General features: G+C 41.0%; 1 pseudogene; it reads left to right on the plus strand.

Annotated features, from left to right (window-relative positions):
* The first annotated feature begins 23,100 nt into the window (after positions 1 to 23,100).
* On the plus strand, positions 23,101 to 26,376 carry LOC107785027 (ABC transporter G family member 1-like; annotated as a pseudogene).
* The last annotated feature ends 45,713 nt before the right edge of the window (positions 26,377 to 72,089 follow it).

Here is a 72,089-nt window from a genome sequence, read left to right on the forward strand (position 1 = left end):
GTGCCCCGCCTGGTCCTCAGGCTATTATTACAGCACCAGTCACTACTCCACCTGCTCAGCCAGCTCGAGGTGGAAGCCAGGGAGGTAGAGATCGCCTAGAGGGGAGGCCAGACCAGATACTATGCTCTTCCAGCTCATACAGAGGAAGTTGCTTTTGACTCTGTCATTACAAGTATTATTCTGGTCTATCATAGAGATGCATCAATTTTATTTGATCTAGGCTCCACTTATTCCTATGTGTCATCTTATTTTTCTTTGTATTTGGGCGTATCCCGTGATTTTATGAGTTCTCCTATTTATGTATCTAGACCTGTGGGAGATTCTATTGTTGTTGACTATTTGTATCAGTCGTGTTTGGTTGTTCTTAGTTGTTTGGAGACCAAAACTGAGTTACTACTGCTCAGTATGATAAATTTTGATATTATCTTGGGCATGGACTGGTTGTTGCCCCATTATGTTATTCTTGATTGTCACACCAAGATTGTAATGGTGGCTATGCCAGGCTTACTGTAGTTAGAGTGAAGGGGTACCTTAGATTACACACCTAGCAGAGTTATTTCATTTCTCAAAGCTCACTGAATGGTTAAGAAGGCGTGTGACGCGTACCTATCTTATGTGAGAGATGTCAGTATTGATATCCCTATAGTTGAGTCAGTCCTAGTAGTAAGGGATTTCCCTGATGTATTTGTAGCTGATCTTCCAAGCATGTCGCCCAACAAAGATATCGACTTTGGTATTGATTTGTTGCCGGGAACTCATCCCATCTCTATTCCTCTATATTGTATGGCACCTCCAGAGTTGAATGAGTTGACGGAACAGTTACAGGAATTACTTGATAAGGGCTTCATTCGGCCAATGTGTCACCTTAGGGTGCTCTTGTCTTGTTTGTGAAGAAAAAGGATGGTTCTATACGTATGTGCATTGATTAATGCTAGTTGAACAAAGTTATAGCGAAGAACGGGGATCCTTTGCCTCGTATTGATGACCTATTTGATTAGTTACAAGGTGCCAAAGTGTTTTCCAAGATTGACTTGCATTCAGGCTGTCATCAGTTTAAGATTCGGGAGCCAGATATCCCGAAGACTGCTTTTAGGACTCGGAATAGTCATTACGAGTTCCTTATGATGTCATTTGGGTTGACCAATTCCCTAGTAACATTTATGTATTTGATTCATAGTGTATTTCATCCTTATCTTGACTCTTTTGTCATTATGTTTATTTATGACCCTCTAGTGTACTCCCGGAGTCGGGAGGATCATGAGTAGCACGTGAGGACTTTGCTTCAAACTTTGAGAGAGAAGAAATTATATACAAAGTTCTCAAAATGTGAGTTCTGGTTAGATTCCGTGGCATTTTTAGGTCATGTAGTGTCGAGTGAGGGGATCAAGGTTGATCCGAAGAAGGTGGAAGCAGTGCAGAGTTGGCCCAGACCTTCCTCAGTTATGGAGATTCGGAGTTTCCTTGGTTTGGCGAGGTATTACCGTCGATTTGTTGAGGGATTCTCATCTATTGCAGCACCTATGACCATACTGACCCGGAAGGGTGCTCCGTTCAGGTGGACAGAGGAGTGTGAGGAGAGCTTTCAAAAGAAGACAGCTTTGACTACACCCCCAATATTGGTATTACCTACAGGTTTGAGGTCTTATACTGTTTATTGTGATGCATCGCGGATTGGTCTTGGCATAGTGTTGATGCATGACAGTAGGTTGATTGCCTACGCATCCAGACAATTGAAGGTGCATGAAAAGAACTATCTTGTCCATGACCTTGAGTTAGCAGCAATTGTTCCTGCTTTGAAGATTTGGCGGCACTATTTTTACGGTGTCCCTTGTGAGATCTACACTGATCACCAGAGTTTGCTGCATCTGTTCAATTAGAAGGATCTTAACTTTCATTATCGGAGGTAGTTAGAGCTACATAAGATTATGATATCACTATTTTATACCATCCCGGGAAGGCCAATGTGGTAGTCGATACCTTGAGTCACATGGCAGAAAGTTTGGGGAGCTTAGCATATTTACTAGCAGCAGAGTGGCCATTGGCATTAGATGTTCAGGCCTTGGCCAACCAGTTTGTTAGATTGGATATTTCTGAGCTAAGTCGAGTTTTGGCTTGTGTGGTCTCCCAGTCTTCTCTTTATGATCGTATCAAGGAGTGTCAGTGTGATAACCCCCCCCCCCAATCTTTTTTCCACGGTTCAGCACTGTGATACTAAGGAGGTCACTATTGGAGATGATGGTGCATTGAGGATGCAGAGCAGACTATGTGTGACCAATGTAGACGGATTACATGAGTTGATTCTCTAGGAGGCTCACAGCTCGGGATATTCCATTCATATGAGTGCCGCGAAGATGTATCAATACTTGAGGCTGCATTATTTGTATAGGAGAATGAAAAAGGACATAGTGGAATATGTAGCCTGGTGTCTAAATTGCTAGTAGGTGAAGTATGAGCATCAGCGGCTGGGTGAATTGATTCAGAAGTTAGAGATTTCGAAGTTGAAATGGGAGCGAATCACTATGGATTTCGTTGTTGGACTCCCACAGACTCAATGAAAGTTTGATGCAGTTTAGGTGATTGTGGACAGGCTGACCAAGTCATCTCATTTCATTCATGTGATGACTACCTATTTTTCTGAGCAGTTGGCTCGAGTTTATATCTGTAAGATTATTATGCTTCATGGTGTACCAGTATCTATCATCTTCGACAGGGGTACGCAGTCAGGAGTTAGGTACTCGGGTTTAGTTGAGCATAGAATTTCACCCTCAAATGGACGGACAGTCCAAGAGCACTATTCAGATACTAGAGGATATGCTCCGTGCATATGTGATGGAGTTTGGAGGTTCTTGGGATCAGTTCTTGCCACTTGTGAAGTTTGCCTACAATAGCAATTATCATTTGAGTATTCAGATAGCACTGTATGAGGCTCTGTATGGTAGGAGGTATCAGTCTCCAGTTTTTTGTTCGACTCGGGCGAGGCTAGATTTCATGGGTACAGACTTGGTTTAGGATGCTTTGGATAAGGTTAAGGTGATTCAGGATAGACTTCGCACAGCCCAATCCAGATAGAAGAGTTAGTGGATCGGAAGGTTCGCGATGTTGCATTCATGGTTAGAGAGCGGGTCTTGCTCCGGGTTTCGCCTATGAAAGGAGTTATGAGGTTCAGAAAGAAGGGAAAGCTGAGCCCAAGTTTTATTGGTCCATTTGAGATGTTGCAGTGAGTTGGGGAGGTTGCTTATGAGCTTGCCTTGCCTCCTAGTCTAGCAAGAGTTCATCCGGTATTCCATGTTTCTATGCTCCGGAAGTATCACGGTGATCCGTCTCACGTGTTGGATTTAATCTCAGTCTAGTTAGACAAGGATATATCTTATGTTGAAGAGCCGGTGGCTATTTTGGACAGGCAGGTTCGGAAGATGAAGTCAAAGAATATTGCTTCAGTGAAGGCTCAGTTGAGGGATCAGCCGGTCGAGGAGGCAACTTGGGAGACCGAGCAGGATATGCACAATGGTTATCCTCATCTTTTCACCACTTCAGGTATGTCTCTATGCTCGTTCGAGGATGCATGATTATTTTAAGAGGGGAGGATGTAATGACTCGGCCAGTCGTTTTGAGAAGTAATAGCACTGATCCCCTATTAACTACTTCCCCCATATCTTTTTCCACCTATGTGACTTGCCTGGAGGTTTTACTTTTGGTTTCGGAGTGTTCTGGGATACTTAGTCCCTAAACGGAAGCTTAAGTCTTAGGATTTTGACTATAGTCAGAACTATGTGAAGAGGACTCTAGAATGAAGTTCTATTAGTTCTGTTAGCTCCGTTGGGTGATTTTGGACTTAGGGGCGTGTCCGGATTATGTTTTGGAGGTATGTAGCTAATTTAGGCTTGAAATGGCGAAAGTCGAATATTTGGAGATATTGACCGGTAGTGAACTTTTTGCTATCAGGGCTGGATTGGATATAGGAATTTGGAGTAGGTCCGTGGTGTCATTTATGACTTTTGTGCAAAATTTGAGGTCAATCAAACGTGATTTAATAGGTTTTGACATCGTTTGTAGGATTTGGAAATTTCAAAGTTCATTAGGCTTGAATCTGTGTGTAATTCGTGTTATTGATATTGTTTGAGGTGATTTGAGGATTCTACTAAGTTCGTATGATATTTTGGAACTTGTTGGTATGTTTGGTTGAGGTCTCAGGGGCCTCGGGTGAGTTTCGGGTGGTTAACGAATCATTTTTGGACTTAAGTTGTTGGTTGATATCTGCTGGTTTGATTTATCTGGTTTCCTCTTATGCGTTCGCGAGTGAGGTCTCATGTTCGCGAAGTGTTCTTGGAGGCTGATGGAAGTTTGTTCCTCGCGTTAGGAGCCCACATTAGCGAAGGTGTAGTCAGAGGAGGCATCGCAAACACAAGATGTGGAACGCGTTCGCAAAGAGGAGTGAAGCAGCTGGGGACCCTAGCCAATTGGTCTACGCGTTACGCGTGGCAAGGGTCGCATTCGCAAAGAATGGAGTTTGCGAAGCTTGGCATTCGCGAAGATGAGGTCGCGTTCGCGTAGTGTTAAATCGAGAGGTAGGCAGAGCGGTCTACGTGAATGCGAGGATTTGGCCGCGTTCGCGGAGAAGGACTTACCTGGGCAGAATGTAAAATTTAAAAATCGAGGGTTTGGCCATTTTTATCAAAACTTGAGTTTGAGAGCTCAAATTTGGACGAGATTTTGAGGGATTATCAGAGACATTGATTGGGTAATGATTCTACACTTGATTTTGGTTATATCCCACTAATCTATCATTAATTCCATCTTTTGATTTCGGATTTGGGTTGAGAATTTGGGTAAAATGAGAAGAAGTTCTTCAATTAAGATTTTTGGTTTTGATTGAGATTTTGATATCGGATTTGGATAATTTTGGTACGAGTGAACTCGTGAGTGAATGAGTGTTCATATTTTGTGACCTTTACCGGATTTTGAGACGTGGGCCCGGGTCGATTTTTTGGGGCGATTTTCTAATTTCTTGCTTAAGCTTGATTTTATTAATTAGATTAGTTTCTTATAGTTATATTTACGGTATGTAATTGCTTTTGGCTAGATTTGGGCCATTCGAAATCGGATATTCGTGGAAAAGGCATTGTTACCAATGGATTGAGCTTGGCTCGAGGTAAGTGGCTTGCCTAACTTTATGTGGAGGAAACCCCCCTTAGGATTCGGTATTGTTGTGATATGTGAGTGTTGTGTACGTGAAGTGACGGGTGCGTACACGAGCTATTTGTTGTAAAACTCCATTTTTCACTGAGTAATAATCTGATTCACTTTAATTGAGTTATAGTAGCATGTGTAATAATCTTGTTTAGCCTAGAATACTATGTTTACGTGTCTTTAATGCTTATCTGAACTCTGTGCAGCATGCTTAGTGGATTTTCTATTTCTTCCTTGATTTGTACTTAGTCTAAACTGTAGTGTTTACCATGAAAGTGGTAATGACAATTAAATTTGATTATGAGACTCTAAAAATACATAATTTATTTTTATGCTAGTTGTTAAGCAGATGATGCTATGTATGTGAGACTTAGAAATGAAATAGTAGTTAAGGATAGGGCAATAACCAAACCGATAGGTTAACAGTCGGGGCCTCGAGCTTGTTGATTCGGGGGCCTCGAGGTTGATTCAGAAGCTCGGCTGCGAGCTATCGAAGATTGTCGAGGTATGACTAACAGTTATAATAAAATCAACGAAGGCTCTTTATGGCCAATGATAAGCAATAAATGATAAACAATAATGAAGATAATAAATGGAAGCATTAATATCAATAGAATGTGTTAGAGAGCAAAGCAAATGTTCTTATATATTTCCTGTGGAGCAACTGAAGCAACAATGGTTTTCAAAATGACAAGTATCCCCTTTATATAGAAGGAGAATTCCAACATAGTACAAAATACATAATGACAAAGAAGCGGAGATGGGACAGCTAGATGACGCCCTGATTCAGGTTTAGGGCAGTTTACTAGGCTCTGTTATCCCTAGCCGTGTGCTTTGGAAACCCCCCCCCCCCCCCCCCCCATTTCTATCACAGTTGTGGCCAACATTGTCCCCAGATTGAGCATCGATGAACCTCGAGAGAGGAAACTCGACCGTGGCCTTATAGCATCGAGCCTTTGAGACGATCATCTGAGGTGCCTTGATGATGAGGAATTGGACCCTTCAATTTCACCGTATACAAATAGTCCCTACGTTTCTTAGAGAGGAGTGATAAGAAACGATTTTGACATCTGACTCCTCGGACTTCCCATGATGACATCATATCGATGATGCAAGCCTCCGTGATAACCGAAACATCTCATCGTTTCACTTCTCCAGGATAATTCAAAGCATTACAGTTTCTCATTCTTCAAAGCTATAATGTCGCCGCCGGTTCAGCTCCTAAGGGCGCATTAAATGTGCTTGACGTTACGTCTTTCTGAGGGCAATAATAGCGTTGTTGGTTATGTTTGGGATAACCCTTTCACCCAAGAGTCTTCCCATATCTATCCATCTTTCTCTTCTCGCCATCCTTACCCATTGTCGTTCACCATGTTTAAGGCATATGGCCTCAAGATCATACAGCAACGTTTCTATAAGCCATGCCACGGCCTGTCTCCTGGACTTTCTTTTGTTGAGAGAGACTACACTGTTTTGTTGTTGTTGTTGTCATTGGCTCGGGACAATGAATAACGAGGCCAATTTCTCCTGGCTCAGGGAAATATTTGGACTTTACACCGCTGCTCATGAGGGAGTTCAGACTATACACCGCTACTCATATCCCCCGATTACCCGGTGTGGCACCTCACTCCCTTTTCTTTCCGTGGAGTGAGGCGATACTATCTACTAACTATTGCATCCCGTACCGGGGCAACGTCCCAAGAAGTGGCTTTACGATAGTAATACTAGCGAAATCCACACTAGCCAGATTTTTCACCCAACCACTTCTTTGTTCCTTTCTACCTCTTCTGTGTCAGTTTGCTCTTCTCCATCACTTTCCTATTCATATTCCTTTTTGAAGATGCCATTCTAGAAAATCAAGATAAGACTCTCGAGGAGTTGGTGTTCGAAGATGTTGCGGCCGAGGATAAACCTTTGAGAATAGATTAGGATTTTGTCTTTTGCTAAGTGTGTATTTTTTCTCTTCTTTGTTTCTGTGCAAGGACCCCTTGTGGGCTTTTGTAATCATATGTTAGGACCCCTCGCGGGCTTTTGTAATCAAATTTTTATGAATGTGTAGATATTTCTTCAATTTTGTCTTTGATGTTTGCTATATTTCCTTTTATTTGCATTTATAGACACTGAATGCATGATTCTATCGGCTGCTTCCAATATCGAGCCTAGGAGTGAGTATTTTTCCTGACCTTTGATTGATTAATACGACCTCTCGTTGATCGAGCCTAGATTGAACCGATAAACTCAGGTCGTCGGGACCCTAACTTCTAGTTGAACGAAAGGAACGCTTCGAGCCTTAAGACCGTGATTTATCACCTAGGCCCCGTGGTAGTCTTTGAGGGAAAACTTGCTTAGAGGCCCGAGGATAGGGACTGCCTTTGAGCTTTCGAGAGAAGTCCCTGAGTGGAGATTCGTTCAAACTCGAGCCACTTTGAAATTTGCTTTGAACTTAGCGTAGATAGCCTGAAGGCGCTGTAGATAGATCCCAGAAGAGGGTTTGTCCGAATTCAGATGGCACCCTGGGACCATGCCCATGTGGGTGGAGCTTGAATGCTTATTTCATTGGAGCATAATTCCTTTTTGACAAAAGTCCCCGAGATCGGGTACCACCTCGAGACTTGTAATGATGTCATTGGCTTCCTGGAGCCTAACCTTTTTCCTTATGGAGGTCCTCGAAGTTGGGTACCACCTCGGGATTGGCGATGATGCCATTGGCTTTTTAGGCCCTAACTTCTTTTTTGATGGATCTCCTCGAGGTCGGGTACCACCTCAGAACTTGTGATGATGTTGTTGGCTTCTTGGAGCCCAACCTATCTCTGATGGAGGTCCTCGAGGTTAGGTACCACCTCGGGACTTGCGGTAATACGGGGATTTTCGTTCTCAAAATAGTACATGGTGTCGCCTAATATACGATATGGTTGCCAAGTTGTTGAGGCGATTTGGTGATATCGGTTAGTGTTTTTAACTGGCTTTGAGGCAGGCAGATCGTTGCCATTTTTTCCATATATATAAAGGGTTGTTTTTGCTCTTTTGAAGATCCCATCATTTTAAGTAGTTGCCCTTATTTTTCTACGTTAAGCCTTCCATTATTTCAGTACTAACGCACTTGCACAGATTCCTGCTTTAGTTCTCTAATTTTACCATAGCCATGGCTGCTACGTCGGGGCCTATCCGGTAGAGAGGGGAGAGTTCTGCATCTGGCATTCAGGACTAATGAGAGTATACCTTGAAGACTACTTCTTTGATAGGAGATGAGCATCTCGAGTTTGTGAGAAAATACTACGGATAGGGGAGAAAGTAGTGTTACATAAATTTTCCTCTAATGAGGGCATCACGGATCGTGCTGATAGATTTTTGAATGTGTACACGTATCCTTTCACGCTGGACCCCCTTGATAGGGTTGTGCTTGACTTCTGTTTAAAGTATCGGGTTACCTTGGCACATATCCACCCGTCGTTTTGGCGAACAGTGTTGATGATGAGATTTTTTGCAGAGAAGACAGAGCTTGAACTTACGCTTAGTCATCTTATTAGGCTATACCGGCCCTTTCACCAACGAGGTTTGCTAACCTTGCGGTGCCAATCGACCATGCCCTTCGTTATTGACGATGAGGAAGATGGAGACTGGGAGTGCATGAGTCGTTTTGTCTGAGTGCAGACCGCTGAAATTATCCCAGTGGAGCTTATGCCATTCCCTGAGGAATGGAACTATAGACGTAAGTGGTGTATTCTGTGTATTCTCAGTTTTGTCTATGGCGAAAGCTGGTTTCGTAATTGTGCCTTCTTTTTGTTTTGCAGAGGTTTCATGGGCGTGGGGCGACGTTCCTAATTTGCCGGATTAGGTTCGAAAGTTGGCGAATCACTCGACCTGTGATGAGCGCAAGTGGCGAGCTTTGTACCGGGGCAGATGGGAAGCGAAACATCATGGTGCGTGTTGTGCTATTTTTTCCTTTCCCTTCCTTCATTTGGAGAGGCATTTTCCCTTTATGTGTATTAATCTTGATGTTGTAGGCATCGGAGAGCCTTCTGAGGTGAGGTCGCGCTCCTTGGAGAGAGGGAAGGGTTCCCAGCTTCCGGACTAAAGAACGACAACAATAAGCGAGAGATGCTTTTACAGGGCGATGGCATTCAAATCAAGGCAAAATGGGACTGAGGCTTTGGAGCGGAAGCATCGTCTGAGCCTGCCGCGTCTGTAGTTCCTCGTTCTAAAAAGATGGTTTCTCCATTGTTGACGCCTTCTTTTTTCGTTGACAGTACTTTGAGGGATACTAGAAACCCGGGGTTGTATAAACCGAGCGACTGTGCCTCGACTGGAGTCATTCCTTTTAGAGCTAAGGGAACTAGGTTGGCAGATGTGCGCTCGGCCTTCGAGAAAGCCCGTGCCTTTCGAGCTTTGTGCCTTCCCTTCCTTATTGGGTTTTCTTTTGCAGGCCTTCGACAAGCTTAAGTCCGGGCTGCTTTGTTGTGAAGCCAGGCTGCGGAAAGCTCTGTATGAGAAGAGATCACTTAGGCTCCTTTTTGATGAAAAGGAAGTCGAGTTGGTAATCTTGCGGTATGAGGTGAGCTGGAGCTTGAATTCGAGAACTACTTGAAGGAGCAGGTAATTTTCTTTCCCCGGATGATCGTGCATTCCGCCTTCTAGCTTCTGAGGCTAACGCTTCCTTTATTTCAGTTGCAGATAAAGATGGAGGCCCTAAAGCACCTTCGGGATGAAGCTGGCCGAGCCAGGCGTGAGCATGATAAGATAAAAGCTCGGGCGGAGGCTCAGGCTTTAGAGGGGAAGGGTGCTCTAGATAAAGTTCCCTCTTTTGAGGCTCAACTTTGCTTAGCTCGTGATAACGCTTCGGTTCAAAAATATATGATTACGAAGCTTAAGTTCGAACTTTCGAAGGTTTAGGGCTGAGATCAGTGATGCCCGGGCTAAAGCCGTAATGAGCCGAGCTAAGGCTGACCAGAAGATGGTGATCTATTTAAAGGACGCTAACGATGCTCAAACTGAGTTGAGAAGGATCCTCGATCACGAAGAGAGGATTGAAGAATATGCTCATTGCAAGTATCGAAGAAAGACCCTTGAGGAGATCCGTGCTAGGGGTTTCGCCCTCTCGGAAGAGTTGGCGGGAGCGAGGGCGGAGGAGAGTAATGCTCGGTTACTTTTGTCTGATGCCAAAAAAAGCAAAGACGAGGCCAGAAGGCCATAGCTCACAGGGGGCGTAGATTTCGCCATCTGTATATAGCATTTTCAAAGCACATTTGTAGATGGATATTGCATTTTTCATATATGTGTATAAAAGAAAACCTTGCGGCTTTATTTCTTCTGTATCTCTTTCTGTCTCGAATTTGGGTAGGTGAACTGGTCTTTGAGTTGGTATGAATCTTTAGATTCGTGATATGGCCCTGGGCTCATTAGGCTAGCCCGTAGGCTCTTACGCACTTGGTATATGCGACATTTTATGTAGGTTGGCGACAATGGCTCTTACCCTTTGCTCTTAAGCATATTTAGTTAACTATTTTGGGTTCAGTCAACCCTCAAGTTTTGTATTTGTGCGGGCTGGCAACAATGGCTCTTACGCTTTGGGCTGATGTGACCTTTTATATGGGCTGGTGAAAATGACTCTTATGCCTTAGGCCGATGCGGCCTTTTAGTGTGGGCTAGCGACAATGTCTCTTACACCTTGGGTCAAAGCGACCTTTTATTTGATTTATTTTTCCCTCTTTAAGGACTTTTTGAAATAATTTTTACCTGACTCTTTGACGGTTCGATAAAAACCTCGATTATGAGTCGTTATGTGTCGATAATCGATTACCTCGGGAGGTTTGGCTTGGAGGCTGAGTATCTCGAAGCCTATGATTTGGAGCTAACATGGTCGAAGCTCTTTTGCCTATGTCGAGGGTATCTTGTTTAACTGGTTCTTTTCGAAGTAGATTCGAAGTAATTGAAGGCCTGAAATTTTGAAGCGACGATCGGGCGTCCACGAGTTGCGTTAGTTCGGCTTTTACAGCCTTGTGACCAGAGTCATTTGTGTTCGGCCGGAGCCTTTAAGTCCCGAGTGAAGTAGCTTTGGCATCTATATCGAGGGTATGCCTTTTTATGGGTCTTACAAGTTCGTTATATAGCCGAAGCTTTGAGATCGGGTTTATGCCTTTAGTGAGGTCTTACAAATTTTACATGCCTTTGAGGTCTTACAGTTTTGGATACTTGGTACAAGTATTGTTCATTCCTTGCTTGAGGTCTTATAGATATTGTTGTTGCCTTTTGTAGGTCTTACAAGACCGAGGTTGCCCGCATGCGGCCTTACGACCTTAGGTTTTGATAATTCGATGGAAGTGGCTCTTGACGGCAGTCCCCGAGTTGTCGATTCCCTCATTGACTTGTAAACTTGGTATTTCCTCATTGAGGGCTTACGATTTTGGAGATTCCGCCCTGAGGTCGTGCGATTTTTGAGATTTTGACGCCAGTCCCCGAGTGTTCGGGACACTTTCGGCCTTAGAGACATTTTGTGATTTTCATGTTGCCTCAATGAGGTCTTATGAGTTTGAAGTCCCGATTCGGAGGTCGTTCGGGTGTCGAAATTTTGATGCCAGTCCCCGAGTGCTCGAGACGTTTTTGTCAAAGGATCATTTTTGCAAAAATGTTGAGTTTCGTTTGGAGTGTGATATGCTTTGATAAAAGATATTCTTCGATTACTTGGTATAAGTGTACATGTTTTCGCCGTCGGGGGCCCGACTATATGGACACGGTTTGTTTGACCGTTTGGCCCAGTGCATCATTTTCCTATTGGGACCCCATTTAGCGTTTCTTAGCTTTTCTGAGTGGATGGCCTTCCAGCGGGATGCCCCCAGTGTTCGAGGTTGATTGCATAAGAATCCTTGAATACTTGTCGAGTCGTCCTTAGGTAGCATGTGAATGTTTCCTCATTAAAAACCTTGTCGGTAAAACCCTTTTCTGGATAAAAACTCGATCGAAGGAAAAGGGTGCATCGAATGCTTCAAAACCTTAAGGTCTTCGAGCTGGGTTACGCTTTGACTGCTTCGGTCGAGCGCCTTCTTAAGGGTTAGTGTGAAATATAAAATGAAAAGGGAGAGTGTTATACCTTAGTGTGGGATGTGTCGGCGACATTTCAAGGTCTGATATGTTCTACTCGCTTGTGGACGCAGTACGGTCCTTTGATTTGTTTAATTTGGCTTAACCGAAGATGTAGTTTGATTACCCTTTGGCCCTTTTGTGGGTGGATGTATTGGTGCCGACGCCACATCGTGCACCGCGAACATTTCATCATTTGATGGAGGGTGGATGGTACTGCTCTCATGAAGTGTATCGATGGCCTCCCGAACAAGGCATTACACCTCATGCCTCCTTCGATGACATGGAATTTGACATTTTGGGTTGTGTCGGCCACGCTGATTGGGAGGGTGATTTCTCCTTTCGTTGTTTCACTTGCCATGTTGAATCCGTTGAGGACTCAAGTGGCGGGCACGATTTGGTCAAGTAGTCCGAGTAGCTCTACTACCCTCGACCTGATAATGTTGGCTAAGCTACCTGCATCCACAAGTACATGTTTTATTTGAAATGTATTTACAAGGAAAGAGATTATCAGTGCGTCATTGTGGGGTTGAGACAAGGTCTCGGTGTCCTCTTCGCTGAATGTGAGGGCATCCTCGGGTATATACCCCCAGGTTCTCTTTTCTCTGGTGATGGATATTTTCGTCCTTCTGATCACGAGTTTCTGTGGGCCATCAATGCCTCCCAAGATCATATGGATGACATGTTGTAGCTCATTCGTTTCATTCTTATTGGCTGCCTCTCTTTCTCAGAACTGCTTTTTGGCTTGGTCACTGAGGAATTCTATCACACCCCGAGCCCGGGGGCGAGACCGGCACCTAGTGCCTCATTTATCCTTGTGTACCACTTGCGACTAAGAGACTTTGAACATGTAATGTCATACTTTGGCTATGGGCCACATTACAAGATAATGTGCGATACAAAATATAAAACTAAATAGAGACTAACGCTGACTAACATCAACATAAAGATGGGCCGGCAAGGCTGTCATAATTGCTACAACTGACAAGCCAACAAAAGATACGTACAGGGCCTACAATCCCCACATAGTGCACTAACCGACAGGATATGTCTACAAGCCTCTACTGATAGATGTACTGTGATCGGAACATGGCCCCGACCTACCCATAACCTATCTACATATATACATAAGATATACACCACACTTCTAGACTCGACAACTCCGAAAGAAGGGGAGCTTACCGATAAATCTGAACTTGGATAACACCTACTGAAGAGGTCTACTCGTCTGTCTGTCTGAACCTGCACGCATGCAATGAAGCGCTCCTAGAAAGGGACGTCAATACGAAATAATGTACCGAGTATGTAAGGCAATATACTGAAGCTAAAACTAAACTGATAATATAATAACTGAAAACAACTAGGGATCAAAGAAAATCTGAAGATATGCTCATCTGCTGATACTGACTCAACTGTCTCAATATAGTGAGTAAAATAGTTGTCCGGCCCTATAAGGCTCAATATATATATATATATATATATATATATATATATATATATAACTGCGCTGCCATTCTAGGCTCGCTCATAGGCGCTCGTCCATACTAGGCTCTATATTTCGACCAACTGGGCTCGCTCATAGGCGCTCGGCCACAACAGGCTCGGTATATAACTTACTATCTGATCAGAGGTTGCCCAATAGAGGTCTTCCCATCGATTATAGCTCAATGGTAATGAAAATACTTTTAATACTGTATATATGTAAACTCTCTGCTCTTTTTACCGGAAGAAGGAAAACTCAACTGAATATGCAGTCCCGATAAGAGGAATATGGTAACATACAAAACTAGGAATATACATGTAATTTGCGAGACTAGCAAAATATACGTAAATTTAAGGATACGAATTTTTCTCTATGCCTCATTATCAAACTTGTGTAATTATGATATCATGCTAAAATGAAGGAAAAGCTTAGCCTTAACATACCTAGAGTAGGGAAAATCCGTATAATATTCTTGGAACAGGTTGTATTGTACTCCGCTAGAATCGCAAAACTTAATTACGTTGCTAAGACCTTAATAATTCTTGTTTGTGTTTTTTGTAGGAATCAATTGAAAAGAAAATGCTAATATCTGGTAAGAACATGAGCTCTTATGTTTGTTCTTGGTTTTGGAACAATTCCAAAATGAACTTAGTATAGTTTTGCTTAGTCTTTGAGTGAAAGACTTGATTAGCAAGTCTTGGAAATGGTATCTTCATGACACCTAGCAAGGCATGACTTAGTCATTCCTTATATCATGCCAGGCTGCCACGTGGGGTTGGGGTGGGATAATTAACCTTTATCCACTTATTATTTAACTTGATAATGTTCTGTTACCTGGTAATTAATTAATTACCCACATAATTTAAATATTGCCCCAAATTACTTAAAATTTTACTTATTTTTAATATACTTTATATATACTTTATACATTATACTACCGTGGTCATATAGTACCTCACACGATACTAGTTTATAATTATCGGGTATTATTACTTGATTCGTATTTTATCCCAAATTGGTCATTTTCAACGAAACTCGTTTTCTCTAATTCGTGCATCCTTTATCCTTCATGATACTTATTTATTACTTGTTATAAATAGCATAAATATACTAACCTCTAGATAATATCATCCCCGAGTTTACGTCAATTTACTGAAGATGAAACTTTAAAGTACGAAACAAACACGAGATGTAACATCCTTCCCCCCTTAGAAATATTCGTCCTCGAATGTCTATTCTTAGATACTTTGGGAACATTTTTGTCGGAGTCTCTTTCGTACATCTGACTGAAACAAACCTGTACGCAGCCAGAAAACTCACTATACATGCCACACATGGCCACTATCTATAAATAGCAACACTTGACTCCACACAACTGTCCAATAACCACGTTAAACTCGTCTCGTTGCACTTTAATCTACAACAATGATAACAATACTATCATCAAGTTATGGAAGGTATAACTATCGCACAACGAATGACAAGCTTATTTTATAGTAATATGGCAGCATCTCCCGTATAATTTCTACTTCCTCCCAATTCGACATAACACCACCAACAACAAGAATACAATAATAACAACATATATACATTATTTTTCAACCTTATGTCCATCACAAAATACCATAAAACAGCCCAACATGCCCTGCATTAAACATCTACTAATACACAAACTATACAGGACTCATATATATATATATATATATATATATATATATATATATATATATATATATATATATATATATATATATATATATATATATATATATATATATACATGAGCTTTTGGGTATACTTACCCCTCAGACAAGAGAGCCGATATTTTCATATGATTTAGAATATGTCCTCATCGGCCTAAGTTGAGGGTTACCCTTCCAGAGTTTACAGTTACAGAGTGGTACACTCGGGCCAAGTATGGCACCGAGTGCCAGCCATGCCTCGTTAGATTTGGGGCGTGACAAATTCCCGGAGATGACCTTTGTTAAGTAACTTGACTACCTCTTCTCGAAGCTGGTGGTGATCCCCGGTCCTGTGGCCGTGCGTGTTGTGGAATTCACACACTAAGTTATGATTCCTTTGTGAATGATCTGATTGTACAGACCTAGGCCACCTGGCGTATCTGATTTTACTGATGGCAAACACGATGTCCGATACATCAACATTGAAATTGTATTTTGATAAGCGAGGTGCCTCTGTTGGCCCTGCATTTCTATCCAATCCGGCTTTCTTGATGAATCCCCGAGTATTCTGTCCTCGGTCTATCCTTCGATCGTTGCGAGGTGGGTTGCGCCTCGGGGCGTTCCTTCTATCTTCGATGTACGAGTGATATCTTTCTTTGTTTGGCTTTGGATCCTTCGCCAGAAGCCTGCTTAGGTATACTAAGCCCGAGGGGGCCCTAGCTAGTCGCCTTCGACCTTGATCTTCGACTGGTATTAGTTATGGACGTCCGACTAGGTCACAGCAGGAATACTCGACCAAATTTTGTTTCAACTGTTTTAAAGCCACCGAGCTTCGTTCATTCAAACCTTGAGTGAAGGCCTGCACTGCACTGTCATCAAAGATCGGTGGTAGTTCCATTCGTTCCATTTGAAAGCGAGATACAAATTCTCGCGGCATCTCGTTCTCCCTTTGCTTAATTTTGAAGACGTCGGATTTCCTCATGGCCACCTTGACGGCTCCATCATGTGACCTTATGAAATAATCCGCCAACATGGCAAATGAGTCTATAGAATTTCGGGCCAGATTGTGATACCACATCATTTCCCCTTTAGAAAGTGTTTCCCCGAATTTCTTCAGCAGTACGGACTCGATCTTGTCATCCCTTAGGTCGTTGCCCTTTACCGCACAAGTGTAGGTGGTGACATGCTCATTAGGATCTAAGGTTTCGTTGTATTTCGGAAGGTCTGGCATTCTGAACTTCTTTGGGATGGGTTTTGGAGCTGCCTCTTCTGGGAATGGCCTTTGTATGAACTTCTTCGAATCTACCCCTTTTAGGATCGGAGATGCACCCAAAATTAGATCGACCCTAGAGAGTTAGGTATAGACCTTTTTGTCGTTGGCTTCTATCATTTTCTCGTCGGATTCGATCCTTCTGGTGAGGTCCTCGAGCATTTTTATGATGACGGGATCGTTCATCGACTCGTTATTGCTCGATCTCTCTGGTACCTATTCGGTTGGGGGAGCTGTCCCCGGTGCTACCATGCTAGGAGTTTTCTGGTGACTTTGCAGCTGAGCAATAGCCAGCTGTTGTGCCGGCAACATTTCAAAAATAACATGAAGGCTAACCTCCCATTCTTCCCTAGTTGGGGTTTTCTGAGCTTCTTGTTGATCTCCTTGGTGCACACTCCAGTTGGTGTGCGAGCTTATATCGACCTATTGGGCGTCACGTGAGACTGCATCCACCAGAATTGGTCCGGGCGCATTCTCAAGGTTTCATGGTGGCACGACAACACCTGGAGCAGCCATACCGTTTTCTTCGTGGTCCTCAAGATTGTTTTTTTACCTCCATTCACTGAGTTAGACATTCAGGCCTGAAATCGAAGATCTTGGACAGGAGAAAGCGTGAAAGATAAATTGCATTATGTAGTAAAACCAGCAAGAAAATAATCACTATTATTTTTAGCCCCACGGTGAGCGCTAAACTATTTACTGCGAAAATGGTAATAACAATTAAATTTGATTATGAGACTCTTAAAATACGTGATCTAATTTTATGCTAGTTGTTAAGCATATGATGCTATGTATGCGAGACGAAGAAACGAAATAGGAGTTAAGGATAGGGCGATAACCAAACCGATAGGTTAACAATCGGGGCCTCGACCTTGTCGATTCGGGGGACTCGAGGTCGATTTCGGAGCTCGGCTACAAGCTATCGAAGGTGGTTGAGGTATGACTAACAGTTATAATAAAATCAACGAAGGCTCTTTATGGCCAATGATAAGCAATAAATGATGAAAAATAATGAAGATAATAAATGGAAGCAATAATATCAAGAGAATGTGTTAGAGAGCAAAGTAAATGTTCTTGTATATTTCCTGTAGAGCAGCTAAAGCAACAGGGGTTTACAAAATGACAAGGATCCCCTTTATATAGGAGGGAAATCCTAACATAGTACAAAATACATTAATGACAAAGGACCGGAGATGGGACAGCTAGATGACACCCAGATTCAGGGTTAGGGCAGTCCACTAGGCTCTGTCAGCCCTAGCCGTGTGCTTTGGTAACCCCCCCCCCCATTTCTATCATAGTCGTGGTCAACATTGTCCCCAGGTCGAGCGTCGACGAACATCGAGAGAGGAAACTCGACCATGGCCTTGTAGCCTCGGGCCTTCGAGACGATCATCTGAGGTGCCTTGATGACGAGGAATTGGACCCTCCGATTTCACTGTATACATGTAGGATTTTGTGTTGTAGCTATTATTTCCATTTTTTAAGCTGTGTATTTACTTTGGGACTACGGGACGGTATCCCGGGAGATCCCCTTGCATATTTACTTTGTGACTACAGAACGGTATTCTTGGAGATCCCACTGCACATTTATGTTTGGGACTACAAGACAGTACCTTGGGAGATCCCCTGTTGTTATTTCGGTGTACTATAATATTATCCTTCTGTGATTTCCTTATAGTTAAATTTCAGTCTTTTATTTTACTGCGATACTTTTGTTTCATCTTATTTTTTATATATATACTAGTAGGGCCCTGACCTGATCTTTACATTACTCGACCGAGGTTAGGCTTGGCACTTACTGGGTACCGTTGTGGTGTACTCATTCTACTCTTCTGCACATGTTTTTGTGTGCAGATCCAGGTACCTCCTACCAGCCTCGCTTTTAGTATCATATTTGTTGTTCTTCCGAAGACTTCAAGGTACATCTTCCCGCATCCGCAGACCTCAGAGTCCCCTTCTATCCCTTCTTATGTTGTTTCTCTTTTACTTCTTCTAGTACTGATGTATAGAACTGTTGGACAAAATCTTATAAGCTTGTGACTTAACAGTGTTCCGAGTCTTGGGAAATTTTGTGCATATTCGAGAGTGGTTATTGTATATGCCAAGCAGCACTTATATCAGTTGTTAAGTTATATGTCATAGTTAGTTGCTAAATTTATGTTTTCATTTCATTATTCCGCAATATTAGGCTTACCTAGTCGTAGAGACTAGGTGCCATCACGACATCTCACGGAGGGAGGATTTGGTTCGTGAAAGTTCTTTAGCCCGAAGGGCATCACATTATAGCAATATGTGCCAAAATGTGTTATGAACAAAGGTTTTTCCTGATCCTTCGTGTTCATCTTTATTTGGTTATACCCGGAGTAAGCATCGAGGAAATTCATTAGCTCATGCTTGGTTGTTGTATCAATCATTTGATTAATGTTCGGCAATGGGAACGAGTCTTCTGGGCACCCCTTATTTAAGTCCTTATAGTCTACGCATATGCCAAATTTATTATTCTTCTTTGGAACTACTAATACGTTAGCTAGCCAATCTAGATATTTTTCCTCTCGGATTGAACCAATATCAAGTAAGCGATTTACCTCTTCTTTGACGAATTTGTTTATGGCCTCGGTAATAGGATGTTTTTTCTATCTTACAGGAGGAATGCTGGGATCCAAGCTTAGCTTGTGTATGGTCATTTACAGTGAATTGCCTGTCATATCCGTATGCGACCACGTAAAACAATCAATGTTAAATTTAAGAAATTCAATAAATCCAGACCTTAGTTTGGGGTGCAGTCCTGTCCCCAAGTGGAATTTCCTCTCCAAGAACTTCTCGAATAGTGCCACTTGCTGAAGCTCTTCCATTGTGGATTTTGTTGCGTCTGTCTCCTCTGGTACCTGGATATACCTTGGCACCTGATAAGATTCCAACGCCTATTCCCTATGTTTGACTTCACTTGAATTGAGAGTAGGTGGCCGTAATTGCTATGCCGCTTGATCCTTCCCTTTGATACTGGAGACCAAAATTGCATTCATATCCCTTGTCGTTGGCTGGTCACCTCTTATTTGTTTAATTCCATCAAGAGTTGGGAATTTCAGTATATGGTGATATGTCGACCGCACAGCCTTCATCTCGTGCAACCATGGTCTTCCTAGGATAATATTGTAGCCCATATCACCATCGACCACCTCGAAAAGGTCGTTTTCATCACACCTTCGGCATTCGTGGGTAGTAGAATCTCTCCTCTGGTTGTCACACTTGCTAGGTTAAACTCGACGAGCAGTTTTGTGGCCAAAATGATGCTTCCGGTGAGCTTGGCTTTCTCCAATACCCTCTGTTGAATAATATTAGCCGACCTCCCTAGATATACCAGAACTTAAAATCTAATACATTTAAAGAGATTACCAATGCATCATTGTGCGGTAGCAATCCATCTACGCTCTCCTTCGTGAAGGTTATGTCATCTTCAGCAACTTCCCAAAGCCTTTTACCGCCGAGAATGTGGCCCTGTTAATCTCGTTTTCTCGAAAATCCTGTTGATCGCCAGGTGCGGGGGATCTTTTCCTGCTTTTGAGGGATTCGTGTTATCACAATTGCGACTATAATTGTTTTTAGCCCAATCACTTAAAAATTCCCTAAGATAGCATTTTTTTAACAGTGTTGCCACCTCTTCGTACACATGCCTGCAGTCCCTAGTCTGGTGACCATTTGTCATGTGGTATTCGCACCACAAATTAGGATCTCTTTGGGTGGGATCAGATCAGCTTTGGGAACCGTGCTTCTTTAATGTTCCTCATAGCCGATACCAACTCTACTATACTAATGTTGAAGTTATATTCTGAAAGTTTGGGGTAGGAAGAATCTCGAGAACCTGAAGTTTCCTTATCTTGTAATGATCTGTTGTTCTGGCCGCAATCAGTTCTTTTATCAGTAACGAACCTATCCGCCGACCGTAAACCTCTGTCGCATCCTTCAGCCCGTTCATAGGGCAAAAACCAGCTCGTCGAAGACCGTCGATCTGTGTCAAAATCATCTTTAATTTCTCATTGTTCTTCTCCCGGTCCAGACCCCTAACCGACACGGGGAAACCGAGTTATTCATCCTCAATTCTTATATTTGACTCGCACCAGTTGTGAACATCCGCCCAAGTTGTCGCTTGGAACTCGAGCAAGCTTTCGTTCAACTTCTAGGAAGCATTGGAACTTTTCGGATTCAAACTCTTGGTGAATTCTTCTGTCGCCCATTCATCTAGAACCAGGTTACAAACTCCCGCAGCAACTCGGACTCTCCTTGTGCAATTCTGAATATATCAGCCTTTTGGGTATATACCTTTCTATCCCCGGCATGCGCCTTAATGTAAGAATCCGCGAGCATCTCGAAGTAGTCTATGGAATGCTCGGTCAAGAGCAAATACCACGTCAAGGCTCCCTTCGTGAGAGCCTTCGAATTTCATCAGCAAAACTGACTCGATCTCGTGGGGAGCTAAATTGTTCCCCTTTACCGCTATTGTATATATGGTGATTATGCTCCTGATGATCTGAACTCCTATCATATTTCAGCATGTTTGGCATTTTAAATAGCTTCGGGATCATTTATGGTGCTGCGCTTGGTTTATACGGAAATTGAGTGTACTTCTTTAAGTCTGACCCTTTCGACATTGATGGTGTGCTCAAAATTTGGTCCATATGGGCATTTACTTCCCTCATAAATCGTATGAGTTTGTTTTGAAGGGATCGCTCTCATTGTTGTGATCGGACCCGCTACCCCCAGCCTATCGAAGTCGACCTCGCCCATCGGGGTGTTGTTGTCGACCCTCTGCGTTGTTTGATTTATGGGAGCACCTGGAAAAATTGGACCTCGTCCATTCGTGTTAATGGAAGCACCCAATAACGACTACCTCAGTTCTGTCAAAACATTATCCTGCCGTGTGAGATGGCCTAAAATGGCCTTTTGTTGCTCCTGCAGGACCCTTAACGCTTCTATGATGTTCTCTTCTTCAACATCATCAGGAGTCGCCTCTCAAACCTGTCGTGGGTATCGCCTGCCGTGGATCGATATGGCCTCGTTCCCCTCACTGCGGGTATCACTGATTGAATCCTCGTGTTGAGACTGATTTCCCTAGGCCTCAAGGTTGTGTGTGTTGTTAACACCATTATCTGCCATTTTCTCTAATTTTTTACTAAGAACAAATAATCAAACAAGTTAGTAAAAAAGGCAAGGACCAAATTAATTACATAACTGTCTAAGTCCTATGGTGGGTGCCAAACCATTTACCTGTAAAACTGTACAGTTGAATTTATACATGGTTTATAGACAAGTGAATTAATTTGGTCCTAAAATACTAGATGAATAGACAAAACTACAATACTTAGCCTTGAGATGGAGATGAAATAGCAAAAATTGTAATCTCGAGAGCAGAGATTTTGGGGAAAATAGCAACGGTATCAGTAAACAAGAAAATAAAATTATATTGAACTTTGAATAGAGTGTAACGTATGGTTGTCAGAAAATTTCTCTTTTCACAACGATAGTAGAGCTCATTATTTTTAGCTTCACCTAGGAAACAAGGTCCTAGATCAAGCCCCTATTTAATGTCAACTATGAGGGCCTTGAAGAATTCGTAACGACACGCAGTGACTGTCATATTCCTTTTAACAGGCCATTACTTAATGCTGTAGAATATTCCTCATTAAATGCTACCGGGTGGTAGGTATATATTTCATCTTTATGAGTATCCTTCTCTCCGGTAACAGGCAGGATCGTTGCCTTCGGATTCATCTATCTTCTGTCTTCGACTCCACGTGTCACTTCCTCATGCGATCATTTAATATAAACATATTTTACCCTATACACTTGCGAATGCCAACTAGAGGCAGTGGTAGTTTTGGTTGATAGTGGTGGTTCAGGGTAATTGTTAGTGGTGGGCGATTATAATTGATGATGGTGGTGGTTGATGGTGATCGTTAATAATGGTAGATGGCGGTGGTAGTTTTGATTGAAAAAGATAGTGGTAGTTTATAATGATGGCAGTGCCGGCTATGGTTATTGACTAAATTTGCTAACGCATATGACACTTTTATAAGAGTACAATTTTGCTAACTTTACCAGTTTACCACACATACCTATTAGCTCTTACAAGAATCATATAAAGAAAGCGGCTTCGTTCCAACTTTGCTTAAACACATGTACCTAGTTATTGCTCAAACTATGTAAAAGAAAGTGGCTTCTACACTGATTGTAACCACATACTTGATAATTGCTAGTGATAAATAATTGAGCTAGTTATACGTGCATAGACAAATTGCTAGGGTGACAAAGAGAAGAAGAAAAATGGGAGTTGACTTAGTCAGAGGAATGTTTGGGAGTTGGGGGGTGAGGATAAGAAGAACGAAACTAGGCATTAAAAGCTGAAACGTACAAAGAGAAACATAAACGTGTTGCCTGAACTATCCATTATAACTGGATTTTTTTGACAGATCTCATTAATGTCATAGCTGCCCAGCAGTTGACAAAGTAGTGTCTCACTCTACAACATCCTTAAATACCCCGTGCTTTTTGCAAGAATAAGAAAGCAAAACCACTATTGGCTTTCCGTTTCTTTTTCTGGGCATGCAACTATGGCTTATGTAAATTTGGAAATGCCACCAATGGAGTATGAAACTAGAATTGGAAAGCAGGAAGTAGAATTGAATGCTGTGAAGGGCCAAATGGGATCAAAAACTAGAGGCGTTTCCTTGACTTGGAATGACTTATGGGTTACTGTCTCCACTAGAAAAAGTGGCAGAAAAGCCATACTTCAAGGTCTCACTGGTTATGCTCGTCCTAGTGAGCTCTTGGCCGTCATGGGTCCTTCTGGCTGTGGCAAATCTACATTACTCGACGCATTAGCTGGTAGGAGCAAATATTATTAGTATATCTCTTAGCATATGATGCATATATTATCTTTAATGGGGCCAAAAATAACAGCAAAGCCAATAGGGGGATAGTTTGTTAAATAATGCTCATGAGATAGGTTTATTTCTAAGTATGACTCACCTGTCTTCTCAGGGCGACTGGACTTCAGCACGAGGCAGAGCGGGGATATTCTAATCAATGGTCACAAACAGAAACTTTCTTATGGAACATGTGTAAGAGAATCTTCACTGAATGCCGCCTGGCCCGCATCACTGCTTATTTTGTTTTCCTTTTTCGCAATAACATCTCTTTTACTTCTCCCTTAGTAAAGTATTATATTTTTATTAGCATGCATGGTAATGTGTTCTATCCCTATAAAATCAGGCATACCTGACTCAAGATGAAATCTGCTGGCAACACTAACTGTTAAAGAAGCTGTTTACTACTCTGCACAACTCCAACTGCCAGATTCTATGAAAAAATCAGAGAAAATTCAAATAGCGGAGCAGACTATAAAGGAGATGGGGCTACAAGATGCAATGAACACAAGAATTGGAGGATGGGGCACTAAAGGAATTAGCGGAGGAGAAAAGAGGAGACTTAGTATTTGCATGGAGATTCTAACGCGACCAAAACTTCTCTTCCTCGATGAACCAACCAGCGGCCTCGACAGTGCTGCATCTTATTATGTGATGAGCGAAATTTCACGCCAAAAAGAGGGAAGAACTATTATTGCATCTATTCATCAGCCCAGTGCAGAAGTTTTCAACCTCTTCCACAGTCTATGCCTTTTGTCTTCAGGAAAAATAGTATATTTTGGACCTGCTAGTGCAGCAATTCAGGTAAGCACATGAATTATTGGATTATTAACTAGTCAAGTAAGGGACACATAATACAAGTGTGTGTATATATATATATATATATAATGATTTGATCAGTTTATGTGTTTATTAAAACTTTTATATTATGATAGTTTTTTGCGAGAAATGGTTTCTCTTGCCCACATCTTCAGAATCCATCAGATCATTTTCTTAAAACAGTAAACAAGGACTTTGATGAGGTAAATACTCTTTCCTTTTTCGAAGAGAGACCAAAGTTTGCCTTTTATTGAATATCTTGCTTTCTATTAAAAGGATATTGAACAAGGCTCAGCTGGAAGAAAACCTATAGAAGAAGTGATAGACCTTCTCGTAAATTCATTTAAATCATCCAAGGAATATCATGAAGTTCAGAATCAGATTGTAGAAATTTGTCAACAGGTAAGAGAGAACCCCCAAAATGGAAAAGGATGGAGGAGGATTGCTTGCAGGCTGATGAGAAAGAATCTCTAACATCCATTATGTATTTTCAGGGTGGTGAAATATTGGAAAAAAGAAGTCGTGCCAACTTCACTACGCAAAGCCTTGTTTTGACAAGAAGGTCAAGTGTGAACATGTTTCGTGATCTTGGCTACTATTGGATGAGATTCGCTACTTATGTCGCCATTGCTTTAGGTCTTGGTTCCATATACTATGATCTGGGCTCAAACTATCATTCAATCGAGGTATATAGACTTTACGGATAAGGAATCAACAAAAAGTTTCAAACTTCCTTAATTTTTCAAGTGTTTGAGTACTTTTTGAATGCACACAATTTATGGATCATAACACAGTCTAAAAAATTGATTTTGTAGGAAAGAGGCCTAATGGTTACTTTCGTTGTTTCATTTATGACATTTATGACAGTTGGTGGATTCCCTTCATTTGTAGAGGACATGAAGGTATCTTTTTCTCATCCAAAATAACTAACAAATGCTAAGATTTATATTGTATCATGACTAATTAATTTAACTGCTTCGAAAAACTATTGCAGGTATTTCAACGGGAAAACTTGAATGGGCACTATGGATGTTGTACTTTTGTCATAGGCAACATACTTTCTTCTACACCATACGTGATACTAATATCATTCGTTCCAGGTGCCATTGCCTATTTACTTTCTGGATTACAGAATGGATTTGGGCATTTCATCTACTTTGCCTTGGTCCTCTTTACCAGTATAATGATAGTCGAGAGCCTAATGATGAACGTTGCAGCTATCGTGTCTAATTTCCTCATGGGCATTGTAATAGGTGCAGGAATACAAGGACTACAGATATTAAGTGGGGGTTATTTTCAATTACCTAGTGAGTTGCCTAATCCAATTTGGAAGTATCCACTGTACTACGTGTCCTTCCACAAGTATGCTTACCAAGGTATGTTTAAGAATGAGTTTAAAGGGCTAAAGTTTACAGATGACCAATTCGGAAACAATCAGACAATGAGTGGAGAAGACATCTTGAGAGAAAGATGGCAAGTAGAAATGGCATACTCAAAGTGGGTAGACCTTGCCATTCTGGTAGGTACATTAATTTTGTACCGTCTGGTGTTCCTCCTTATTATAAAAACAAATGAAAAGATTGTGCATGCAAGAAAGGCCTCCACATCAGTTCTATCGAACCAAAATAGTCAAATCATGGCCAAGTCCCTACCTGCCTCGCCTCTCCATGGACTCACTTCATTTGATGATAGTCCCGCCAACAATGGATGAGTTACTAGTCTGTTACTCACGATTCACTATGTTTGAGTTATTTCAAATTGTTTCATAATGTATTTGTAGGAAAATAGCACGGAAAAAAGACAACAATATTGTAATAATATTATTTGTGAGCGGAAATACACGGATTGACTTGAACCGTGTTGGGCATTATCCTAAGAAACTATTTCAGCAATATAAAATGTTTCCCCGGGATTAAACAAGTCTACCTTTATTTATTTAAAGGATACAGGAATCAACCAAATATTAAATTATAAATCGAGCAAATAAAAAAAGAATAAAAGCAACTGAAATGGAAAGAAAGATAAAGGAAAGAAAGAAGAGAGGCGTAAGGGAGATACGAAGTAGAAATAAGAAGTATTTCTGATACTTCATCAACAGAGAATGAGTGCATATTTATAAGCTTATAAATAGTTTTAAATATAGACAAGTGTGCATACACTTATCTTTAATTCCCTTTGCAAATTGTCACTTCAAAGTTTCTTTCCATGCTTATTGACACTTGGTTTAAGTCATGACACTTGGATTGATTTATTTTGAAAATATCACAACAGTGATTTTTTAGTGTATTATGTTTTGTAGCATTGTTCTGTGAATATAATGTTCGGATAAACTGTACTATTTGATGTGGTTCAATATTGTGTTGTATTGTAAAATAAAATAACATGTAAGTTTATTTAAATGTCCTTAACTACTGTAAATATTCTATTTACCAACAATTACTTATAACGATATTTTAAGAAAACTTTTTTCCTAAATTTTTCAACAATTTTACTTCGTAAATACAGTAAGCTATTAAATCATACAACTCATGGTGAACTTAATTTAAGCACAAGTTAATAATTTAACAAGAATAATATAACTTTCATAATTTAGATCATAAAATAATGTGTGCAAACAACATGACATAAGAAAAAAAAACAGCCTTACTAGGAGAGGAGCATACACATCTAAAGAGCTCAGTATTAAATCTTTCTTGGCATTAATTTACCTTATATGCTTTCTACTATAAAAAAAAAAAAAAAAAAAAAAGGTCAACGACTTAAATTTTTACTGTTTTCTCGTTTTATGATATAATACGCACCATATATAAGTATATAGACTTTTGCCAGAATTTCTATATGACATGCAATCCAGAGCATATCCATACAAATCTATTAAATTCTAAGAAAAGAACATAGAATGCTGGAATCTAAATTAGTGTGGCCGAGTACCTACAATATCTTCGAATCGCGTATATGCACAGATATATAGAGATAGAGAAAATGGAAATTTAGTACACAGATATATTTTCGAATCGTACAATCTCGAACATACCTGATTATAGGACTAGCCGATATCAGATCAGTGAAACCAGCATAGAAAAGCTTTCATGTTGAAGAATGAGGCGAAATCCCAGCGCCAATTCCATTATCCAATTCAAAGACAACTGCTTAAGAGGGTAATGCGCAGGGGGTAGGGAGAACGAAAAAGGAAAGAAATTTGGGGACAGAGAAACGAAAGGAAGAAGAAATAACAGGAAGGGTAAAACTGTCAAGGAGCAAAAATATTTACAAAGGATAGACATAAAGTTTGATATGCCAAAGTACAAAAATACTCCCTCCTGTCACGTCCTTAGTCTTAAACTAAGCGCACGTACGACACTTGGCAACTCGCTCACGATCTTGCATATCTTGCTCACGTTCTTGCTATGCCAAGTCAACCTTACTATACTCAAGATCGCTAAGGGAATGGAAGAAAGAACACAAGAGAATTTGTTAAAGGAAGCTTTTTATTAGGGAGAACTTGAATTGTTTGCTTGGTGAATTACAAATAAATGGCCCCTTTTATATACTAGTTTCCTAGGGGCTAGTGTGTAAATATTAATTATTACACAAGTCCTTGATATTTACAAGATAAGGACTTTTTTTAGAATTCTCTACAAGCCTAAAAGAATCCAAGGACTTTCCTAGCAAATCCATAAGAATCTAGCTTCTTCCTAAGGAAATGTTCATACCTCTCTAGAATCTTCTCACAAATACTAGTCTTCTTCTTATGTAAGCTTCCACATGGCATTAATATATGCCAAATGGTACCTATGTGGAATGATGACATGGCGGGTCATCACACTCTCCCCCACCTAATATTGCGACGACCGCGGCGCAATGTTGCTGCATAAACTCTCGGATCTTATCTTTGAATTGCCATAAGTCTTCATATTGTTCTCACATGGCCTCCTCCGGTGATTGCCCTTTCCAATGGACGAGGAACATAGCGGTGGCTTTTTGCCCTTGTTTTCGCCTGGCCTGGTAATCTATGATAGCCTCAATCTCCCGATCATGCGAGGCGGTGATAGTCATTGGCGCTCGACTTGATTGGCCCCTACTCTGATCATCCTTATCTTCATGATATGGCTTAAGCGTGCTGGCATGGAAGACAGGGTATATCTTAAGATACGATGGCATGTCAAGCTTGTATGAGATCTTGCCTACCTTGCCGACGATCTTAAATGGCCCCTCAATAGTCCGTGGGACGCCGCTTACGGTCCGCAAACTTCTTCATCTTCTTAGCTACCTTATCCAAGTAAGACTTAGCAGTGTCGAGTTGTTCCTCCCATCCTTTGGCCATATGATAAGCCCCCAAACTCTTTCCCTCGAACGCGGCTAGTAATGAATGTGAAGTTTGTGGTTGTTGGCATGTGGCTAGATCAAATGGTGTCCGCCCCATGGACTCACTCTATTGCAAGTTATAAGAGAATTGGGCAATGTCTAGGAGCCTTGCCCAATCTTTCTGATGCGCGCTTACATAATGCCTCAAGTAGCATTCTAGTACGGCATTGACCCGTTCCGTTTGTCCATCTGTCTATGGGTGGAAACTAGTAGAAAAGTGCAGTTCCATGCCGAGTATGTCGAACAACTCTCTCCAAAAGTTCCTAGTGAAGCGGGGGTCTCGATCACTGATGATATGCCTTGGTAAGCCCCAATACTTTACCAAGTTCTTAAAGAATAGCTTGGCAGCTTCCTTAGTTGTGCAACCCGGTGAGGCGGGCATGAAGGTGGCATATTTGGAAAATCTATCCACGACCACCATAATAGTACCATAAACGTCGGACTTCGGTAGGCAAGTAATAAAGTCCATAGTCACGCTCTCCCATGGACGCTCTGCAACTGGTAGTGGCTCCAAAAGTCCTCCGGGTTGTTGTTGCTCCACCTTGTCCTGCTGACATACAAGACAAGTCTGCACATAACATTCTATATCATCTCGCATGCGACTGACTCAACCAAGGCCCTGGTGCGATGTTGGCCTAGATGACCAGCCCACATTGTATCATGACTCTCCCTTATGATCCGCCGTCTAATGTCCCCAAACTTAGGCACGTAGACCCGTCGACCTGTGGTAAGTAGTAGGCTGTCTTCTATCCAAAACCTTCTCGTCTTGCCTTTGTTGGCTAACTCGATAAGCTGTTTGGCTGCTAGATCATGTTGCATGCCTTCTTTTATAGCCTCCTGAATGTCCCATCTCACTGAAGTGATTGCAGCAAGCTCGGCTTTTCGGCTCAAGGCATCGGCTACAACATTACCTTTTCCCGGCTTATACTCCAGCACATAATCAAACTCGGCCAAGAAATCCTGCCACCTAGCCTATTTTGGTGTGAGCTTCTTCTGTGTCTGAAAGTAGCTAGTAGCCACATTATCAGTCTTGGCCACGAACCTCGACCCGAGTAGATAATGTCTCTATGTACGAAGGCAATGCATAATGGCAGTCATTTCCTTCTCTTACACCATGTAACGCCGCTCCGTCTCATTTAACTTGCGGCTCTCAAATGCTATGGGATGCTTATCCTGCATCAGGTCACCCCCAATGGCGAAGTCTGAGGCATCTGTGTGCACCTCAAATGTCTTGGCAAAGTCAGGTAACACTAAGACTGGCTCCTCTGTTACAGCTGTCTTAAGGCCTTCAAACGCCTTTTGACAATGCTCCGTCCAAACCCATGGCTTGTTCTTCTTTAGCAACTCAGTCAATGGTGCAGCCTTTGCTGAGTATCCACTGATGAACCGGCGATAGTAGTTAACAAGGCCAAGGAAGTATCACAACTCAGTTACCTTTATGGGTGCCTCCCACTCCTGGATAGCACGTACCTTAGCATCGTCCATGCGTAGCTTGCCATTGCTAATGACATGGCCCAAGAAGTGCACCTTTGATTGTGCAAACTCACATTTCTCCCTCTTGATGTATAGCTCGTTCTCTCGCAAGACTTGGAAAACCTTCCTTAAGTGCTCCATGTGCTCCTCCAAGGTGTTTTTATAGATGACTATGTCGTCTAGGTAGACTACCACGAACTGATCAAGGTAGGGATGGAAGATCTTGTTCATAAGGGTGCAAAATGTGGTTGGTGCATTGGTTAAGCCGAAGGGCATCACTAACCACTCAAAGGCTCCATATCTCATCACACATGCTGTCTTTGGCTCATCTCCTTCCGCAATGCGAACCTGGTAGTATCCCTTTCGAAGATCCACCTTGGTAAAGTACTTGGCTTGCCCAAGTCTATCGAACAAATCAGCAATGACTGGGATCGGGTGCTTATTCTTCACTGTAACCTTATTAAGTGCTCGGTAGTCTATGCACAAGCGCAGCGATCCATCCTTCTTCTTCTGGAACAATACTGGTGTGCCGAAAGGTTCCTTTGATGGGAGAATGTGACCAGCATCCAACAACTCTTTCAATTATTTTTTGACCTCCTCCAGCTCGGGCGGTGCCATACGATATGGGGCAAATGTAGGTGGTTTAGCCCCTGGCTCAAGAAGTGCACCTTTGATTGTGCAAACTCACATTTCTCCCTCTTGATGTATAGCTCGTTCTCTCGCAAGACTTGGAAAACCTTCCTTAAGTGCTCCATGTGCTCCTCCAAGGTGTTTTTGTAGATGACTATGTCGTCTAGGTAGACTACCACGAACTGATCAAGGTAGGGATGGAAGATCTTGTTCATAAGGGTGCAAAATGTGGTTGGTGCATTGGTTAAGCCGAATGGCATCGCTAACCACTCAAAGGCTCCATATCTCAGCACACATGCTGTCTTTGGCTCATCCCCTTCCGCAATGCGAACCTGGTAGTATCCCTTTCGAAGATCCACCTTGGTAAAGTACTTGGCTTGCCCAAGTCTATCGAACAAATCAGCAATGACTGGGATCGGGTACTTATTCTTCACTGTAACCTTATTAAGTGCTCGGTAGTCTATGCACAAGCGCAGCGATCCATCCTTCTTCTTCTGGAACAATACTGGTGTGCCGAAAGGTGCCTTTGATGGGCGAATGTGACCAGCATCCAACAACTCTTTCAATTATTTTTTGACCTCCTCCAGCTTGGGCGGTGCCATACGATATGGGGCAAATGCGGGTGGTTTAGCCCCTGACTCCAACTCAATCTTGTGATCCACCTCTCGCCTAGGCGGCAAGTGCTTAGGCAACTCCTCGGGCATGACATCTTTGTTCTCCTTAAGCAACTTCTCTATGAAAGGCGGCACTGTCTCGTGAAAATTCTTGTCTTCCTCTAGACTTGCAATGGTTGCCACAAACGTTGGATCCCCCTTCTTGATCCCCTTGACAACCTGCATAGCTGAGAGCTGTGCTCGGATCTGTCCGTGTGGCATAGTCACTATAGGTACCATGCAAGCTCCTTCTCGCTCTATAACCAAGAGATGTTGGAGGTAGGGGTCGATTAAAGTATGACAATATCTAAAGAACTCTTGCCCCAGTATGATGTCAAAGATATCCATAGCGGTTACGATAAAGTTTGTCATACCTTTCCAAGTTCCCAATTTGACACCAACTCCATTAGCTACCCCACGAGCATTCTGTATCTCGGCATTCACGGTCTTGACGCGAGAGTTGGTTGGAGCAAGCTTCAATTCCAGTCTCTTTGCGGCAGCCTCAGTCACAAAATTATGAGTTGCTCCAGTGTCCACCATTGCACGAGCGGGCTTGTTGTTGATGGTGAGATTCACGTACTGATTGCTATTCTCGGTAGGTTGGATAGCTTGCTTCGTGACAGCACCACATAATCCAATCATACCCAACTGTGCGGTTCCCGGACTCTCTCCTTGTGGTTGCTCCTTCCGCTCACGTACTATGGCACTGAGGCTCTTGAAGTCAGGACAATTCCTGAAGCCATGTGGCCATACGCATATATAGCATCCCTTCTTCTCGACCTGTGCCTTCTTCTTGGTGTAGCCCTGACGGCTACTCGACTTTTTGAAATCTTGAGTCTTGGAGTATTGTTGTTGTATCTCATTGCCTTTGTCACGGTCTCCCCCACTTTTAACATTGTTAACCTTTGACTCCTTGCCATTGCCTTTGTCGTGCTTGTCATGCCTGAAATCCATCAATGATTCGGCCTCCACTATGGATTGGCCTATATTAGTGACTTGTCGGCGTTGCAACTCCTGCTTATCCCAATTTTGCAACCCGTCCATGAAGTGGAACAACAAGTCATCATTGGTCAGGTTGGGGATTTGAAGCATAAGGGTAGTGAACTCCTTGACATAGTTACGTATGTTTCTTGTTTGCTTCAATTCCGTAAGCTTGCGCCTTGCCTCGTACAAGACATTATTTGGAAAGAACTGTCGCTTGAACTCTGCTTTGAACTGATCCCATATGCTAATAGTACATAGACCTTTATCCATGTCGGCCATCTTCCTTCTCCACCATAGCATGGCAATCTCTGAGAGGTACAATACCGCAGTGTTGATCTTGGCCTCGTCGTCCCTTACTTTGCCATGCCTGAAGTAGTTCTCCAAATTCCAAAGGAAGTTTTCCACTTCTTGTGCATCACAAACACCTTTGAACACCAGGGGTTTAGGAGCCTCGATCTTGGCCTCCATCGTCACCACAACATTGTTGGCTACCTCGGTCACGCCAGCATTGACATGCTCATCGAGTGACTCTATCTTTGCCTTCATAGCATCGATAGTACTCAAAGCCTCCATGAGTCTGCACTCTAAGGAAGTAATGGTTTGCCTTAGTTCCATCTCAATCTATGTACGTCCCTCCAAGTCATTTCTGATACTCTCAATCTCTTCAAGAGTGTGCCCCTCAAAAACGTTAAGGGTGTTTTCCACCTTCCCCAAGCGTTGGCCAAATATCTCCACGGCGTCCATCCTCGCGTTCATCTTTATCACCCACTCTTTACCGAGCGAGACGTCCTCTGGAAGGACCTCCACTTCATCCTCGCTCGCCTCAGTGGCAGATGGTTCTTGGGATGTAAGCCCTTCATTTGACACCACCTCAGGTGGCACCTCCTGGCTCTGGTTGGTGGTATTCCTCTTTTTGCTATGGCCGATCTTGCCAGCAGCATTCTGGATGACGTTGTCTTGGGTGTTGGCAGCGTTAATTTCTCCGTCGTTCTCCATTCCCTTAGTTGAAACTTTCGCTCTTCTACTAGTGGTCACGTCCTTAGTCGTTAACTAAGTATATGTACGATATTTGACAACGGGTTCACGAGCTTGCACAACCTGCTCACATTCTTGCTATGCCAAGTCAACCTTACTACACTCAAGATCGCTAAGAGAATGGTAGAACGCAGAAGAAAATTGTTAAAGGAAGCTTTTTTATTAGGGAGAACTTGAATTGTTTGCTTGGTGAATTACAAATGAATGTCCCCCTTTATATACTAGTTTCCTAGGGGATAGTGTGTAAATATTAATTAATTATACAAATCCTTCATATTTACAAGATAAGGGCTTTTTCTAGAATTCTCTACAAGCCAAGAAGATTCCAAGGACTTTCCTAGCTAATCCATAAGGATCTAGGTTCTTCCTAAGGAAATGTCCATACCTCTCTAGAATCTTCTCACAAATGCTAGCCTTCTTCTTATGTAAGCTTCCACATGGCATTAATATATGCCAAATGGTGCCTATGTGGCATGATGACATGGCGGGTCATCACACTCCGCTCTTAAAAAGAAATGATGTGCCACTATTTTTGTTAGTCCATTGATTATAAAATTAAAAATAAATTTAACTTGGATGTCTTGTTTTATCTTCAATGGATATTATGTCATATTAAATACTATAAATTTTTTAAAATATTATAGTTACAATAATATTATGAAATATTTAAGATTATAATTTCAAAAAATTTCTTTTTTTCAAAATGTTATTGACATAACCTTCTAGAGTCCGATAATAAAGTTGAGGATGCACATTCATTAATAAGAGCAACAAACACTTGATTATAGTGTAAATCTCTACCACAATTCGAGTAAATTTTTCTTTTAGTGATTACTCGGTCATCACTCGCGAGTTTCAAGTGGTTTTACTTTATCAATCTAGGTTAGAGTCCTACGAGGAATGCTTCTTTTATATTTTTTGGTTCCAATTATACGTCTTACTTTCCTTTTCAATAAAGTAATATTTAGCTTGGGATAATGTGTAGCATAAGTTTGTCAGAATTTTCGTCCGTTCCAATAGTTGTTGAAGCCACTATTTATATTTATACCAAGGAAATAAGATCCTAGGATCAAGCTCTTCTTAAATGACAATAATGGTGGTCATTGATGAATATGTAACTGTAGGTCATGATGAATGCCAAAATTCTCTGTAACGGATGTGTATTTAATACTGAGGAATATTCTTCATTGAATGTCATCTGATGACAAATATTTGTTTGCTCTTATTGAAAATGTTCCCTTCGGGGCCAACCTGATGCCAATCAAGGTTGTTGTCCTCAGTCTTAGTTTTCACTTGCTTCATCTTCCATCTGTCCTTGGTTCCACGTGTTATTCTGCCATTTGATTATTTAATGTTAATCGATTTTATCCTATTCAGATAGTCCACATGCTTTTCGGTAGCACATCTTTGTGTCATTGGGAAGTTGGTGAAGATTCTTTTCTTGGAGGAAATTTTTTTGAACCCTTCTGAAAGTTTCTGATGCTTGATAAAACGCATGTCTCTTCACATTTAATACCCCGAACATGTGTTACTCCACAATTTTGCAATATTTTTTCCGGTTCTTGGGGTAATCATGTCCACGGTATTAGCCCATATTCCTTTACTTATACGCATCATCCTTCTTCTTTTACACTTATTAGTTTTACAAACTCTCTCAACTTCTTTGCATCCAACTCTTTTCTTCTTTTACCCATCTTTAATCTTCTTCACATAACTCTTATTACCTTCTAATGATCATGGCTTCTTTAACTAACTCTTCCAAGAAATTCGGTTTTCTCTTCGGCGGGGGTCCGAAGGAGATCAAGACAAAGAAATCGATGTTGATGTTGACCCCCCTACGGTGAGCATCATCATCCCCAAATGTCTCAACACAGCCAAGGACTTCGAAGAGAAGTTCCCTTCTTCAAATTCCCGCACTTGGGTTGTCGTCAAATACCCTTCTTCAATCCTCCCTTCCAGTATTCCTTTTGTGAAAAAGGACTGTGATTGCCACGACCTGAACATTATTGCACCTGGTCTGGTGGAGCGAGTAACCTTCTTTAAGAAGGGCTTCATGTACGTTTATATGTACCCATTTACATTAGGTTCATTTTCTTTGAGCGGTAAACTTGACCCCGTAATTTTGCAGTTGTGTCATCGATACCAATTTTGTTTGGCATATATGGGACCTTCGGTGTGGCAAATGGTGGTATGTCTGCGGCGGTTGTGCCAGGAAATGCATGAGGAGCTACCTTGGCTCGTATGATGAACTCTACCCCTCCTCCCCTCCCCCCAAGATTTTTCGTGGGGAGTAATAAATTTTAGCAAATGTCGCCACCATGCCTTGCTTACCAGCATGGATGATGACAACGACCATGGGTGGATGAAGCGTTTTGTCATTATTGTACATAAGAAAACTAGTTAACCTCACCTTTTTGTTGGATTCAGGTCTCCTGAAGGGTTCTGTTACCATCCTTGAGGAGGACTTTTTGGTTGATTCCGTAGAGGCTGCGACGCTATTGAATGAAGTTCTCCCCGACCGGAGAGCAAGCAATCAAAAAGGCGGCGTTCTTCCTAGTCGAGGCTAAGAATAAAAAAAGTGAAGAGAGATGTTCCCCAGTCATCCGCAAGCACTATGGTTATTGATGATGATGGGAAGCCAGTAATGAAGGGGATTACCTATAAAAGAGACACTGACCTTCATCAACTCAACAGAATGCTCAATCTGAAGAGCTTATAACCCCAACCGAGGACGATGCCTAAGCACTCTGAGAAAATTTGACTTGGTGGAGAATTCCAATTCCCCCTTTCCATTCATAGTCGCCGCTTCTGGTACTGTGAGGCTGAGTATCGGGCCTCTCCCGTCTTCAATTGGTGCAGAACGAACAACTAGCACTACCTTCCCCACAACTGCTTCTCAATCCACAACACCATCAGTTTTTGCTCCTTCCACGCCGGTCATGCCTTCATCACCAGCAACTGCTACATCTCCCCCACCAGCCGTAAAAGCCCGAGAGGAGGATGTCCTTCCTCCCTAGTCCCCAGACTATGGGAATTTGGGGTACAACTATTTGCCCCCTTTTGCAGATCCCTAGAAGAGGATGATTGTCTCCCTCTCGGCATCTACCGAGTGCCATCTGTTGTCCCAGCCAGTGAAACTAGCCAATTATCTAAAGTCTCTAGCTTCAGAAAAGGATAAGAATAAGATACACACTCTCTCGGGAGAGTGTTTGTTGAGTAATGCCATGCACAATGCAGCAGCGGTAACATATTTGTTCTCTTTACTACTTGTTTCTCCTTAACTTGCTATGACACGGTTTCTAACTTGGGTATTTTCTTCACAAGCCAACTTCCTTGCTTCTGAGGGCCTTTAAAAATTGATCCTCAATAAAGAAGGACTCAAGTTCAAACGGGACCAGTTGTTGGCCGAGAGGGACCAAATTGATGGTTTCCTCCTAAAGTTGGAAGCAAAAACTATTAAGACGGGTGAGTTAGAGGCTCGGTTGCAACAGAGTGAGCAGGAAGTGGTGGCCCTCAGCCAAGAATCCTCTCAGCTAAATGTACTGTTTCAAGAAGCCAAGGCTAAATAGTTTGTCGTTCAAAATGATGTGTGTCACACCTCCTTTTTACCGCGCCCGCGAGGGTGCGTGGGAGTTTTCTCCAATTAAAGGACAGTCGAAACGGAATTTATTTAATTATTTCAGAGTCGCCACCTGGGAATTTTAAGGCGTCCCAAGTCACCAATTTTAATCCCTGAATCGAGGAGAATATGACTCTGTTTATTATTCTGCGAACCAGAAATCCTGAGTAAGGAATTCTGTTAATCCAGAAGAAGGTGTTAGGCATTTCCGAATTCCGTGGTTCTAGCACGGTCGCTTAAATGTTTTTATTACTGACTTAATTATCTTGATTTTATTAAATACATTTTTATTGCATGATTTTACTACCGTTTTTTACTTTTTGTTTACGATTATATGGATGAATTACGCGTACGTATATTCGTGTTATATACTTTTTACAATTACCGGGGATCGTGCCACGCGTACGTGTACACAATAAATTTGTCCATGTTATAGTTTTTATAAAATATATATTCGAAAATTAAAAATAAAATCAGGAACATCAACACCCCTTTTATTTAGATAATGAACTGCACACCTCGGGTTATATGAAGTTATTTTAACACCTTTGGAAAAATCCTTTTCTTAAATATTCGCTCGAAATTGCGCGTACGCATAATCCGAGTTTGTTTTAAAAAATATAATCAGGGTACGCGAACGCATCCCTAATTGCGCAAAATACTTGTAATAGTATTATGGATTTTTCACAAATTGTTTATTATATTCATACATTTTTTATGTGAAAATCATGAGAACTCCCATTTTAGAGACCTTTGAATTCTTTGAAAAAGAATTCACAATCTATTAAAGGTTGCCCGTCGATTATAATTTCCGAGTATAAATTATATTCATTCCAACTATTCAAATTCAAAGAACAGAATAAAAATATGATTAATGCTATTTTTGACAAATATAACATATATATGCCAAAGAATGAATTGTATATGAAACTGAAAATGAATTATAAAGGAAAGAATATTTTTCAAGAACTTTTATTATTATTAATTAGTGCAAGTTCTATTCCTAATTACTATTGATATAAAGTTTTGCAATTTATGTTTGCACATCTCATCTTATTCCCATATACTTGTTTTGATCCAATAGGCGAAATTAATTTAATTAATTATGCCTATGATTGAGTTATATATATAATCAAACCCATTTGATTCTAAATCTATGTGAATTATTACAACTATTAACTTTCACATCGTATAAATTCCTGAACCCTTTTATTATTAAGAAAGAGCACAAATCTAATTGACTTAATAAAATGATATTGCATGCAATATTACTTACCATATTTGACATCGTGAACATAACGGATTATACTAACTCGTCTTTCAACTATAGATTATGAACACAACCCATGTTATGCCAAAAGATAGCTAATTGCGACCAATCATCATCTAGCTTTAAACAACAACTAATTAACTAACAAAATAAACTAATAGCATATTTTCCTTGATATTTCCATATTATGCTATACCTATCTAACAATACCGTAAAGTGTAAATAAAGCCGACTTTCTGCCATGCTTCCTATTTACACAACTCAAAGATAACTAAACTAATGAAATTTCAGCATGGATAACATTATTACAAAGTGAAAAAATATTACAAAGTGAAAAAAAAATATAAGACAATCAACTTGTAGCCATCAAGTCGAACTCACTACTGGCTATCCAACATGAAATCAAAGCTGAAACTTAAATGTTTAAACTTAAATGATAGGAGGCAGTATTACAATTTAAAATTTCATTTATTTGTCATGTTGAATATCTTTCCAACATAAAGTTTAAGAGATATGTACCTGAAAATGAAGGTAGAAGGAGTAAATTTCAGCAGTTGCAGCAGTAATAAATTCAGCAGAATATGCCAAATAATTCAGCAAATTTGAGCAACAAAACAGGATCCGGGGAACCCAAATGAACGGTGACGATATTTTTATAAGACACTGCAGATTTTAACTGAACAGTGGAATCAAATAAAGTTGAACAGATTCAACAAAAGAACAATATTTCAGATTTCAATTTCTTTTCAATTTCAAGTTCCCATTTTCCTGATTTTCTGTTTCTGCTGCTGTATCTGTGTGTGTGTGTGACTGTTCTCTTTGTTTCTTTTCTGTTTCTTCTTCCAGAATCTGATTTTTCTGCTGGATTTTCTCTTTATCTCACTCTAGGTGTATTTAAACTCTCTTTCAAAATCTGTTCTCCTAAAGTCTCTCAGAATCTCTTAAAGTCTCCTCTAAGCTCTATATCTCTGTCTGAAAAACTCTCTCTCTGAAAAACTCTTCTATCAGATCCTGTATTTATACAGGTCTGCCCCCTTTCCTTTAGTGCTGCCTGGACCCTTTCCCTTTTTTTAAAAATCAGAAAAGTTCCATTGAAACTACTTTTGAATACTTTAAATCCTATTGAGTGCTATTTATCCTGTTTTTCAGCAGCCCATTATCCCTTGTTCCCCATTAGTATCTTAAATTATAACCATTAACTTCCACTTTCAGCACATTGCTATTAACATATTATCCTCATTGTTTTATCCCAGAAATGTCCCTGACCTACTGTTTTCTACTGGTATTACTGTCTTAGATTTTAAAAAGTTGTCTGAATTAAAACTTGTTTCGCAGCTAACAACCAATTCCTAATGATTAACCTCCTAATACAATTGTATTTACCCAACCTTTGTGAACTTGAATTCAGAACTAACATCATAACAACATTATACTGAATTCAGCCTAATAATTCAGCTGAACTCAGCTTTTGAACTAAGATCAAACAAATAGGAGCATTGTCAATATATTGACAATGTCCTGAACTTAATGTTCATAAAACAACACACATATAACGTCCATTTGATGGATTTATTAAACAAGAACCAACTGATTAACAATAACTAATTAACTGATTATAGCAAAATAATCCATCCAAAACAGGTTATTTCAGTCAACATTTTCAGAAGCAGGATTTATGATATAACTAATCGACGAACTTAGTCGAGTCGATTACACACATTGTAAACAAACAAAATCAACAGAAACAATTCATTTGGAATCAAGTAGACGGGTAGGGGACAGTATAACAAAATTGACTAGAAAAATTATAAAAAATCAAACAAACTAATGAAACGAACATAGAATACACGCAGAATGCACATAAAAGAAACAGAAAATTACCTCTGAACCTTTGAATTCAACCGAACTCAACTCAACTTGGATTCGGATTTTGTTTGAAATCAAACAGACCTTAGTCGAAGTATTTTCCACTGAAAATACTTCGACTAAGGTCGATTAAACCTCAATCTTTATTCAATCTAGACAGAATCCAAAAGTCTGGTATTTTTAGGGTTCTTGAAAGTTCGATTTGGGACTTAACCATTTCTGGTCAGATTCGAGGAGAACCAAATACGACACAAGGGTGAGGGAAACCTAGGGTTTATTTGGTGACACTTTGGAATAGGTCTGGGTAAGTTCAGGTTTTACTCGAATATTCAAATGAAGATTCAAGCGGTTCCAGTAGGATTCAAGCCATGCAACTAACAGATCCGTGATGAGGGTATCTAGGGGAGGTTGTGGTGTTATTTTGGAGGCCATCGGAGAAGATAAGGTTTTCAAGCCAACCTTCGATTTAAGATTCGAAGAGTTGGGGCCTGATTCGAAGGAAACCAATGTTAGATCTGTGTAGAGGATGTTCAGGGGATTCTAAGGTGTTATTTTGGTGACCGGCGGCGTTGATGCCGCCGGGTTTCAGGCGTTGGGGTCTTAGGGCGGCTAGGGTTAGGGGGGTCTGAGGAAGGTGATGAATAGTAAGGAAGGGGGGGTGTTTAGTTAGGGGGCCGGGGTAGGGGTCTGGAACTTATATAGGGGAGGGGTGGATTGATCTTGTCCGTCCGATCAAGTAAGATTCACGGTCAGGATCATCTCACTTAACCAAACGACGTCGTTTGGTTTAACGTTGGGGTCGGACTGAATCGGGTCAATGGGTCGGGTTACGGGTTACGGGTAAGGGGATGAGATCTTAACCGTTGGTTGGATTTGATCCAACGGTTCCTGAGAAGCCACGACCAAACGCTGTCGTTTTGGTTCGTCTGGTTTGAACCGGACCTGGGCTGCCTAGATTGGGCTGTGGGGGGAATTAATTCATTTGGGCCTGGATTTTAATCCAGGTCCGATTTTGTATATATATACATTTTTTCATTTTTTCTAATTTAAATTTTTAATTTTAATTATAAAATCATTTTAACTTCACAAAAATATATTAATTACTCTATAACAATTATTTAACACATAGACAAAACATCAATCACACAGTGGAATATTTAAAATAGAACTATTGCATATTTTTTGTGATTTTGTTTAAATTATCTTTTAAATACATAATTAAATCCTATATGCATGCAACATGTATTTTATTTTAATTTTTGTTTAATTATAACAAAGCAAACATTTACGGATAAAACTCAAACAATTAATAAACGCAAAACAATTTTCTAAAATTGCACATTAAAAGAAATTAATTTTATTTTTGATTTATTTTGGAGTAGTTTTCGTAAGGCAAAAATCACGTGCTCACAGCTGCCCCTCTTTGTGCGGAGACTCGAAGAGTTTTCGTGCAAAGATAAAGTGAGCGGATACGAGCGCTTTTTGCCCGCTCGAATACTCCGTGGGAAGCATTTTTTAGAAAGATTTGACCGAACCTCTGCTTCTAAGGTTTCCTACATATCCTTAGCTATAAAGGAATCAGGTCAATGTAGTTTGGGAAGTTCTTGGTAGCTGGGACTACCGTGGGATTGTGATGTTACTGCTGCTTCGTGCTGTTTTTACTGCTTGCTGACCTCCTTATTACACCTTGCTCTTAAAGGAAATACAAAAAGCTAAACTAGACTATGGTACATTAATTATAAAAATCTTATCTAGATCATGCCCTTGTGTTTCTTGTTGTCTTGATATCTTGGTGACTCTTGGGCATTTGACTTATTCCGTATTCCTTTTCATTATGTCCCGTATTTTCTTTTGGGACTCTTTGTTGTTTCTTGCTGGGGATTTTGTTGGATTCTCTGCTTTATTGATTCTAAATGTGCTCCTTTATCATATGAGCGGGCTTTTGATTTCAACACTTCGATTGCATTCATTCGTTCTTCAGGTGGGTGCCTTGACTGCTTCTTTTCTTTCTTCATCCTCATTCTCCAGGTGGACGCCTGACTTCTTCTTTTCTTCATCCTCATTCTCCAGGTGGACGCCTGACTTCTTCTTTTCTCATCCTCATTCTCCAGGTGGACGCCTGACTTCTTTAATTCTTATCCTCATTCTCCAGGTGGACGCCTGACTTCTTTAATTCTTATCCTCGTTCTCCAGGTGGATGCCTGACTTCTTTAATTCTCATCCTCATTCTCCAGGTGGACGCCTGACTTCTTTAATTCTCATCCTCATTCTCCAGGTGGACGCCTGACTTCTTCTTTTCTCATCCTCATTCTCCAGGTGGACGCCTGACTTCTTCTTTAATTCTCATCCTCATTCTCCAGGTGGACGCCTGACTTCTTCTTTTCTCATCCTCATTCTCCAAGTGGACGCCTGACTTCTTTAATTCTCATCCTCATTCTCCAGGTGGACGCCTGACTTCTTCTTTTCTCATCCTCATTCTCCAGGTGGACGCCTGACTTCTTCTTTTCTCATCCTCATTCTCCAGGTGGACGCCTGACTTCTTTAATTCTTATCCTCATTCTCCAGGTGGACGCCTGACTTCTTTAATTCTTATCCTCGTTCTCCAGGTGGACGCCTGACTTCTTTAATTCTTATCCTCATTCTCCAGGTGGACGCCTGACTTCTTTAATTTTTTCATCCTCATTCTCCAGGTGGACGCCTGACTTCTTTAATTTTTATCCTCGTTCTCCAGGTGGACGCCTGACTTCTTTAATTCTTATCCTCATTCTCCAGGTGGACGCCTGACTTCTTTAATTCTTATCCTTATTCTCCAGGTGGATGCCTGACTTCTTTAATTCTCATCCTCATTCTCCAGGTGGACGCCTGACTTCTTTAATTCTTCATCCCCATTCTCCAGGTGGACGCCTGACTTCTTCTTTTCTTTGTCCTCATTCTCCAGGTGGACGCCTGACTTCTTCTTTGCTCATCTAGGTATTTCCTGACACAAATATTGTATTTGCCCTTGTTTTAAATCAAAGAAAACTTCGTTAGTTTAAAGCAGGGTGGTTAATTGGGGCATTCTTGCCGATGGTGAGGCTTCTCTTCGTCTCTCTTTATTGCTTTGGAATGGTTGAAAAGACTGTTTTGTTCTTGTAATTGATCCTTGACTATAGTATTCCCCTCTGTATGTTTTCCTTCAAACCCTTTTAACTGTAATCATATGTCCCTTCTGACTTTGCTGATCCACTTTTGATTTCACCTTTCTTACACCTATATCTTTTATCTCCCACCTTTCGTGGCCGTATTTGTAACCTTGAATCTTGGTAGTATACCTTGACATTCCTTCTTATTTGTTTGGAATAAAACTTATCTCAAAACTTTCAGAAAAGTAAGATTATTTGTAACGAAATACGCTGATTTCGACAATTTATAGAATGAAAAGAAAAATCCAAATTTGGATGACTGTTGGAAAAGGAATAAAGGACTTATCTGATTGGAATTACTGGCACCAATGATCAGGGTATGCATTTCGGATTAATCAACCCAGTCTTTTAATCAATCTCCTTTCAATTGTCTCATTTTTGTTTTCGCCAAAATTTCCATAATCCAACCTCATTTTTCATTTCTCAGACCTGTTGGACTTGCAATGTCTCAAAGAGTTTTCACCGATAAACTTTCCTCATTTGTTCATTTTTTCATTTCCTTTTTGCCTTATGGTGCCTACGAAGGTTTTCACCAATAAGACTCTCTCATTTTACTTTTCTCTTCAACTTCCGTCGCCTTATGGTGCCCGTGTGGGTTTTCACCTATAAGACTCTCTCATTTTTACTTTCTTTTCTCAACTTCCGTCGCCCTATGGTGCCCGTGTGGGTTTTTACCTATAAGACTCTCTCATTTTTACTTTCTTTTCTTGTTCGTACCAGAGTGTTATGAACCATCTTCATTTGCTTGACTCAGCATTTTTCTAACACTCATAAAGTTATGCATAATATCTCTTTACCGCGTCAGAATTGATTGCCATATCTATGCATTTGCCTTCAATGTCTGTTAAGCATAGTGCACCATTTGATAATACTCTGGTCACAATGAATGGTCCTTGCCAATTCGGGGCAAATTTGCCTTTTGCCTCAACCTGATGTGGAAGAATACATTTCAGCACATGTTGACCCACTTCAAACTTCCGTGGACGCACCTTTTTATTGTATGCTCTTGCTATTCTTCTTTGATATAATTGACCATGACATACTGCGGCCAATCGTTTTTCATCAATTAAGTTTAACTTTTCCAGACGGGTTTTGACCCATTTATCATCATCAATCTTTGCTTCAGCGATGATCCGAAGGGAAGGAATCTCAACTTCTGCAGGAATTACTGCTTCAGTGCCATATACCAACAAATAAGGAGTTGCTCCTACTGAAGTGCGAACAGTAGTGCGGTATCCCAATAATGCAAATGGTAATTTTTCATGCCGTTGTTTTGAACCTTCTACCATTTTCCGAAGTATCTTCTTTATGTTTTTGTTGGCTGCTTCTACTGCTCCATTCGCCTTGGGCCGATATGGGGTAGAGTTGCGATGCGTAATCTTAAACTGTTGACATACTTCCTTCATTAAATTGCTGTTAAGATTAGCACCGTTATCTGTGATGATCACCTTCGAGATTCCGAATCGACATATGATATTTGAATGGACAAAATCGACCACTGCTTTCTTGGTCACTGATTTGAATGTCTTGGCCTCAACCCATTTGGTAAAATAATCAATAGCCACCAGAATGAATCTGTGCCCATTGGATGCTGCCGGCTCAATTGGTCCAATCACATCCATGCCCCAGGCAACGAATGGCCATGGTGCCGACATTGTGTGAAACTCGGATGGTGGAGAATGAATCAAATCTCCGTGTATTTGGCATTGATGACACTTGCGCACAAAACTGATACAATCTCGCTCCATGGTAAGCCAATAGTAACCAGCTCGGAGGATTTTCTTTGCCAACACATATCCACTCATGTGGGGTCCGTAAACTCCTGAATGTACTTCAGACATGACAGCTGTAGCTTGTCTGGCATCTATGCATCTTAATAATCCAAGATCTGGTGTTCTTTTATACAAAACTCCTCCGCTTAAGAAGAATCCATTTGCTAATCGCCTAATGGTCCTCTTTTGATCTCCTGTGGCTTGTGCGGGATATATCCCCATCCTGATATACTCCTTGATGTCGTGGAACCATGGTTCACCATCAAATTCTTCTTCAACCATATTGCAATAAGCGTGCTGATCGTAGACTTGAATATGTATCGGATCTACATAAGCTTTGTCCGGATGGTGCAACATTGATGCTAGGGTAGCCAATGCATCAGCAACCTCATTATGGATTCTTGGAATATGTTGGAATTCCACTGATTGAAACCGCTGACAAAGATCATGTAGACATTGTCGGTATGGGATGAGATTCAAGTCTCGGGTTTCCCATTCTCCTTGAATTTGATGTACCAAAAGATCCGAATCTCCCATGACTAAGATTTCTCGGATACCCATGTCGGCGGCTAGCCTTAACCCCAAAATGCAAGCTTCATATTCAGCCATATTATTGGTGCAATAAAATTGTAATTGAGCCGTAACAGGATAATGATGCCCTGTTTCAGAAATGATTACAGCTCCTATCCCGACTCCTTTCATGTTAGCGGCTCCATCAAAGAAAAGTTTCCAGCCAAGTTTTTCAATTCGCTCCACCTCGTCGATATGCATTGTTTCTTCATCAGGAAAATAAGTTTTCAATGGCTCATATTCCTTATCGACCGGGTTTTCGGCCAAATGATCGGCCAATGCTTGGGCTTTCATCGCAGTCCGAGTTACATAGATGATGTCAAACTCTGTGAGCAATATCTGCCACTTTGCAAGTCTTCCTGTTGGCATAGGCTTTTGAAAAATGTATTTCAATGGATCCAACCGAGAAATGAGGTAAGTAGTGTAGGATGACAAATAGTGTTTCAATTTTTGAGCTACCCATGTTAGGGCGCAACATGTCTTTTCCAGATGAGTATACTTAACCTCATAAGCTGTGAACTTCTTGCTAAGGTAGTAGATGGCCTGCTCTTTTCTGCCAGTGAGGTCATGTTGCCCCAATACGCAACCAAATGAATTTTCCAAAACCGTCAAGTAAAGAATCAAAGGTCTTCCTGGCTCTGGCGGGACCAACACGGGTGGGTTCGACAAGTACCCTTTTATTTTATCGAACGCTTCTTGACACTCATCGGTCCATTTGACCGCAGCATCCTTTTTTAACAATTTGAAAATTGGCTCACAGGTTGTTGTGAGCTGAGCAATAAACCTGCTGATGTAATTTAACCTCCCCAACAAACTCATTACTTCAGTTTTGTTTCTTGGAGGTGGCAGTTCTTGGATGGCTTTGATCTTTGAGGGGTCTAGCTCGATGCCTCGTCGACTGACTATGAATCCCAGCAACTTTCCAGATGGAACTCCAAATGCGCACTTGGCAGGGTTAAGCTTGAGGTTGTACCTGCAAAGTCTTAAGAAGAACTTCCTCAAATCCCCAACGTGGTCTGCCTGATGCTTTGATTTTATGATCACGTCGTCCACGTATACCTCAATCTCCTTATGTATCATATCATGAAACACTGTGGTCATTGCTCTCATATAGGTTGCTCCGACGTTCTTTAAACCGAATGGCATTACCCGGTAGCAATAAGTTCCCCATGGTGTGATGAATGCCGTCTTTTCTGCATCTTCTTCATCCATTAGAATTTGATGATACCCGGCATAACAATCCACGAAAGACCCTATATCATGCTTGGCACAATTATCGATCAAAATATGGATATTGGGTAATGGGAAATTATCCTTTGGACTTGCTTTGTTGAGATTGTGATAGTCGACGCATACTCTAATTTTGCCGTCTTCCTTTGGCACAGGAACGACATTAGCTAACCAAACAGGATATCGAGTGACTCGAATGACCTTTGCTTCCAATTGTTTGGTGATTTCTTCCTTAATTCTCACACTCATGTCGGGCTTGAATTTTCTCAACCTCTGCTTGACAGGAGGCACCGTTGGATCGGTGGGCAATTTGTGAACCACTAAATCAGTGCTCAGTCCCGGCATGTCGTCATACGACCATGCAAAAACATCTTTGAATTCTATGAGTGCTTTAATTAACTCCTCTAGGATCTTTGGTTCAAGATGGACACTTATTTTAGTTTCTCGGATATTACTCGTGTCCCCTATATTGATGTCCTCGGTATCACTCAAGTTAGGTTTGATTTTTTCCTCGAAGTGAATTAACTCTTTACTAATCTCTTCAAAAACCTCATCTTCATCATATTCTAATTCATAATCACAATATATTTCTTGAATTAATATTTCGGAACCAGATTGATTTTTAAGACTGGGCCGAGGATTCCTCATGCATGCCATATCACTAGAGCCAGCGTAAAAAGAACTGTATAGGAAAGAAAAAAAAAGAAAAGAAAACTATTAGGAATGATAATAAAAGGGAAACTGCTTTTTATTGGATGATGAAAGATAACAAGGTTTTGCACACTTCAAACAAACTGTAAGATAAGCTTTGGGATTACAACCCTGAAGTAACCCAAACAAACTGAAAGAAAATTAAAATAAACTACCAAGACTCCTTTCGAATTGGGAGAGGAGTGGCTTTCCAATTACTGAGCTTTGTTTCTGGCCCAACGAATTGAACCTCTGCGTTGCTATGCCCTTCTCCGCTTTCCAATATATTCACATCACTAAACAATTTCTCGAACCTTTCAATTAATTCCTGCTCAGGATTGACCCGGGATTTAGGAATTGTTGTTATCGGGCGATTTTTAGCACCGGTCTTGACAAAAGACTTTGACAGATGTGGGACTGGTTTTGGAAGAACCCATGCTTGGTGTTTCAGCTTCCTAGCCCTTATCACGTCATTGGCAGTGGGTATGAACCCCAAACCGAATGTTCCCCAGTTCTCGGGGAGAGATACTGGTTGTATAATTCCTTGCAAAGATAAACCCAGACCTTTGCCGGGTATAAAGCCATTCTTTAACATTTCATAAGCTACCATGACTGATGCAGAGGATATCTTTGGATTTGGAAGGTATTTCCCCTCTGGAATTTTCTCTATCGACACTGTGTCGGTCACTTGGTATACCCATGGTCCCTGGTCATTTTCTGTTCCCTCGACCGGTACAATGGTACTGCTGTGAGCATTTAAACTTTCTTCTCCATACACGACTACTTCTTGATGATCCCATTCAAACTTGACAGCCTGATGTAGTGTTGACGGGACTGCTTTAGCAGCATGGATCCATGGTCGACCCAATAACAAGTTGTAAGAAACAGTTATGTCCAACACTTGGAATTCCATTGTGAATTCAACTGGCCCTATTGTTAGTTCCAACACTATGTCACCAAATGAATCTCTGCTTCCACCGTCAAACCCCCGTACGCAGATACTATTCTTCTGGATCCTCTCATCTTTAATTTTTAATTTGTTTAAAGTGGAGAGAGGGCATATGTTTGCACTTGACCCATTGTCAACCAATACCCGGGTTACTACGGAGTTTTCACATTTCACGGTGAGGTAAAGAGCTCTGTTATGCTCGGTACCTTCCACAGGTAATTCATCATCAGCAAATGTAATTCTGTTTGTCTCAAAGATTCTGTTGGCTATTTTTCCCAAATGATTTACAAAGATCTTTTCAGGAATGTGAGCCTCATTCAGGATTTTCATCAAAGCCAGACGGTGCTCCTCTAAATGGATCAGTAATGACAACAATGAAATTTGAGCGGGGGTCTTCTTTAATTGATCCACAACAGAATAATCATGGAGTTTCATTTTTCTTAAAAACTCCTCCGCCTCTTCTTACGTCACAGCTCTCTTTGTTGGCGTTGGATTATTTTTAGTTTTTCTTAACTCTTCGGGAGTAAAACATCTTCCCGAACGAGTCAAGCCTTGCACCTCACACACTTCTTCCTTCATTTCTTTTCCCTTATACATTACAGTCACCCGTTCGTAGTTCCATGGGATGGCTTTGTTGTTGATGACCGGCAGCTGGATTACAGGTGCAATAATAATCCGATCTGTACGGGCTCCTTCCACGAATACAATGGGTTTGTTAGCAACCCCTGGTACTATCACTTTCGGCCTTTCTTGTTTTGCGGCAACTTTGCTCGATGATCCCTCATCGACTATCATAGATGGTTCATCACCATTTTTGTTCTGCTTAGACACCGGCTTCTCCTCCATTAACTGCTTATCTGGCTTGGTTTCATGAGACTTGATCATCATGACAGTTTGTGACGGCTTCTTTGTCTCCCCATCAGCTTGTATGATTTCTATCATATTAGCCTCTTGATGGGCTGGCATTGGATTTCTATTGATATTTGGGGCTTCAGGGGTTTGAACCTCGATTTTATTAGTATCAATCAGCTCTTGTATGGCATTTTTCAAATGCCAGCATTTCTCCGTATCATGGCCTGGTGTACCGGAACAATATTCACAGCTAATGGTGTAATCCAGATTCTTTGGAGGAGGATTGGGTAGCTTGGATTGTATTGGTCTCAGCATGTCTAGCTGTCTCAGCCTGTGGAACAGACTGGTGTAAGACTCTCCCAATGGAGTGTAAGTTTTCTTTTTCTGTTCCCTTTCTCCCCTGAATGCTAGCCTAGGCCTGAAACCTGGTCCGGGATAGGCTCGTGGGTAAGTATTTGGTGTGACAGGAGCACGCCAATTGGTGTGAATAGGTGGCTGATTGTATGCTTTAGCATGGTTAATGGAAAAATGAGGCTCTGAAGGGTGATAGTAGTGTTGGGATGAATCATGGTGGTAAGCTGATTGGCGAGGACGTTGTTCATTATAGTAAAGCGGTGAACCTCTAGGTCCCGACCAAATTCCTGAATCAACTACGGCTGCTTCCTCCCTCTTCTTTCTTCCGATTCCTCCTACCCCGCCTTGAATAGCTTGAGTAGTTGCCTTAGTTGCTGAATAGCTCATGATTTTATTTGTCTTGAGGCCTTCTTCCACCATACCTCCCATCTTCACTACTTCGTTGAATGATTTCCCAACCGCTGAAACCAAATGGGCATAGTAAGTCGGTTCCAAGGCTTGGAGGAAGTAGTCTACCATTTCGCTCTCCTTCATAGGAGGATCCACTCTTGCTGCCTGTTCTCTCCACCGAAAACCATACTCTCTGAAACTTTCATTATGTTTCTTCTCAAATTTTGTCAAAGATAATCGATCTAGGATGATTTCCAGATTGTATTGGAAATGGTATGCGAATGCCTGTGCCAGGTCATCCTAGGTGTACCATCTCCCATGGTCCTAGCGTGTATACCACTCCAAAGCTGATCCGCTTAAACTTTGACTGAAGTAAGCCATTAATAATTCATCTTTTCCCCCAGCTCCTCGCATCTTGCTACAGAAACCCCTTAAGTGGGCTACTGGGTCGTCGTGCCCGCTGTATAGGTCAAATTTGGGCATCTTGAAACCAACTGGCAATTGTACATTGGGGAATAAGCATAAGTCTTTGTATGCTACACTGACCTGCCCGCCTAATCCTCGCATGTCTCTGAACGATTGTTCTAGACTCTTGACCTTCCTGAACATCTCTTCTTGTTCAACATTTTTAACTGGCTTGTCAATTTCGGTTGGGAGATCAAAACGAGGAGTAGTTGAATGAATTTCGGAAGCTTTGAGGGTGGGTTCCGGGGGGTAATATTGGTTGTCTTGGGCCTGGAATGTAGGCTCACTAGGAGATTTATGAAATGTAGCAGGGGGAGGTGCTACGAAAACAGGAGTCATAGGTGGAGGAAAATATGGAACGGGTTTCGGAGGTGGAGACTGCGGTGTCTGAGAGGTGGTGCCTCGGTAGTGCTGGTAAATGGGGAAGTTTGGGGATAATTCAGTGGTGATATTATCCTGAGTTTGAGTCATTGATGGAGCAGGGTTATTTGGATAAGATGGGGGTAGCTTTCCTACAGACCAGGCTTGGTACATCTCAGCCATTTGCTGCTTGAGTTTAAACATCTCTTCTTTCATTTTCCCGACATCCATCTCCTCTAGCTCCATACATGTGTCAACATCTGGGATAGACATACTTTCGGGTATTGGTCCTTTTGATCTTGTGTGATAGTGATAATATGCCAGTATACTCTTTAGAGAAACTAACTGCTTGAATTCTAAAAATGAACAAACTTGTTAGTTTTGAGAGTTTAACACATATATAATCACACGTTGAGATGCAATGCTCCTAGACAAATAATCTCTTTCTATTATGCATTTGCTCGGCTGCTTGTGTCGTCCCAGCTTTCTTGAAATTGAAAATTGTCATTCACTTTTATTTACTATATATATCTTTTATCGTGGTGGTCGAATCTTAGAGATTGCCTACGTATCATGCCTTACATGAATCAGACCTTGCGTAGTTCGGACTAAAGGCAATCACTTTTATTCATTACACAAAGATGGAATTACATTTGAAAACTTTAAGAAAATGGCTTGAAACACACACACTTAAATCAAAATAAAAGATACAATTCTTAACATCTCACAACGTGCCCCACTTTCCACTTGTGTTAGACTATTTGCTTAATGTGGAGCTTGACCTGGATGACCTCCCAGCGTACGATACATCCTTTCCAATTCCAATGCTAGATGACGGGCAAAAGTGGGTGCATGTTCTGTAAACCTTTCATAGTCCATTCCCTGACAGTTTACGTAACTCTGAGAAGTGTAGACCGCCAGGTCGTGGATTTGTGCCCTGAAATCTTGGAGACGTTGTTCTTGGTTCTGCAATTGCTGCTGACGAGTGGTGGCTATATCTCTGACACGATTTTCCCGATCTAGAGCTGATTCTAATAGAGCTCGGAGTCTGGCCTGCTCTAATCTTGCTTGCGCTCTTTCCCTGTCGAGGTCTGCTTGTTGATGTTCTCTATTGCATCTTCTTGCCTCTTCTAGTTGTGAACGAAGATGGTCTTTTGATCGCATCCAATAGTCTTTTTCCTTCTTGAATTGTGCCTTGTCTTTTTCGGATTACCTATCCTGACGTTCCTTGTTAGATCTGGCTTCTTCGTTTAATTGTTGGATCCTTTCTTTTGCTTTGCTCAATGCCCTTTCATTTTCCGCAAGAATGGAATCATAATCTTGCATTCTTTCAAAGAGATTGGCGATGGTTTTTTGATCCTTCCAACTCCTCTTTGGCGTTTCAGAAACTCTTTTCATTTTTTGGAATCGGACATGAAGACTTTCATTCTCACAAGCTAGACTCTTCTTCTCGTCTTCGGCTTCTTGTGCTTGTAAATCTTTCTCCAAACTGAGGCTTCTCAGATTTTCTTTTAGGGCATGGATAGTTGCTTTGTACCCTTTTTCTTTTTCTCCCCAGATCAACCGCTCTTGGATTTTATCATTGAAGTTTTGAACATGGGGCCTTTTTGTTGGCCTTTTTAGCTCAGGTTCTGGTACATCATCCACGCGAGACCGTTTTTCGAACCACCTTGCATATCCAGGATTTATCTCACCCTTTGTAGTGTCTGGGACTTGAGTATCACTTTTCAAGTATCGACATCCATTCCACATCTGCTGAAGTAGAGCTTCGGGAATAGTGGCTTCTGGGTGTAATTCGATTACTTGCATACTCAAATCTTCATCATCAGGAACTATTTGATATCTCCCTAGTTGCCTTAGGACTCTTAGTGGTGCATACGGCTGAATGCTTCTTAATCCCAATAGTAGTAGATAACTATTTGAGGTTGACATATGTATTACTTCCCTCATCGGGAGCCATCCCAGGGTCCATTCAATTTGATTTGCCGTTAAAGCCTTTAGATGAGATACCCATGCTTCTATTCCTTCTGGAGCTCGATAAATTTTTGTTCTTTCCTCATAGCTCTCGATGCAATTATCATTGTTTGACCCATACTGTATGATCTTGGGTTGTTGCTGGAGATGTTCAATCACCCACATTTGCAACAAAATTTTGCATCCTTCAAAGACTTTTGCTCCTGATTTGTATAAAGTCAAAGCCCGATAAATGTCTGATAGAATGATGGGGACAAGGGTGTGATTTTCTTTGGTGGTAAGGATTTGCACAACTTTTGCGGTGCGAATATCAATTGTTCGCTCTTTGTTTGGGAAGACCATGACTCCTAGAAAAGCCACCATGAAAGCAAATCGACGGTGAATCTGTCAAGTGTCTTTGTTTTGCTTATTAGTAAGGCCTTTCTCATGAATTTCGAACCCATATGATTTTCCAAACCTTGAATACAAAAAGTTGAAGGAACAACATCCATTGATGACATTGCTTTTCCTGATTTGACTGCTGATGTTCAGAAGACCGAAGAATCGATGTACCGAAGGAGCCTTTGTGAATATCAAGCTTTGATTTCTTAGACTTCCGTCAAAACCAGCATAGCCAGCTATCTCCTCTAATGTAGGAGTAAGCTCGAAGTCTGAGAAACGAAAAACATTGTGCACAGGGTCCCAGAAAGTTACTAACGCCGCAATCAGATCATCACAGGGTTTAACTTTCATAATGTCCGTGAGATTTCCCAAATGTTTGACGACCCATTTTTGACTGTCTTCGCCTAAATCATACCACCACATTTGAAGCTGACATAGAAATTCTTCCGTACTTGTGGACGAGGGGCTTTGTGTGGTGCTCATTTTGTATCTGAAATTTAATTTTAATAAAGTCAAAATGTTGAAAATTTATACTAAAAAAAATCATTTTTGAATTTTTTTTTTATTTATTAAATACCTTTATTTCAAAATTTTAAAACTATTTTTCTTTTTTCTTTTTTTTTTTAAAAAAAAACAACCTATTTTATTCTTCAGTTCTCACCATGATTTCATTTAAGCTGGTCAGCAAGCATGTTCGAGGCAAATGAATGCACAAGTAGCAAGTAGGATGCATCAGGATGGTCTTTTTGTTTCGGGTTCACCTGTCCTAGACAGACCCAACCCCTGTGTTGAATCTCCAAAGCCAAATGTGTATGATGCAAATAGACGTTCCTACTAGGGATCCGGTACATGGCTGAGTTATTCTAAGTGTAAAACCTGAGGTTGATTGCTCTAAACCTGGCTTACCCAAACGGACAGTTTGAGCCGAAGCGGGGGCAACGTACCGGGAGCACGAAAGTCTGCCCAGCCTAGTTACTTGTCCCAACTCCGTCTTATTTGGTATGACTTTAACAGAAAGGTGGGTCACGCGCACGTGTACACCATAAATTCAGAAGACTCAGAAAGAAGGGGGTTTCGTAGCAGTTGTATATATTCACAATTCAAATAGTATTGAAGCGGTAAAAAGCAACATTTAGCATATTAGCATATAAACAGTTGAAAATCATATAATAAATAAAGCCAATTATTGCAGTTATCTTAAGCTCGAATTCTTTAAACCCTGAACCAGTGGTTCTGGGTTACAACTTTCGTCCCCAGCAGAGTCGCCAGAGCTGTCGCACCTCCTTTTTACCGCGCCCGCGAGGGTGCGTGGGAGTTTTCTCCAATTAAAGGAAAGTCGAAACGGGATTTATTTAATTATTTCAGAGTCGCCACCTGGGAATTTTAAGGCGTCCCAAGTCACCAATTTTAATCCCTGAATCGAGGAGAATATGAGTCTGTTTATTATTCTGCGAACCAGAAATCCTGAGTAAGGAATTCTGTTAATCCGGAAGAAGGTGTTAGGCATTTCCGAATTCCGTGGTTCTAGCACGGTCGCTTAAATGTTTTTATTACTGACTTAATTATCTTGATTTTATTAAATACATTTTTATTGCATGATTTTACTACCGCTTTTTACTTATTGTTTACGATTATATGGACGAATTACGCGTACGTATATTCGTGTTATATACTTTTTACAATTACCGGGGATCGTGCCACGCGTACGTGTACACAATAAATTTGTCCATGTTATAGTTTTTATAAAATATATATTCGAAAATTAAAAATAAAATCAGGAACATCGTCACCCCTTTTATTTAGATAATGAACTGCACACCTTGGGTTATATGAAGTTATTTTAACACCTTTGGAAAAATCCTTTTCTTAAATATTCGCTCGAAATACGCATAATCCGAGTTTGTTTTAAAAAATATAATCAGGGTACGCGAACGCATCCCTAATTGCGCAAAATACTTGTAATAGTATTATGGATTTTTCACAAATTGTTTATTATATTCATACATTTTTTATGTGAAAATCATGAGAACTCCCATTTTAGAGACCTTTGAATTCTTTGAAAAAGAATTCACAATCTATTAAAGGTTGCCCGTCGATTATAATTTCCGAGTATAAATTATATTCATTCCAACTATTCAAATTCAAAGAACAGAATAAAAATATGATTAATGCTATTTTTGACAAATATAACATATATATGCCAAAGAATGAATTGTATATGAAACTGAAAATGAATTATAAAGGAAAGAATATTTTTCAAGAACTTTTATTATTATTAATTAGTGCAAGTTCTATTCCTAATTACCATTGATATAAAGTTTTGCAATTTGTGTTCGCACATCTCATCTTATTCCCATATACTTGTTTTGATCCAATAGGCGAAATTATTTTTAATTAATTATGCCTATGATTGAGTTATATATATAATCAAACCCATTTGATTCTAAATCTATGTGAATTATTACAACTATTAACTTTCACATCGTATAAATTCCTGAACCCTTTTATTATTAAGAAAGAGCACAAATCTAATTGACTTAATAAAATGATATTGCATGCAATATTACTTACCATATTTGACATCGTGAACATAACGGATTATACTAACTCGTCTTTCAACTATAGATTATGAACACAACTCATGTTATGCCAAAAGATAGCTAATTGTGACCAATCATCATCTAGCTTTAAATAACAACTAATTAACTAACAAAATAAACTAATAGCATATTTTCCTTGATATTTCCATATTATGCTATACCTATTTAACAATACCGTAAAGTGTAAATAAAGCCGACTTTCTGCCATGCTTCCTATTTACACAACTCAAAGATAACTAAACTAATGAAATTTCAGCATGGATAACATTATTACAAAGTGAAAAAAAAATATAAGACAATCAACTTGTAGCCATCAAGTCGAACTCACTACTGGCTATCCAACATGAAATCAAAGCTGAAACTTAAATGTTTAAACTTAAATGATAGGAGGCAGTATTACAATTTAAAATTTCATTTATTTGTCATGTTGAATCTCTTTCCAACATAAAGTTTAAGAGATATGTACCTGAAAATGAAGGTAGAAGGAGTAAATTTCAGCAGTTGCAGCAGTAATAAATTCAGCAGAATATGCCAAATAATTCAGCAAATTTGAGCAACAAAACAGGATCCGGGGAACCCAAATGAACAGTGACGATATTTTTAAAAGACACTGCAGATTTTAACTGAACAGTGGAATCAAATAAAGTTGAACAGATTCAACAAAAGAACAATATTTCAGATTTCAGTTTCTTTTCAATTTCAAGTTCCCATTTTTCTGATTTTCTGTTTCTGCTGCTGTATCTGTGTGTGTGTGTGTGTGTGTGACTGTTCTCTTTGTTTCTTTTCTGTTTCTTCTTCCTCTTCAGATTCCGAGAGGAATCTGATTTTTCTGCTGGATTTTCTCTTTATCTCACTCTAGGTGTATTTAAACTCTCTTTCAAAATCTGTTCTCCTAAAGTCTCTCAGAATCTCTTAAAGTCTCCTCTAAGCTCTATATCTCTGTCTGAAAAACTCTCTCTCTGAAAAACTCTTCTATCAGATCCTGTATTTATACAGGTCTGCCCCCTTTCCTTTAGTGCTGCCTGGACCCTTTCCCTTTTTTTAAAAATCAGAAAAGTTCCATTGAAACTACTTTTGAATACTTTAAATCCTATTGAGTGTTATTTATCCTGTTTTTCAGCAGCCCATTATCCCTTGTTCCCCATTAGTATCTTAAATTATAACCATTAACTTCCACTTTCAGCACATTGCTATTAACATATTATCCTCATTGTTTTATCCCAGAAATGTCCCTGACCTACTGTTTTCTACTGGTATTACTGTCTTAGATTTTAACAAGTTGTCTGAATTAAAACTTGTTTAGCAGCTAACAACCAATTCCTAATGATTAACCTCCTAATACAATTGTATTTACCCAACCTTTGTGAACTTGAATTCAGAACTAACATCATAACAACATAATACTGAATTCAACCTAATAATTCAACTGAACTTAGCTTTTGAACTAAGATCAAACAAACAGGAGCATTATCAATATATTGACAATGTCCTGAACTTAATGTTCAGAAAACAACACACATATAACGTCCATTTGATGGATTTATTAAACAAGAACCAACTGATTAACAATAACTAATTAACTGATTATAGCAAAATAATCCATCCAAAACAGGTTATTTCAGTCAACATTTTCAGAAGCAAGATTTATGATATAACTAATCGACGAACTTAGTCGAGTCGATTACACACATTGTAAACAAACAAAATCAACAGAAACAATTCATTTGGAATCAAGTAGACGGGTAGGGGACATTATAACAAAATTGACTAGAAAAATTATAAAAAATCAAACAAACTAATGAAATGAATATAGAATACACGCAGAATGCACATAAAAGAAACAGAAATTACCTTTGAACCTTTGAATTCAACCGAACTCAACTCAACTTGGATTCGGATTTTGTTTGAAATCAAACAGACCTTAGTCGAAGTATTTTCCACTGAAAATACTTCGACTAAGGTCGATTAAATCTCAATCTTTATTCAATCTAGACAGAATCCAAAAGTCTGGTATTTTTAGGGTTCTTGAAAGTTCGATTTGGGACTTAACCATTTCTGGTCAGATTCGAGGAGAACCAAATACGACACAAGGGTGAGGGAAGCCTAGTGTTTATTTGGTGACACTTTGGAGCAGGTCTGGGTAAGTTCAGGTTTTACTCGAATCTTCAAAAGAAGATTCGAGCAGTTCCAGTAGGATTCGAGCCATGCAACTAACAAATCCGTGATGAGGGTATCTAGGGGAGGTTGTGGTGTTATTTTGGAGGCCATCGGAGAAGATAAGGTTTTCAGGCCAACCTTCGATTTAAGATTCGAAGAGTTGGGTCCTGATTCGAAGGAAACCAATGTTAGATCTATGTAGAGGATGTTCAGGGGATTCTAAGGTGTTATTTTGGTGACCGGCAGCGTTGATGCCGCCGGGTTTCAGGCGTTGGGGTCTTAGGGCGGCTAGGGTTAGGGGGGGTCTGAGGAAGGTGATGATGAATAGTAGAGAGGGGGGGGGTTTAGTTAGGGGGGCCGGGGTAGGGGTCTGGAACTTATATAGGGGAGGGGTGGATTGATCTTGTCCGTCCGATCAAGTAAGATTCACGGTCAGGATCATCTCACTTAACCAAACGACGTCATTTGGTTTAACGTTGGGGTCGGACTGAATCGGGTCAATGGGTCGGGTTACGGGTTACAGGTAAGGGGATGAGATCTTAACCGTTGGTTGGATTTGATCCAACGGTTCCTGAGAAGCCACGACCAAACGCTGTCGTTTTGGTTCGTCTGGTTTGAACCGGACCTGGGCTGCCTAGATTGGGTTGTGGGGGGAATTAATTCATTTGGGCCTGGATTTTAATCCAGGTCCGATTTTGTATATATATACATTTTTTCATTTTTTCTAATTTAAATTTTTAGTTTTAATTATAAAATCATTTTAACTTCACAAAAATATATTAATTACTCTATAACAATTATTTAACACATAGACAAAACATCAATCACATAGTGGAATATTTAAAATAGAACTATTGCATATTTTTTGTGATTTTGTTTAAATTATCTTTTAAATACATAATTAAATCCTATATGCATGCAACATGTGTGAGCACGTGATTTTTGTTTCGCACGACAATCGCTCCAAAAGAAATAAAAAATAATAATAATTGGTCCTGCTGTACAATTTTTGGATTTCTGTGCAGCACTTTGTTGATTTACTTGTAACTTTTGTCCATTTTTATGTATTTAGCTATTTAAAACAAAATACAAAAAATGTGTGGGTCATGCATAATTCGAACCGTAATCCGGTCGTCAAGTAGAAAATCATAAATAGGCATCTTCGTCCGTGATTTTGATTGGTTTGATTTTACCTGTTCTGAAATATTTTAGTATGTGTGCAAATAATTGTATTGAGTGTGTATTTAATTTTTAATTTGATTTTTTGCTTAAGTTTTGTTTTCAAAATAAAAAAAAAGAGAAAAAAAAGAAATAATCTTCTTCCTCCGGATTGGGCCAATTTATTAAAATTGGCCCAAACAAACAATGCCCAAACCAGGCCTGCCGGTCCAGTCCAGCTGATACCCAGGGTGTCCAAACGACGTCGTTTTGGTCCAAACTGATCTGGGCCGTTGATCTCAGATTTATCAACGGCCACGATCACCTCCCATTAACCCACTAATGGCCCCGACCCGTTTTCACCCGGACCAACCCAAACCCTTTACCCTCAAAACGACACCGTTCCACTTAAGCCCTCAGATCCAGACCGTAGATCTAGATTGATCTAACGGTTGAGATCCGCCCACCCACTAACTATATAAACCCTTTACCATACCCTGCCCCCCTAGCCAACACCCCTGCCTTCGTCTTCACCAAACCCGTCCCCTTCAAACCCTAGCCGCCCCTGTATCCTTCACCATGAAAGCCGGCGGCACGGACGCCGGTGACCTTGCCCTTAACACCATAGAACCCCCTTGCCGTCCTGAACCCAAATCTATCAACCACACACCTCGAATCCTATCCCACCTTCTCGAATCTTCATTTGAAGATTCGAGTCGGAACCTAATCTACACCGATCGGCCCTAAATTCATACCAGACACTCCCCAGACCCCCCTCGTGACCAAACCATACTTGGTTTGGTCCGAATCTGACCAGGGAAGCACGAATCCCAGATCTGAGTTTTGAAACCACAAGGTTCCTCGTCACTGGTTCATACCCGTTCGAGCCAAAGAAATTAAGGTCTAAGGGACCTTAATCGAAGTGTTTATCATCTGAGAAACACTTCGATTAAAGTCCGTTCAGCCTTAAGAAAAGTCTGTCCAAATCCGAGTTCAAACTTTTGATTTTTTCGAGTTTTAAGGTGAGTTTGCTTTCTTTCCTTTACTTGTTTTAGTCCGTGTGATTTGTTTTAAAAGTCGGTTCATGTTTGTCTTTGAATTTTTACCAACTTCTGTTTGTCCACTTTGCCTGAACCACTGTGTTTGTTTGAATCCCTCCTTTATTCTGATAATGCGTGTGTATATGCTGTGCGAATAATTGAGCTCCAAATTTTGGACTGACTAGTTGACTCCTCGAGTACATTTCTGCTTAGTCAGTATAATTCGAATCATGCATCGATACTGTTTAAATGTCTGATTTTTGGCTACGATTGTGTATGTTAATGCTAATATAGTCGAGTCGACATGTGTCGTCAAATAGTTTCAACTGTCTGAACAAAATGAATCGATTTGCTTCTGTTGAACATTGCCTGAATCAATTAAGAACTAAGTTCATTTACTTATAGTTGTTAATGTGATTTCAGAAACCTAATGTTTAGGATGTAATGGTAATCTGAACTGGAGGGCATGTGCACAACATGGGCATAAAGGCCCTTTTTGAATTAAATAGTTTGACAGCATGTGCTGTCAGACTACATCCTGCTGCCCATGCTTGCTTTTAGTTAATAAAATGGGAAAGATAAGTCTGCCAGGGAATGTTGATGGGGTTTAATACTTAATTAGCTAAAGTGTAACTGAAAATGGAAGGCACATGGGAGGGGTACTGTGATATTCTAAACAGGCTGTTAAAAGGGGTAGTGTTAAGGCTTATAAAAGGGGGCAGACATCTAACTAAGAAAAAGACATTAGAGGTGAGAGAACAGAAGATTTTGAGAGGAGAAAAAATACACACACTGCGAGGAATTTTTTGAAAGAGAAAGTTGAAATACATACAGATATATATACATACAGACAGAGATTAGAGAAAAGAAGGCACAGAGATATACACAGACAGAGAGGATTGAAAAAGATAGAACTGATTTTAGGAAAACACAAATAGAGAGAGGATAAGAGATAGAAAGTATACAGTCAACAATCAGAAACTGTTTCTTCCTATTGTTGTTTTGGGTTTCATTTGTTCAACTTGTTCAAATCAATTCTGATTCTTTGAAGTTCCAATTGTGTCTACCAATCGAGTGTTTTCATTGGTTTACTACTGGTTTTGGTCTGCCTGGAGTCTGATTCTACTCCACTGTGTGTTGCTGTCATTTGGCTACTCCTTATATCGGCTATAGTTGCATTCCTGCACTCAAGCCTGTTCTGCTGGGTTGTTTTATTTGCTTCTATTCTGTCTTGCTGCTATTCTGCCCTGCTGCTATTGCTAGTTCTGTTTCTTGTTGCTGCTGATTTCCCCATCTCCTTCCTCTTCTCCTTTGCATTTTCAGTGTTTCCAGGTACATATTTCAAATCCAACTTTGGTGTTAACTGTAACAATTCAAAAGCATGAAATGAAAGGAGTTCTTGAAGAAGACTTAGATGTCTGTTTTGTAATGCTTGTGATATACTGACTTCAGTTGTATAAATTGATTAGTGTCATTCAGTAATGAAAGATTAGTTAGATAATACTTAATCAAGTTTAGCCTCTTGCATCTTAGTTTATAATTGTTTGCTAGTACAAGATGTAATGATACAATACATAGAAGGCATGGAGAATTGGTATAGGTCTTTTTGACTGGATTCCCGTTTAGCTGAATGACATGCATAGAATAGAATATTTCCACCTTACACAAATGTTCGTTGTTCATTTTTAGTTTTCCTTTATCATAACTCGCTAGGCAGCATATAGAAGCGCGTTCGAACCCCCGCAAGTAATGAGACATAGTGGTTAATTCCCTTAAATTCAGCTTCAATAAGTCTAGTTAAATTCAGTTCAAGAAACGTTAGGATGCAAGTATAACATTGGGTCAATCTCGAATGTAATTTCTTTGTCCAATTAAAGTATGTTTCACAAGTTATGACATCCCTCCATTTTGTAAACAATTAATCAGTAATTGATAAGAATCCGGATTAGGCAAAAGCATATAGTTTATATTAGCACGTCCCTTTTCCCTTAGTTTTAGGGACAAATGTATTAGAAATGTAGCCACTTTAGGATATCCTTTAAAAAAAATAGAGACGAGCCTCGCCAAATAAGAATGTAAATTGCGGGGTCCTCAATAAATAATCATAATATTATTTCGAATTCAGGATAGGCCGTTTTAGCGAATTTTACAGCCTTCCCAAAATAACAATACGCTAGTTGCTTTAGGCGCGCCTTTAATAAATTACATTCTTAAACTTGGGTGCGCATTGATGTGACCCGAATCCAAATCTCAACGGAGTCGAAATGTGTTTAACAATTACAGGCGCATTGATTGTGACGTAGTTCAAGATACATTCCCACGACGTTGTAATTCTATAAAAATAAATGATAATAATAAAAGCGGTTTAAACTTAATGAAAGCACTTAAGTCATAACATGTATTTAAATCAGATATTTAGCCATTATAACAGTTTAAGCGACCGTGCTAGAACCACGGGATTCGAGGGTGCCTAACACCTTCCCTCGGGTCAACAGAATTCCTTACTTAGAATTTCTGGTTCGTAGACTTCATTTGGAAAAGTCGAAAATTTCCTCGATTTGGGATTCAAGATAAACCGGTGACTTGGGACACCAAAAGCCAAACCTTTCCCAAGTGGCGACTCTGAATTAAATAAATAATCACATTTCGAATATTGTCACTTAAATTGGCAAAACTCCCTCGCGCATTTAACCCCTCGGGGCGGGCGCGCAAAAAGGAGGTGTGACAGCTCTGGCGACTCTGCTGGGGAGTAAACCCAGAACCACTGGTTCAGGGTTCAAGAATTCGAGCTTAGAATAATTGTTATATTTGGCTTTATTATCTGATCTTTATTACATGTTTTTGCATAACGTGCTAAATGTTGTCTTTTACCGCTTTGATATTATCTGAACTGTATATAAACTGTGCCGAAACCCTTCTCTTCTTACCTCCGGGGAGAAGCTCGCTGGTCGAGACTCCCTATTCTGTTAGTGTCAATACCTGAAATAAGAAAGAGGTCGGACAAGTTACAAAGCCGGACGATCTCGCGGGTCCCCGGTACGTAACCCCCTCCTCGACTCGAGTTGTCCGCTCGGGTACACAGTCCAGAACAAATACCCAGGTTACGAACCTAGAATAACTTGACTTCATGCCGGATCCCTAGTAGGAACGCTTATTTGCATCATGTTGCATTTGACTTAGGGGACTCAACACAGGGGTTGGGTCCGTCTAGGACAGGCAACCTGAAATGAAAAAGACCACCCTGCTGCATCCTATTTGTTTTGTGCATTTATTTGCTTCGGTTCCGCATGTCGACCGGTTCCTTAAAAAAAATAGCAGCATAGGGGAGATAATTACTTATTTCGGAAAATAAAACCAATGTCCAAGTAGTATCAAAACCTCGCCGGAATTTTTCTTAAAAAAAAAATTGTCTTTTTATTGAAAGTTAAAAAAAATATATATATAAAAATTTTCTTTTATCACTTTCAAAATCAAAAAAAAAGGTATTTATTTTAAAAGTAAAAAAAAAAACGGAAAGTTCATAATTCAAAAAATGTTGTTTCTTTTGTAATACCCCTTTTATAAATTCAGACTAATAGTCCAAATATTGCCTAAAAAAAATATTTTCTTTAGTCTTTTTTTTAAAAAAAAAAATAACAAAAAATACTTATTCTTGATTTCTAGGTTTATTTGATTTTCCCTATTCATGATATGCCCGAACTACGCCGGTTTGATTCTCACCGGATGTGAGATACGTAGGCAACCCTCGTCGGGTTCGAGCCCATTTTTCTAAATAGCCAAAAGACAATAAATAAATATAAAAAAAAAGTGTCAAATTTTTAAAGAGTCGTAAATAAATCAGGTGACGCTGTTTTGTCATAAATAGCCGAATGTTCCCGAAAGGGACGCCGGAAGGCTGACTTTGCATAAACAGCCACCTTTGGGTCTTGTTTAGCATTTTATCCAATAGACCCACACAGCCTTAAAATCTTCGTCCCCGAAGTGTTTAAAGGCCGTGTTCAAAACTTGATCCCCTCTGTAAAAATATTTTTGAGTCAGTCATTTTTGTTAAAATCACCTTAATAAATGTGCAGGATGAGCACGATGCAAAATGAACATTTTTCAATAATGACCAAAATCCCTGTCAAGTTACGGCTATGGTGGAATGACCTAGGTGTTGAAGGACAAAATGAGGTTAAGAAATATCTGAAAGGTCTTGTGGGCCTGTTGGAAATCCAACCTCGGGGAGATATCATAAGGGCTTTGATCACCTACTGGGACCCGGCGCACAATGTTTTCCATTTCTCTGATTTTGAACTCACCCCGACTTTGGAAGAAATGGCTGGGTACATCGGGAATGCTGAACTTCCGTTAAGACAGAAATACTTGGTTGCCCCAAGAGTCGTCACGGTACATCGGTTCTTAGATTCATTGAAGATACCTAGAACAGTCCACAACCCGGATCTGGCAGCCGGATTTTGTACTCCATGCTTCATATATGATAGATACGGTCATGAAGGGGGATTCAATAATCCAATCAACAAACTGTGCAGCAAAGGAGTTCGTCAGAAGTGGGACGAACACAGACGGGTAGCGTTCATGATAATGTTCCTGGGCCTTCTGGTATTTCCAAGGAAAGATGGAAACATTGATTTGAAGATATCTGGAGTCGCCAGCACTTTACTCACGCAAAGTGACAGTACTCTCACGCCAATGGTGGTATCTGACATCTTTCGGGCTCTCACAGCTTGTAAAGCTGGGGGAAATTTCTTCGAAGGTTGTAACTTGCTCCTACAGATATGGATGACCGAGCACCTCTGCCATCATTCCGAGATTTTGAGCCATGGTTCCCCGGAAAAGACCCGCATAGAAGAATCTTACACGAGAACCAAAGAGATCATTTTGCCCAAAGGAGTCCTGGCATGGACCTCGTTCTTTCAAGCTTTTACTGCCAGCCAAATACAATGGACGTTGGGATGGTTGCCTGTTGATGAGATCTTATATATGTCGGCGGCTAAAACTCATTTCTTGTTGATGGGGCTCAAGAGCATTCAACCTTACGCACCCGGCCGAGTTTTGAGACAGTTCGGAAGATGCCAGACAATACCTCATGAGGAAGATCTTAGCGCTCAAGCAGTTGAGATAAGTCCTAACGGACAGTTCCCAGAAGCAAAGATTCGCCAAATCTGGAATGAGGGTCAATATTTAAAATCAGATACTTGCGTGCGGGATCGAACCAAAGGAGAAACGGCGCCAGGTTACCTTGCATGGTACAGAAGGGAACTTGAGCATGAAAGGCCAGCTAAGAGACCCCACATCCGGAATTTCACCGAGTCATCGTAAAGGCATTGGGATTGGTTAGCAAAGGAAAGAGGCTATTGTGCCGAAATTAGCAGGTTAAAGCAACAAGTAGAAGGCATGAAATACGAGCACAACGTGCAAATTGCTACCGATCTGGGAGAGCGGAACAGGTTAATTCAAGAAAATGAAATGCTCAGAGCCCAGATCAAACAGATAAGGTTGGATGCAGATAAACAGCCAAGGCATCGAACAGACGAGCACCTGATAAAGAGGCTAAAAAGCGAAGTCAGAGAATGGCAAGATGGTTTGGAGAAATCTGAAAACGTCATAGCAGAGCTCAAAGCACAGTGGGATACAAGAGCAGATAAGCATCGTCGATACCTGGATCAATTGGAAGGCGACCACGAGAAGACTGTTGCTAAAATAAAGAGAGAGATGGCTGCACTTGAGATCAAAGCAGCTAATCAGGCCAAGGATTTCCAAACTGAGAGCAGATATTGGTACGACTCAATAGCCCAGATGAAGTTGGAAGTACGACAACTGAAGCATCAGCATGTACAAGATGCTCAAGTTTTTAAGATATGCAGCGATCAGATAAAATGCCTCCTCGTAGAGAAGAAGCAAACCAGAGATAGGATCAAGGCCATTACCCATGCCATCACCAGACGATATCTACGATGTGAGTGCATGTCCAGTATTACCGTCTTCTCGGCAGTAATGGGTTACGTTAAGCAGACTATGCATGAGCTAGAGCAACTTGAGAGGGATCTCACGCCTAAGACCGCGGCGAGGCCGGACGATGCCCCGCGGAAACCAATTTTTAAAACCATAATGCACTCATAAGTCAAATCTGTATCTTAGCACTTTCTGCCTATTTTACCCATCAGGGTGATTTTTTTTTAGTCTATGTTGAGTCTAGGTTTATTTTCGAAGTTTGCTTTTTTCTTTTGCAAAATGTAGTTTGTAATAGACGGCTTCAACAATAAAGAGTTGGTTTCTTTTACTCTCATTTGTGTTTTTCGAACTACGTAATGATCTGATTCATGTAGGCATCGTGATACGTAGGCAATCCTCATCGGATCCGGTCGCATTTCTTTTACTGCAAAATAAAAAAAAACATAAAAGAAAACAAAAGAGAAAAGAAAAATAAAAGAAAAGAAGGGGAAAAACTAAAAAGAGGAAAAATGCCGGAATGACGCATGCTCTCGTAGCAAACATATAGTAATCCACTTGACTGTATAGGTGCATCATGCCCAACGTGAGATTAACTATCTGTTATTTGCTACAAATTAACCATGCGTTTGTCGTTGAGTTTCCAGGGTTTTTGAAAAGACGGTTGGTTTGGTGAAAGTCTGGCCTCGCACTCATATTTCACGAGGTCAAGGAGAAGTGTTCAACTACCTGTTGTTAGGGCTAGAAGCAGTACTCACACTTACTTCACCAGGTCAAAAGGAAGTGTGGAAATGTCTTCAGAAATTCCATTGCAAACGATCCCTGTTTCTTAGGAGAGCTCAATCTCGGCCGTCCTCACACCTGAATCCGCAACTGCGGAGGAAAATAGAATCCTACGGCTCCGCATGCTGGAAATGCTGGACGATTGGAATAATGGGAAAAATCCGCCAAGTGTCGTCCCCGGATTCCCTGAATTATTCTCCAGGTCAAGTGGAACGTCTAATGTCCCCATAAATTATCCTGCTATCCCATTTGGGTACCCAGCCACCTCAGCCTTCTCCGCTGGATCGCCGTCTGAACCTCATCCCCGAATGTCGGCCACTGATGCAAGCATGAACATCTTTACTGCATCGCCTTGCCCAGTTACGGCACAACCTACCACATACAAGCCAAGCTTTGACTCATCCTCTTTTACATTCCAAGCGCCATCGTTCTCAATGGAACCAACTAGGTTCGCTACCAGTACTAATCCTCTACCGCCTCAGTGCGATCTCGCACCAGGACAGGATCAGAACCGCAGATTTGTAGAACAAAATGAGATTGCCAAAAGGATGAGAAGCCTTGAACAAAGTCTGAAGAATATGCAAGGATTGAGCGGACAAAAGAGCGTCTCTTACGCCGACCTGTGCATGTTCCCTCACGTGCACCTGCCAACGGGTTTCAAGACCCCCAAGTTCGAGAAATACGATGGGCACGGTGACCCCATTGCACATCTTAAGAAATACTGCAACCAATTGCGGGGAGCCGGCGGAAAAGAAGAACTGCTAATGGCATACTTTGGGGAAAGTCTAGTAGGGATAGCTTCGGAATGGTATATGGATCAGGAAATGTCCCGATGGCATATATGGGATGATCTCGCCAGAGATTTTGTAAAACAATTCCAGTATAACATCGACATTGCGCCAGACCGAAACTCTCTGTCGAATTTGAAGAAGAAGCCTTCGGAAAGCTTTAGAGAGTATGCTATTAAGTGGCGTGAACAGGCGTCGAGAGTGAAGCCTCCCATGGATGAAGTGGAAATGGTCACTACCTTTCTCCAGGCTCAAGAGTCTGACTATTTCCCAAACATGATGTCGGCCATGGGTAAGCCATTCGCGGAAGCGATCAAGATTGGAGAGATGGTGGAAAATGGGTTGAAAACGGGAAGGATTCTGAGTCAAGCAGCCATAAGGGCAACCTCTCAGGCCGTCCAAAGCGGGTCTGGAGGAACGACAAGGGGGAAGAAGAAAGAAGAAACGACTATGGCAGCCTCTGAAGCAAGGGAGTATCGTCATCCCAGGCCCCATTTTCCGGAAAGAACCCCACAACACTACTACCCCCACTCAAATTTGGCATATGCTCATCAACCTTATATGGTCATGATGCCCAACCTTATAACCATCCACCACAACAAGCCAACCGAGGCCCAGCTCCACCTCCCAGAAATCAGCCTCCTTACCGCAACCACTATAACCCACAACCCCCGCAGAATAACTACCGCCCCCAGGAGCCACCTCGACGGCGGACTTTCACGCCCATCAGTGAACAATACTCTACTTTGTTCCCTAAGCTAGTCCAGTTGGGTTTCTTGCAACCAATTCCCCAAACGAGGCAAAACCCAACATCGCCTTCTTACAAAGCCGGAGTCAGATGCGCCTATCATTCAGGGGCCGAGGGACATGATACAAATGACTGCTGGTCATTGAAGAGAGTGGTCGAAAATTTGATAGAGCAGGGGAAAATAGTGCTAAGGGGCGAGGAGATCCCGAATGTAACTAACAATCCATTACCCGCTCACAATAATGGGCCGCTGATCAGAATGATTTGTGAAGACAAAGAGTTCGACCCTGCTTTGAAAGCCATAATTGCCATTGTCGACACAGGGAAGAGGCCTGAAATAGACCAGAAACCAGAAAAGGGGGAAGAGGCAAAGCTATAAAGAAAGTGCTTGAGAAGAAGGTGGAGAAGAAAGTGGTACCAGCAAAAGGTGGAGTTCTTTACATACCACGAGGTCAAGCTGAGAAGACGCAGAACTCCGGGATCAAAAAGACAAAACCTATGTACGTGCCAAAAGGGTCCTATGTGGTCCGGGGGACGATTCAACCACCTCGGCTGAATGAGCCAGTGGTTATCGGACGCGTGCCACAAAAGCCAATGACCAACCCGTCCACAGTACCGTGGAATTATCAAAAGACTTTGGTGATGTACAAAGGTAAAGAGGTCATGGGAGAACTTCCAGAAAATACTTTCATTGGAAGGTATTCAAATACCCAAGAACTGAACAACGCCACACAAAGGCGTTTCCCGCCAAAGAAGCCCGTGAGTGTTGAAGAAGCGGAAGTGTTCTTCCAACAAATGAAAATGCCGGATTACGAAGTGATAGATCAGCTGCGCAAGTACCCTGAGCAAATATCCATGTTGTCATTATTGATAAGGTCAACCGAGCATCAAAAGATCCTGCTGAAAACCCTGAATGAAGCATATGTACCAGTTGAAACCCCGGTGGAGCAACTAGAGTGGATGATAGAAAGATTCTTCGCTGTCAACCAAATCTCTTTCAGCAAGAATGATTTACCCCCAGAAGGAGCAGCACACAACAAGGCCTTGCATTTAACAGTTAAATGCGAGGACTACTATGTCAAGCGGGTAATGTTGGATGGGGGATCAGGTGTTGACATTTGCCCGCTCTCCACGCTACAAAGAATGGAAATTGGGACCGGAAGAATCCAACCCAACAATGTCTGCGTAAGAGCTTTCGACGGCATCAAGAGAGATACCATGGGAGAAATAGACCTGTTGTTGGTCATAGGACCAGTCGAATTTCGAGTAACCTTCCAGGTGATCGACATGGACACATCCTACAATTTTCTCCTTGGCAGACCTTGGATCTATGCGGCAGGAGTCGTTACTTCCACTCTTCACCAGATGGTGAAGTTCGAGTACGAAGACCGAGAGATCGTGGTCCATGGGGAAGATGAGCATGCCATTTATCGAGACCCATCCATCCCGTACCTTGAACCGAGAGAAGGAAGCGAACATACGGTCTATCAAGCTTTCGAGATTGTACTGGCAGAGCAGCACGAAGAGGGAATGCCCTGCCCCCAGCCTTTCCTGTCTAACGCCTCGTTTATGGTGGCCAAAGAGATGATCCGGCACGGATTTAGGCCAGGGAAGGGACTTGGACGAACCCTTCAGGGAATAACAGAACCCATTACTTTGCCAGTCATCAAGAAACCTTTTGGACTAGGTTTCAAACCTACTCCAGCAGACGAAAAGTGGGCAAAGAAAAGGAAAAATGAGGGTTGGAAGTTGCCACAACCACTGCCGGATTTATACGCAACTTTCATCAGGCCGAGGTACATTGAAGAAGATGATGATGAAGTCTTCACAGCTGAGGAAATCGAGGAGATATGTGGGGCAATGAGAGAGATGCTCTACGAGGTCCACATGGTTCAACCAGGTGAAGGCACAAGCACTGCTGAGATGCTGTACATGGGGCCGAGCGCCCAACTTCAAAACTGGGAGGCCACGCCATTCCCGACTAGACGGAAGTCCGGGTAGACCTGTCCTGTCACCTTTCCTGTGTCACAAGTTATCCCCAGGACATAACTTGAACGTTTTCTTCTTTTCAATTGTTGCTTTGAATTCCTAGTTGTAAACATTGTTGTCTTCCAACTTTCCAAAGAAAATAAAAAAAAATCATCATTGCTTTCCTATTCTTTCTTTTGTTCTGATTTTTATCATTTTTCCTTTTATCTTCCTTTTCAGTCCTAATAATGCGGCTTTAAATATGACATGCTTGCGGACTTCACGCCCAGATCACAATGAGTTATTTAACTGCGAATTAATGAACCCAGAACCAGAATATGATGCGGAAGAGGCTTTTAGGGAGATAAACCAAGAGTTGGAATATTTCGAGAATAAACCTAAGCCAAATCTGAATGACACTGAACCGGTAAATTTAGGAACCCCGGAAGAAATCCGGGAGACCAAGATAAGCATTCACACGGACAAGAAAACGCGAGAGGCGATAATTCAACTTCTTTTTGAATTCAAAGATGTGTTTGCTTGGTCATATGATGACATGTCGGGACTAGGTGTTGATCTAGTGGTTCATAAATTGCCAATTCATCCTGATTGTCCTCCAGTTCAACAAAAGCAACGAAAGTTCAAAACTGAGGTCAGTGACAAGATTAAGGAGGAGATCACCAAGCAACTGAAAACAGGAGTGATCCGGGTAGTCCAATATACAACATGGTTGGCAAATGTGGTTCCAGTACCAAAAAAGGACGGGAAAACTCGGGTATGTGTAGATTACCGAGATCTGAACAGAGCAAGTCCTAAAGATAATTTCCCGCTGCCCAACATCCACATCCTCGTTGACAATTGTGCCAAATATGAGATACAGTCTTTTGTAGATTGTTATGCTGGGTATCATCAGGTATTGATGGATGAAGAGGACGCCGAGAAAACTGCCGTCACCACGCCTTGGGGCACCTACTGTTACCGGGTCATGCCGTTTGGTCTGAAGAATGTGGGGGCTACTTACATGAGGGCCATGACTGCCATTTTCCATGACATGATGCATCAGGAAATAGAGGTGTACGTGGACGATGTGATAGTCAAGTCCAGGACGCGGGATAATCACATCCAAGACTTGAGGAAATTCTTCGAGAGGCTAAGAAAGTATGACTTGAAGCTAAACCCAGCCAAATGCGCTTTCGGAGTTCCATCGGGCAAACTTTTGGGCTTCATCGTAAGCAAGAGAGGAATCGAGCTAGATCCAACTAAGATAAAATCCATCAGGGATCTACCTCCCCCGAGAACAAAGAAAGACGTTATGAGTCTGTTGGGCAGGTTGAACTACATCAGTCGGTTTATTGCCCAGCTGAGAAGCATGTGTGAGCCCATATTCAAGCTGTTA

The sequence above is a fragment of the Nicotiana tabacum genome, chromosome 7 (assembly GCF_000715075.1).
Source record: "Nicotiana tabacum cultivar K326 chromosome 7, ASM71507v2, whole genome shotgun sequence".
In the NCBI taxonomy this organism is placed as follows: Eukaryota; Viridiplantae; Streptophyta; class Magnoliopsida; order Solanales; family Solanaceae; genus Nicotiana; species Nicotiana tabacum.